This window comes from Triticum urartu, chromosome 2, assembly GCF_003073215.2.
Source record: "Triticum urartu cultivar G1812 chromosome 2, Tu2.1, whole genome shotgun sequence".
Classification (NCBI taxonomy): domain Eukaryota; kingdom Viridiplantae; phylum Streptophyta; class Magnoliopsida; order Poales; family Poaceae; genus Triticum; species Triticum urartu.
In genome coordinates this window covers 196,436,737-196,508,825 of record NC_053023.1, presented here as the reverse complement: position 1 = coordinate 196,508,825, position 72,089 = coordinate 196,436,737, and positions in this window count along the sequence as shown.

Sequence of the window (72,089 nt, the reverse complement as noted above, 5' to 3'; positions counted from 1 at the left end):
CGCATTGTGCTCATCGCCTTCTTGTCGATCATATGCTCGACTCCGTTAGCCCACAGTCCCCGCGTGAGCTGCCTCACCTCCTCCCTCTCTCACTGACGCTGCTCGTCACCGGGCGCAGTGTCCAGGTGTTGCCGGCGGAGCCCGATCCACCCCTTGCCGCTCGCCTATAAATGGAGCCACCCCCAGCCTCCTCGAGCACCATCCTCCACTCCCACACACTCCACAAACATGTAGATAGCCGTAGCCCGGCCGGGCAGGCAGCGGCCTCCATCCCCGAGATCAAGCTCGCCGACAATCCCCTTGGGTCGTCGCGGTAGCTCCAGCCCCTCCCTAGCCTAGGCAACCCTTCCAGAGCCTCTGCAGCTCTTTGATGAAGCCGTTCCGTCCACTTGGAGCCCCTGGAGTCGCCGCAGTTCGCTGTCGTCTTTGTCTTCGGCGACCCCCGCTCTCTGCCTCCGCTTGCGAGGTTGATTCCGACACCGTCCGACCACCCCTAGCTGCGCTACGGGTACGGGCAGGTGCACCTCCATCCCCTCTCTCGATCCCTCCCTCTAGTTTCCGCAAAGGAGCCCTCGTCACCGGCGTGAGCTCCCGCGAAGTCGCGACCCACTCTGTTTCCTTCTCCCTCTTCCCCCACCTGACTAGCGGGGCCCGCTAGTCAGCCACCCAGTACGCGCGTGAAGCGGTATGAGTGGTGGCGCCCCGAGGCTTTACGCCTTCGACGTCACCCCCTTGTCTGTTTTTATTTAAAATTCAAACTTCCAGAGAGATTCAAACAACTATAACTTTTCAACCATAAGTCCAAATGAATTGATTCTTTTTGCATTGTGTTCTTTGCAAGGAAATCTAACAGCTCACCAAAAATGGGATTTTTCCCTGCTGTCTAGATTTTTTGGTGAATTTCAGAAGGGTTATTGATATTTTCTTTTTGTGTTTAAATTTATTTTCAGAGAGTGAAGCTTGTCTTGAAGAACACCAGAGGGCTTGTGAGCCTCATCTGCACTAAGGCAAGCCACAACAACATTTTCATGATGCCACTTCAATAATTGTGATATTTTTCTACTTGAATGAATGGTTTAACCCATGCATTTAAATCATCATCATTAGGTTATTTATATTCTGTTAGTATTTGTATAAGTTTACATGCTTATGTTATCAGAAATTTGTAGCTACTAAGTGGTTAAAGAAACTAGAAGTTATCTTTGCTATGATAAAAAATAAAAAATAATATGGCTATGGATATAAGTAGTTTGTTAGAACCATTTTTTTGCATGAGAAAGAGGGCAAAATTTGTTAGAAAAGATTATGTTTCATGTGAGTTTATATCCTAACCAGAGAAGTATGAGGTGTTGTTGATGTTCATGCTTAGTGTGGATTCAGTTGACTCGGTCATTTCCGTTATTATGTGGAGCAGATGTTACTAATTGCATTTCATGGCATACTATGACACCGGTTATTTTCAATTTAAGTTGAACCTGATAATAATACAACTTGAATTTATCGTTGACCGAGTCATGGTACCACTGAATCGAGTTTTTCCCAGTGCAACCACATTTGTCTGTATGGGAAGGCCTTTATTCGGTCCGTTGTCATGCCTCTGGTCGGTGCCTCCAACTAGGAAGGGTTATGGGCGTGCGGTACCCTGGCCCGGTAAGCAGACATAACCTTGTGTGCCCGTTGTTGAGATTTTGGTACCGGTCCCCATGCGGGATGGTCCCCGTGAGGGACGTTGGCCATGACGGTGGTCGTTGTGTCTTTGGTAGACACGGGGCCACCCAGGACTAGCCCACTTGGGAAGTGGGTCGGAGTGGCCGAGAGAGTGTCATGGCAATGGAGGGGTTTCATCGAAATGCCGTTGGTCCACCCGGATGGGAGTATGAGGCCATGGGTTCCGTGGTGTGGGTACAGTGCGCTACCTCTGCAGAGTGTATTAATCTATCAATAGTCGAGTCCACGGTTACAGACACCTCGAAAGTAGGTCACACCATGTGTCAACATTTAATTAATCTTGCACACTAAGTCATGAACCTTGCACTGCTGTGGATGGTGGGAAGGTCATCCTGTCAATTGAGACCAAGTGTTGGTCGTGGTTGTGATCTCCGGAAGAATCACGGTTTGAGACCAAATAGTGGTCGTGGTTGTCGTCGCCCAAATGATCACAAGGTATCCCGAGTTAAGATCATGTGGTTGGCACATTTGTGATCCAGAAGCGATCACCGTGGTAAGCTAGTCCGAGGGACTGTGCTCATAAGAGCGTGATCACAGCATGTTGGTTACATTGTTGAATTACTAATAATTGGTTAATTATCATGATATTGTTTGTCATTATGTTTATTCTTGTTGTGAGCTTGCAAGTACATTCAATGAACTGACCTGGCGTGTCATGCCAGATTTCAAGAAAGTCTCGTGGAAAGGAGTGCTGCTCTTGTCTAGATCGTGTCCTCATCGGTGTCCTTTTGCTATGGAGTTTCCGCAACGACGTTGTTCCGCTGCCGCGTAGTTGTTATGATCGAGGCCCTTTTATGTTCAAAAAATAATGTACATATTGTTCAGCCGCACCGGGTTTGCCGCTTGGCCTCGCTACTGTCGGATTTCGGGTTCCGGCAGACCCTTGAGGTTCGAACACTGGGGTGCGCGCGGAGATTTTGCCTCCTACCTACCTGCACCCATCCACCTCGCTAGGATCTAAGCAATGGAAAGAACAACACGAATGACACAGGGTTTATACTGGTTCGGGCCACTGTTGTGGTGTAATACCCTACTCCAGTGTGTGGCGTGGTGGATTGCCTCTTGGGCCGATGATGATGAACAATACAAGGAAGAATAGCCTCGCGAGGGTCTGCTCTTGGCTGGGGCGATGAACTTCTGGGAGGAGTTCAGTCACCCTTCTCTCTCTCTTTCTCTCCTTCCTTCTCTTTTCCTTCTCTCGTCTTTTTCCTCTTCCCCCGTCTCTCCCTCTCGTTCTGTGGGTGGTTGGTCCTATTTATAGAGGCCCTGGTCCTCTTCCCAAATATAGAGCGGGAAGGGAGCCAACAATGGCGGGCTAATTTGAAGGGGGACAGCTAGTACCAGGTATCCTGACAAAAGTAGTCTTCGCCTGCACAAAGCTCTGGTGGTGACGCCGTCTTGGGCTCCACAATGACCTCTGTCTTGCAGTCCTCCCGGTCTTGGTCTTGTTGCACCGAAATGGCAACCTTTGCCTGATGCCTCGGTACTCCGTGGCTGCGCTTGCTCCCTTTGCACCAAAGAGGAGAGGAGGACGCTGTGCGGGCTGGCACCCGCCTGGCGCCTTTGGTCGTCATGGCTTGTGTCACGGGCACCTCGTGAGGTACCCCGCCTTGCTCTCTCCGCCTCCTCGCGAGCCAGCCTGATGAGGCCATGCCTGAGGAAGCTCCGCGTCGTCCGCCCCGCGAGGCTCTTGGGTCTGTGTTGGTGAAGATGGACCGTGCTGGGCCCCCCTTTGAGCCACGCCGTAGGCCGCAGGCAGGCAAGTCTGGGGATCCCCGTTCCTAGAACGCCGACACCTACCTGTTGTAATGTAAACTTTGAGCCGCTAGTATCAATAAAGCGGTCGTTTTTTGTACCCAATATGTTGTGTGTTGCCAGAAGACATGGTCTCTGGGCGAGCAATGCAAGGTAAACCGGTCGCTCTGAGCCAGGTTGCCATAGGCGGCCTAGGTGAAAAGGGTGAAAAATATCCCCGGTCGCCGCGCGGAAAGGCCTAAGCAAACGGTTGCCTCTAAGCGCTCGTGTGCACAAAGAGAATAATTTTGATTGAAATGAAGACGTACTAATTTTGAAATGAAGACGTGAGTTCATTCTTTCGCCTCTAAATTTTTCCCATGTTAAGCAATCACCATTATACCACGGGTTTGATTTGCTGCCACATTTCAGGTCTCGTGTGCTATATGTAAGACATTTTTTGGTATTTACCGTGCATTTTGGCATATAAATCAATTCCTAGCCGGACTGCATTTCATGTCGAAAGGGATGAGGATTGTCGTTCGATCTGGGAGCATCGATCCGTGTGGTCTGGGTTCTGGCCAATCAGAATGCACGACTCAGATCGCGCACACAACAAAGGGGGGCATTGACCACGGTTTGGTAGGCACACAGCTTTCGTGAGTGAACCGTGTGCTATTTGAAAACATTTACATGCTCTAACAACACATTTTCATTTGAATGAAAACAAGAGTTCATCGTTTTGCCTCCAAATTGTTTCCATGGTAAGAAATCACCATTGTACCATATGGTTTAATTTTCGCGTGCATCTGAGGTATCGTTTGCTATATTTGAGTCGTTTTCTATAGTCGCAACTACACGTGGGTGCTAGCTAGCTAGAAAGATCATTTGTGTGTTGCTTTGGGAGTTTTCATTCATTATTCGAGAAACAGGAAAAAATTCAAACAGTTCGGCCGCAGGGTGCGGCCAGAGGCGTAAGCCTTCTTGGTATTCTAATTACAGGAAATGCATATAGAGTCTGGAAATAACGAAAATCGGTGTGTCACCCCTGTCGTGTTCTCAGGATCACATGGATTTTTTTGGGAAAGATGGCACGAGTTTTGATTCTCACACCTTCCAAATCGGGGCTTCTCAAAAGAAGGATCATAGTTTCCAAAAGGAGATGCGGCACTTCGGACTCCAATTGTCAGTGACTACATAATTCCGCTTTGAATTATTTTCATGGTAAACAATCACATATATACCCTAGGTTTGATTTTCTGGCCCATTTCAGGTCTCGTTGCTATATTCAAGTCATTTTTTGCACTTAGCTTGCATCTAGTGCATATTATAATTAAATTCAAAACCGTTCTACAACTACATCTGGGGTGTTAGTTGGAAAACAAGGTGTACAAATCATTTGTGTGTTGCTTTGCGAGTTTTCATCCATTATCTGAGAAACGGGAGAAGTTTCAAACATTTCGGCCGCGAGGTGCGGCCACCGGCGTAGGCCTTGTTGGTATTTTAATTACTAGGAATTCAGATGAAGTCCAGACTTCATCAAAATCGGTGTGTGCCCGTGGCATGCTCTCACGACCCCCGGGAAATTTTTTGGTAAAGTTTGGCACAGGTTTTGATGATCGCTCCTTCCAAACCGAAGAATCTCACATGAAGGACCATGGTTTTCAAAAGGAGACGTGTCAATTCAAACTCCAGCGGTCAGTGACTTGATCGTTTGGGCTCATAAAAATTTCCATGGTACGCATTCACCATTATACCACGGGTTTGATTTTCTAACGCATTTCTGGAATCGTTTGCTATATTTAAGGAATTTTTTGAATTTAACATGCAATTTGTGGATATAAATAAAATCACAACCAGAAGTGCATGTGCTGTCGAAAGGGATGAGGATCGCCGTTTAATCAACGAGAATAAAACGGTGCAGACGTACGATCCGTGGGGTTTGGGTTCTGGCCAATCAGAACACACGACTCAGATCGCGCACGTGGCAGAGGGGGGCATCGGCCACGGTTTAGTGGATACACGGCTTTCTTGCGTGAAACATGTGCTATTTGAAAACATTACATTACCTAACATCATATTTTTGTTTGAATGAAAACATGAGTTCATCGTTTCGCCTCCAATTTTTTTCCATCGTAAGAAATCACAATTGTACCCTATGGTTCGATTTTCTGGTAGATTTTACCAGGCGGCAGGCCTCGCTAGCAATCTCAAACTTTGAATATTCAAAAAAAGATCTCGTTAGCACCTTCCATACCGAAGCATCTCGTAAGAAGGATCATAATTTCCAAAAGGAGACGCGGCACTTCCGACTACAAATCGTCAGTTACTAGCTACATCATCCCGACCCATTTCAGGTCATCTGCTCCGTTTAAGTCATTCTTTGCACTAACCTTGCATTGCATTTTAGTGCATATAATTAAATTCAAAAACCCTACTACAACTACATGTGGGTGTTTTAGTTAGTCTATATATACTTAGGCTACTCATAGTGGAGAGTGTCATATACTAGTATCATGCATATATATATAATACTAGTGTATGATACTACCTTTAATTAATTATAGCGCATAGTATAATACATAGAGTATAGTATCATAGATCATATTTATTGCCTTGCATGACACAAATTAGCATCGCATTTAACATGATGCGGTATCTACCTATATGTTACTCTAACCCTCTCTCTATATGTTTAATTCTTTGCCACATCGGCATACTTTCTATTTCTAAGTGCATGATATCGTCGGCTATGATACCAACACTATGTCCAGCCTTATATAGTGGGAAGTATCATATACTATATATAGTATCATGCATATGATACTAGTGTATGATACTACGTACGTACCTTCATAGTGCATATATAGTATCATAGAGTAGTATATATCATAGCTAACCGTATTTATGGCCATGCATGACACAAAGTAGTATAGCATTTGTTATATATGTTATGGTATCTACTTGTGTTACTTCTTTGCCACATCATCATATTTGCTACTACCGAGTGCATGATACCGACTATGATACCCCCACTATGGCCACCCTAAGGCTGGTCGTAATATGGGAGTATGAAGCGGTATCATGCACGCCAACTAGACTTTTTGGATGATGTGGCACACAGTTAAATGAGGAAAGAGAGGGTGTGGTATCATATCATGATACCGTATCATATTAAATGGTGTACTACTTTGTGTCATGCATGGCAATTAATAAGGCAGCCTAAGATACTAACTTATGATATTATGCATGCGTGCATTATGGAGGTATTACCGATCATATACTAGTATCATGCATATATATGATACTAGCTAGTATATGATATACTAGATACCTCACTAAAAGCATGGTTAATAATACAGCCAACGACCGGCTATAAGAAGTTCCCATGTCATATACAACCAACCTCTTAGCCGGCATGTACAATAATAAGTTTTAAATATGTACTAGTTTATCAATAGTTGGCCCACCTTACATTCTCACAAAGTGTCTTGGGTCTCGTGTTGTAGCTGGCTCTACTAACCAAGAGCCCGCTTCTCTTCTCTCTTCTCTTCTCTTTCCTCCAACTAAGCACATATATATTATTCTATTCCTTATAGCCTCCTTATGTCACTCTATTCTACTTGCTCTAATGCATAGTATCATAGAGTAGTATCATGTAGTACTTTATTTATTGTCATCCATGACACATAGTAGCATAGCATTTATTATGATGCGGTTTCATGATATGATACTTAACCCTCTCTTTCTTCATTTTATTCTATGACAGCTCATCAAAATTTCCTAGTTGGCATGCATGATACTAGCTATGATACCCCCTAACTATCAGCCTAGTAAAGAAGGTGTACAGATCATTTGTGCGCCGTTTTGTGAGTTTCATCTGTTTGTTCGAGAAGTGGGGAGAAGTTTCAAACATTTCTGCCGCGAGGTGCGGCCACTGGCGTAGGCCTAGTTGGCATTTTATTTATAGGAAATTCAGGTGGAGTTCGGACATCATCAAAATCGATGTGTGCCCGTGGCGTGCTCTCACGACCCCATGGAAAAAAATTGGTAAAGTTTGGCACAAGTTTTGATGACCGCTCCTTCCAAACCGGAGCATCTCACATGAAGGATCATGGTTGCCGAAAGGAGATGTGTCAATTCAAACTCCTATGGCTGGTGACTTCATCATTTGGACTCATAAAAATTTCCATGGTACACAATCACCATTATACCACGGGTTTGATTTTCTGGCGCATTTCAGATATCATTAGCTATATGAAAGACATTTTTTAGTTTAACGTGCATTTTGTGCATAAAAATAAAATTACAACCAGAACGGCATGTGTTGTCGAAAGGGATGAGGATCACCATTCAATCTCGGAGCATCCAACGGTGTAGATCTACGATCCATGGGGTTTGGGTTCTAGCCAATCAGAAAGCACGACTCAGATCGTGGGCGGGCTTTGGTCGGCACACGCTTTCATCAATGAACCGTGTGCTATTCGCAAACTAGATTGCATATTTTTGTTCACACATACTGTAGTGAGATCAATTGAGTATGATACCTCTATGATATAATAATAATAATAACAAAAAACAGTTCATATTCATTGCCTGAGCTGATAGCATATCAAGGTCAACATATTAACAGTTCTTAAATCAACAGAAAACCGGGCATAACTCACAAATTCATTACACGCGACAGTTCTAAATTGAACGAATTAAGTTGCAGGGTAGGCATAAATACTAGTATTACGGCTTAATTCCCATGTACATGGGGGAACTGGGATCATTACATTGACCCCAAATGAACTTAGTTTTCTGATGATTTTACGCTTCTCTATTACACGGGTGCGTGATCCCTTGATTGGCAACTCATCAAATTCATCGTACTCGTCCTCATCGGCAACATCGTCGACATTAAGTACCCTTCTCTTCCCATGCATCACTACATGTCAGTTCTTATGCAAGGGGTCTTCCGCAACGAAAATCTGGGTAGCATCACTAGCAAGAATGAATGGGTCTGCGTGATATGCCATTGTTGTCCTGTTAACACAGGTCTTCCTGTAATCATCAACCCTTACTTGACCAAGAGGGATCCATGCGCACCTGAATAATGCCACCTTAACTTTCACATAGTCAAGCTCCCAAATCTCTTTAATGTTTCCATAGTATACCCTTTTATCAACTTCATGTGCAGTCATGCATTCTATTTGAACATCACTGTTCTGATATGAGGTCTTCTGATCATGTTCCTTAGTGTATAATGTGTATCCGTTTATGTCATATGCTCTGTACGTCAACACCATAGGTGATGGATTTTGTGCCAACCACATAGCAATGTCATCGATGGATCCTTGTGCCAAACGATTCTTCAGCCATTCGTGTAGTTCTTAGTGTGCTCCTTCATCTCCACATCTGATGAAGGCACCATTGGTAAGAAGATTTGGCGTATCTCTGCCAAGTGTTCTTTGGCATAAGCGCTGAGAACTGGGTTGTTAAGCAGTACCGTCAAATGGGCTTTCTCTGCCAATTCTCTAGGTGCAGCCATTTGCATGCCAGCAAGGACCGGCTTACCTTTCAGCCTTCCCTCGTGGCGAGAGAGGGGAAAACCTATAGGCCTTTGTTTCATGTATTCGGTGCAAAACTCAACCACGTCCTCCGCGGTATAACCTTGTAGGATGCTTGCCTCTTGATGGTTTCGATTCTGACAAAAGCTCTTCAGTATTCCCATGAACCGCTCAAAGGGATACATGTTGCGAAGAAACACATGACCACAATACTTTATCTCGTCGACAAGGTGCACAGTGAGATGGACCATGACATCAAACAATGATGGTGGGAAAAATATCTCTAGGTTGGATAATATTCTTACAATATCATTTTACATATGATCCAACTCTTCAGGATCTACAACTTTCTGTCATAGTTGGTTGAAGAAATCACACAGGTCAATGAGTGTGTTTCTTATATCTTTGTCCATCAGATTCCTGATGGCCACCGGGAGGATTTGTTTCAACATTACATCATGTGACTTCATGTTTCCCAACTTCATTTTACCTGAGCTCACATCCACGAGACTTCTGATGTATGTGAAGTTGGAAGAGGGTTTCTTAACTGAAAGCAAATAGGTGAAGAACTGTGTTGCTTCTTTTGTACTGAAATTGTAACTCTGGCGAGCTTTGATGAATTTTTCATCATCTTCTGCTTCACTCTTGCGTTTTGATTGATCAGCAAGCATATCAAGCCATGAACCGTCGCCATCCTTTCTTTTACCTTTAATCTTGAGCAGAGTACCAAGGATGCTTTCACATATGTTCGTCTCTACGTGCATGACATCGATGAAGTGACATACACGTAGAATCTCCTAGTAAGGTAAATTCTAGAACACCAAATTCTTCTTAAACACTTGACCCTTGGGTGTTTGTTTCACCGTCAAATGGTGGTTCTTGCCAAGCACAACATTAATTTTTTTAGGCATGTTGTGGACCACCTCCCCTTCGTAGGGTCTTGGGCCCATACCTGCCTCTGCCGTACCATCAAATTCAGCTTTCATCTTTCGGTAAGGGTGAGTTTTCCATAAGAACCTACGATGACACAAATACACGGTTTTGTGCGTGTTGCGAAGTCTTCTACTAGCTGTCCTATCCATGCATGTGACGCACCCTACATCTCCCTTTGTTTTCTGCCCCGATTTGTGGCCTAATGCCGGCATATCTTGAATGGTGTGCACCAGCATTGCATGTAGATCGAAATCTCCTTTCTGTAAGCATCATAACATTTTATAGCAGGCGCATCTATCCACACCGTCAGTAGTTCTTCTACCAGTAGCTGAAAGTAAATGTCGATGTCATTTCCAGGTTTCTTCGGGCCTTGGATAATCATCGACATCATAATGTATTTTTTCTTCATACACAACCAAGAAGCCAGGTTATATATGCACAGAAGCACCGACCATGTGTTGTGATTACTGCTCATACCGCCAAAAGGATTCATCCCGTCAGCACACTCCCCGAGCCTCATACTTCTAGGATCCTTGGCAAAGTCTTCAAACTTGTTGTCGATTAATTCCCACTGAGCCCCATCTTTCGGGTGCCTCATAAACTTATCCCCAATTCACTCATCATGATGCCACCTCAACCTCTTTGCCTCTCTAGGGTTTGCAAACAAACGCCTCAACCTTGGAATTAAAGGCAAGTACCAAAAAAACTTGAACGGGATTCCTGTCATGATCTCATCGTCCAATTTGTACTTGAACTTTTCTCTCATGCACTTGTATCGTGCATGCTTGCATGTGGGACATGCACGCAAATCTTTGTACTCACCACGGTACAATATAAAAGCATTCATACAAGTGTGTGTCTTCTGTACTTCAAGTTCCAATGGCCAAACAATTTTTCGCTTCATTCATGCTTCTAGGGAGCACATTATCTTCTAGAAGAATTTCTTTGAAAAGACCTAACATCTCTGTGAAGCCCTTGTTTGATAGACCATTTGCTACTTTAAATCTAAGAAGCGCCAGGGTGGCACTCAACTTGGAATATTTCTTTTTGCAACCTGGATACAATTCTTTCTTGGAGTCCGCTTCAATGGTTGGCAAATCCTTGTACCCAATCATATCCTTTTTTGGGCCCTTGAGATCTGCAATCATAGCAGCAAAATCTAGCATATCAAGATCGTCATCATCTGCGTCGACGTCTTGGTTTTCCAGTGGGCGTTTCGGCTTTCCGTTGTTCCATTGGTATCTTGACGGATGTGCCCTGATGTTAGATTCAACATCCATGTGACACCGATCGGGGTTTGGCATCTCGCAGCCCTGGGTATCTTCATCCATGACCTCCTCTTCACCGTGTCTGGTCCAACATGTATATCCATCCATTAATCCCCTAGAGACTAAGTGCAATCACCAATTCATGTGACTCTGTATTGGCACAATCAGTACATGGACACAGGATGTAATCCGCATCACCAATTCTCCTCTTCGTACTTTCAAACAAATTCATGAACTCTGTCATGCCACCAATAAAATCTGCAGTTTTCTGATTCTTCATCCATCGAGATCGTTCCATCTGCACCACGCGAATGGTAATTAAAAAGAAAACAACAACATTAATACACAGATTAACTGCTGCCCAAAGATGCGTGCATAAATCACAAGGTTTTATTTTCATAATTATAGAGGGCGCTCCATGTTGTTATCCACACGTGCAATGACAAAAATTAATGGCCAATCAATTTACACACAGAGTACTAGTACAACACTGCCCTTAGGAATTGAATACCTTAATTAAGCCACTCACGAAAATAATACCTTAATTAATTAGCCACACGGCGACCTCCACCCAGCATACAAAGAAGCGCAATGCGGCGGCACACCGAGATAGCACGGTCGAGGAGCAAAGCTTAGTGCGACTGCCGCCTGAAGTTCGACCTCCACTATCCCGCCATGGACCACGATGGATGTGCTCGAATCACCCTGCCGCCAACCTCGATGGTTGAGCTCCTTTCCGGTAGCTGCCACCGTCCACCGACCGATGGTTGACCTCTTCTCCGGTAGCCGCTGCCTAGGCCGCCGCCGCCATCTCTATATGCAGAGCGGCTGTTTTTTTACGGATATCCGTAGAGCGACTGTTTACACGGTATCACTGTAACTCAATTATATGGACAGGGTAGTACATCACATACGGTTATGTAATGACAACCGTGTCTAACCTACGTTGTCTTCTCACACGGTTTGGTGCGGAAATCATGTGTGACATTGTAATACCTAACACAAACGACATGTATAAACAGTGTGCCATATACAACATATAGTGCCATAAGTAGTTCCGGCCGTTAGCTTATCCCCACAATTTCCCCGTTTCCCACAAATCCCTACATAGCCCCCAAATTCCCTCGCATGGCGCTGACATTGGGGAAATGCGGACGAGTGATGTTGATGGTTTCGGTGCGGCAGCTCCTGCTCGTATCGCCGCCACGACGGCAGTCACCGCTGAGCACTTGGCTAAGTTCATCAGAAGGCAGGTGTACTACGGATCTGAATTGTCCTGTTTGGTTCCAATCTATCCCGATATTTTTTAGCATGTCCACAGTATAGCTCCTTGCTGAATCTGTCTTGAATGACACCCCTCCCCCCAGGAAAGCGATCTGCCACTGAATTCGGAGCATGACTCCAGACTCCCGCAACACGAGTTCGACTCCGAGTTTTGCCCCACCAAGAAGTACCAAAAGCTGAGTTGTGTGCATGGGCACACTCCCGCTCAACATGTATGCACGGAGGGATTCGACATTGGGAGGCGGTTTCTCAGTTGCCCCTTAGAGGTTAGTGCTAAGTCTTGGGGAACATAGTAATTTCAAAAAAAAATCCTACGCACACGTAAGATCATGGTGATGCATATGAATGAGAGGGAGAGTGTTGTCTACGTACCCTCGTAGACCATAAGTGGAAGCGTTATGACAATGCGGTTGACGTAGTCGTATGTCTTCATGATCGACCGATCCTAGCACCGAAAGTATGGCACCTCCGCGATCTGCACACGTTCGGCTTGGTGACGTCCCACGAACTCACGATCCAGCAGAGTGTCGAGGGAGAGCTTCGTCAGCATGACGGCGTGATGACGGTGATGATGAAGTTACCGGCGCAGGGCTTCGCCTAAGCACTAGGACGATATGACCGAGGTGGATTATGGTGGAGGGGGGCACCGCACACGGCTAAGAGATCAAATGATCAACTTGTGTGTCTATGGGGTGCCCCCTGGCCATGTATATAAAGGATGGAGGGAGGAGGAGGCCGGCGCTCATAGGGCTCGCCCAAAGTGTGGAGTCATACTAGGAATCCCTAGTCCTAGTAGGATTCCACCTCCCACATGGAATAGGAAAAAGGGAAGGGAGAAGCAGAAGGATGAGGGCGCCCCCTTTCCCTAGTCCAATTCAAACCAGTCCATGGGGAAGGGGCGCCTCCACCCTTGAGGCCTTTCTCTCCTCTCCCGTATGGCCCATTAAGGCTCAAACGAATTCCTGTAACTCTCTGGTACTCCGAAAAATACCTAAATCACAAGGAACCTTTCTGATGTCCGAATATAGCCTTCCTATATATCGATCTTTACGTATCGACCATTTCGAGACTCCTCGTTATGTCCCCGACCTTATCCGGGACTCCGAACAAACTTCGGCCATCAAATCACATAACTCATAGTACAAATCGTCACAGAATGTTAAGCGTGCCGACCCTACGGGTTCGAGAACTATGTAGACATGACAGAGACTTATCTCCGGTCAATAACCAATGGAGGAGCCTAGATGCTCATATTGGTTCCTACATATTATACGAAGATCCTTATCGGTCAAACCGCATAACAGCATACATTGTTCCCTTTGTCATCGGTATGTTACTTGCCTGAGATTCGATCGTCGGTATCTCAATACCTAGTTCAATCTTGTTACCGGAAAGTCTCTTTACTCGTTCCGTAATGCATCATCCCGCAAATAACTCATTAGTCACATTGCTTGTAAGGCTTGTAGTGATGTGCATTACCGAGAGGGCCCAGCGATACCTCTCCGACAATCGGAGTGACAAATCCTAATCTCGATCTATACCAACTCAACAAGTACCATCGGAGACACGTATAGAGCACCTTTATGATCACCATGTTATGTTGTGACGTTTGGTAGCACATAAAGTGTTCCTCCGGTATCCGGGAGTTGCATAATCTCATAGTTATAGGAACATGTATAAGTCATGTAGAAAGCAATAGCAATATACTAAACGATCAAGTGCTAAGCTAACGGAATGGGTCAAGTCAATCAAATCATTCTCTAATGATGTGATCCCGTTAATCAAATGACAACTGATGTCTATGGCTAGAAACCTTAACCATCTTTGATTCAACGAGCTAGTCAATTAGAGGCATACTAGTGACACTCTGTTTGTCTATGTATCCACACATGTACTAAGTTTCCGGTTAATACAATTCTAGCATGAATAATAAACATTTATCATGAAATAAGGAAATAAATAATAACTTTATTATTGCCTCTAGGGCATATTTCCTTCAGTCTCCCACTTGTATTAGAGTCAATAATCTAGTTCACATCACCATGTGATTTAACACAAATAGTTCACATCACCATGTGATTAACACCCATAGTTCACATCGCCATGTGACCAACACTCAAAGGGTTTACTAGAGTCAGTAATCTTAGTTAACATCACCATGTGATTAACACCCAAAGAGTACTAAGGTGTGATCATGTTTTGCTTGTGAGAGATGTTTAGTCAACTGGTCTGCCATATTCAGATCCATATGTATTTTGCAAATTTCTATGTCAACAATGCTCTGCATGGAGCTACTCTAGCTAATTGCTCCCACTTTCAATATGTATCCAGATTGAGACTTAGAGTCATCTGGACCAGTGTCAAAACTTGCGTCGACATAACCCTTTACGACGAACCTTTTGTCACCTCCATAATCGAGAAACATATCCTTATTCCACTAAGGATAATTTTGACCCCTGTCAAGTGATCTACTCCTAGATCACTATTGTACTCCCTTGCCAAACTTAGTGTAGGGTATACAATAGATTTGATACACAGCATGGCATACTTTATAGAACCTATGGCTGAGGCATAGGGAATGACTTTCATTCTCTTTCTATCTTCTGCCGTGGTCGGGCTTTGAGTCTTACTCAATTTCACACCTTGTAACACAGGAAAGAACTCTTTCTTTGACTGTTCCATTTTGAACTACTTCAAAATCTTGTCAAGGTATGTACTCATTAAAAAACTTATCAAGCGTCTTGATCTATCTCTATAGATCTTGATGCTCAATATGTAAGCAGCTTCACTGAGGTCTTTCTTCGAAAAACTCCTTTCAAAAACTCCTTTATGCTTTCCAGAAAATTCTACATTATTTCTGATCAACAATATATATGTCATTTATATATACTTATCAGAAATGATGTAGTGCTCCCACTCACTTTCTTGTAAAAACAGGCTTCACCGCAAGTCTGTATAAAACTATATGCTTTGGTCAACTCATCAAAGCGTATTTTCCAACTCCGAGATGCTTGCACCAGTCCATAGATGGATCGCTGGAGCTTCCACATTTTGTTAGCACCTTTAGGATCGACAAAACCTTCTGGTTGCATCATATACAACTCTTCTTTAAGAAATCCATTAAGGAATGTAGTTTTGACATCCATTTTCCATATTTCATAAAATATGGCAATTTGCTAACATGATTCAGACATACTTAAGCATCACTACGAGTGAGAAAATCGCATCGTAGTCAACACCTTGAATGTTGTCAAAAACCTTTTTCGACAAGTCTAGCTTTGTAGATATTAACACTACTATCAGTGCCCGTCTTCCTCTTGAATATTCATTTATTTTCTATGGCTTGCCGATCATCGGGCAAGTCAACCAAAGTCCACACTTTTTCTCATACATGGATCCCATCTCAGATTTCATGGCCTCAAGCCATTTCGCGGAATCTGGGCTCATCATTGCTTCCTCGTAGTTCGTACGTTCGTCATGGTCAAGTAACATTACCTCTAGAATAGGATTACCGTACCACTCTGGTGCGGATCTCACTCTGGTTGACCTACAGGTTCGGTAGTAACTTGATCTGAAGTTACATGATCATCATCATTAGCTTCCTCACTAATTGGTGTAGGAGTCACAGGAACATATTTCTGTGATGAACTACTTTCCAATAAGGGAGCAGGTACAGTTACCTCATCAAGTTCTACTTTCCTCCCACCCACTTCTTTCGAGAGAAATTCCTTCTCTAGAAAGGATCCATTCTTAGCAACGAATGTCTTGACTTCGTATCTGTGATAGAAGGTGTACCCAACTATCTCCTTTGGGTATCCTATGGAGACACATTTCTCTGATTTGGGTTTGAGCCTATTAGGATGAAACTTTTTCACATAAGCATCGCAACCCCAAACTTTAAGAAATAGTAACTTTGGTTTCTTGCCAAACCACAGTTCATATGGTGTCGTCTCAACGGATTTAGATGGTGCCCTATTTAATGTGAATGCAGCTTTCTCCAATGCATAACCCCAAGATGATAGTGGTAAATCGGTAAGAGACATCATAGATTGCACCAGGTCTAATAAAGTACGATTACGATGTTCAGACACACCATTATGCTGTGGTGTTCCAGGTGGCGTGAGTTCCGAAACTATTCCGCATTGTTTCAAATGAAGACCAAACTCGTAACTCAAATATTCTCCTCCATGATCAGATCATAGAAACTTTATTTTCTTGTTACCATGATTTTCCACTTCACTCTGAAATTATTTGAACTTTTCAAATGTTTCAGATTTGTGTTTTATCAAGAAGATATACCCATATCTGCTCAAATCATCTGTGAAGGTCAGAAAATAACGATACCTGCCGTGAGCCTCAACACTAATTGGACTGCATACATCCGTATGTATTATTTCCAACAAGTCTGTTGCTCACTCCATTGTTCCAGATAACGGAGTCTTAGTCATCTTGCCCTTGAGGTATGGTTCTTAAGCATCAACTGATTCATAATAAAGTGATTCCAAAAGCCCATGAGCATGGATTTTCTACATGCGCTTTACACCAATATGACCTAAACGGCAGTGCCACAAATAAGTTGCACTATCATTATTAACTTTGCATCTTTTGGCTTCCATATTATGAATATGTGTATCACTATGGTGGAGATTCAATAAACCATTCACCTTGGGTGTATGACCATTGAAGGTTTTATTCATGTAAACAGAACAATAGTTATTCTCTGACTTTAAATGAATAACTGTATTGCAATAAACATGATCAAATCATATTCATGCTTAACGCAAACACCAAATAACATTTATTTAGGTTCAACACTAATCCCGAAAGTATAGGGAGTGTGCGATGATGATCATATCAATCTTGGAACCACTTCCAACACACATCGTCACTTCACCCTTAACTAGTCTCTGTTCATTCTACAACTCCCGTTTCGAGTCACTAATCTTAGCAACCGAACTAGAATCAAATACTGAGGGGTTTCTATAAACACTAGTGAAGTACACATCAATAAAATGGATATCAAATATACCTTTGTTCACTTTGCCATCCTTCTTATGCTCCAAATACTTAGGGCAGTTCTGCTTCCAGTGACCAGTCCCTTTGCAGTAGAAGCACTTAGTCTCAGGCTTAGGTCCATACTTGGGCTTCTTCACTGGAGCAGCAACTTGCTTGCCGTTCTTCTTGAAGTTCCCCTTCCCTTTGCCCTTTTCTTGAAACTAGTGGTGTTGTCAACCATCAACACTTGATGCTTTTCTTGATTTCTACCTTTGTCGATTTCAGCATCACGAAGAGCTTGGGAATCGTTTCTGTTATCCCCTGCATATTATAGTTCATCACGAAGTTCTAGTAACTTGGTGATAGTGACTAGAGAACTCTGTCAATCACTATCTTATCTGGAAGATTAGCTCCCACTTGATTCAAGTGATTGTAGTACTCAGACATTCTGAGCACATGCTCACTAGCTGAGCTATTCTCCTCCATCTTGTAGGCAAAGTGCTTGTCAAAGGTATCATGCCTTTCGACATGGGCATGAGTCTGAAATACTAATTTCAACTCTTGGAACATCTCATATACTCCGTGGTGTTCGAAACGTCTTTGAAGCCCCGATTCTAAGCTGTAAAGCATGGTGCACTAAACTATCAAGTAGTCATCATATCGAGCTTGCCAAACGCTCATAACGTCTTCATCTGCTCCTGCAATCGGTCTGTCACCTAGCGATGCATCAAGGACATAATTCTTTTGTGCAAGAATGAGGATAATCCTCAGATCATGGATCCAATCTGCATGATTGCTACTAACATCTTTCAAATTAGTTTTCTCTAGGAACATATCAAAAATAAAACAGGGGAGCTAAATGCGAGCTATTGATCTACAACATAGATATGCTAATACTACCAGGACTAAGTTCATGATAAATTTAAAGTTCAATTTATCATATTACTTAAGAACTCCCATTTATATAGACATCCCTTTAATCATATTAGTGATCACGTGATCCATATCAACTAAACCATGTCCGATCATCACGTGAGATGGAGTAGTTTTCAATGGTGAACATCACTATGTTGATCATATCTACTGTATGATTCACGCTCGACGACTCGGTCTTAGTGTTCCGAGGCAATATCTGCATATGCTAGGTTCGTCAAGTTTAACCTGAGTATTATGCGTGTGGAAAACCAGCTTGCACCCTTTGTATGTGAACGTAGAGCTTATCACACTCGATGATCACGTGGTGTCTCGGCACGACAAACTTTTGCAACGGTGCATACTTAGGGAGAATACTTATACCTTGAAATTTAGTGAGAGATCATCTTATAATGCTATCGTCGAACTAAGAAAAATAAGATGCATAAAGGATAAACATCACATGCAATCAATATAAGTGATATGATATGGCCATCATCATCTTGTGCCTTTGATCACCATCTCCAAAGCACCGTCATGATCACCATTGTCACCGGCGCGACACCTTGATCTCCATCGTAGCATCATTGTCGTCTCGCCAACTATTGCTTCTACGACTATCGCTACTGCTTAGGGATAACGTAAAGCAATTACATGGCGATTACATTTCATACAATAAAGAGACAACCATATGGCTCCTGCCAGTTGTCGATAACTCCGTTACAAAACTTGATCATCTCATACAATAAAATTTTGCATCATGTCTTGACCATATCACATCACAACATGCCCTGCAAAAACAAGTTAGACGTCCTCTACTTTGTTGTTGCAAGTTTTACGAGGCTGCTACGGGCTGAGCAAGAATCGTTCTTACCTACGCATCAAAACCACAACGATTTTTCATCAAGTATGTGTTGTTTTAACTTTCAACAAGGACCGGGCGTAGCCACACTCGATTCAACTAAAGTTGGAGAAACTGACACCCGCCAGCCACCTATGTGCTGAGCACGTCGGTAGAACCAGTCTCGCTTAAGTGTACGCGTAATGTCGGTTTGGGCCGCTTCATCCAACAATACCGCCGAAACAAAGTATGACATGCTCGCAAGCAGTATGACTATTATCGCCCACAACTCACTTGTGTTCTACTCATGCATATAACATCTACACATAAACCTGGCTCTGATGCCACTTTTGGGGAACGTAGTAATTTCAAAAAAATTCCTACGCACATGCAAGATCATGGTGATGCATAGCAACGAGAGGGAGAGTGTTGTCTACGTACCCTCGTAGACCGTAAGCGGAAGCGTTATGACAACGCGGTTGATGTAGTCGTACGTCTTCACGATCGACCGATCCTAGCACCGAAAGTACAGAACCTCCGTGATCTGCACAAGTTCGGCTCGGTGATGTCCCACGAACTCATGATCTAGAAGAGTGTCGAGGAGATCTTCGTCAGACGACGGCGTGATGACGGTGATGATGAAGTTACCGGCGCAGGGCTTCGCCTAAGCACTACGACGATATGACCGAGGTGGATTATACTGGAGGGGGGCACCGCACACGGCTAAGAGATCAAATGATCAACTTGTGTGTCTATGGGGTGCCCCCTGGCCACGTATATAAATGATGGAGGGAGGAGGAGGCCGGCCCTCATAGGGCGCGCCCAAAGTGTGGAGTCCTACTAGGACTCCCTAGTCCTAGTAGGATTCCACCTCCCACATGGAATAGGAAAAGGGAAGGGAGAAGGAGAAGGAAGGAAGGGGGCGCCCCCTTTCCCTAGTCCAATTCGGACCAGTCCATGGGGAAGGGGCGCGGACACCCTTGAGGCCTTTCTCTCATTTCCCGTATGGCCCATTAAGGCCGAATACGAATTCCCTTAACTCTCCTGTACTCCGAAAAATACCCGAATCACTTGGAACCTTTCTGATGTCTGAATATAGCCTTCCAATATATCGATCTTTAAGTCTTGACCATTTCGAGACTCCTTGTCATGTCCCCGATCTCATCTGGAACTCCAAACAAACTTCGGTCATCAAATCACATAACTCATAATACAAATCGTCACAGAACGTTAAGCATGCGAACCCTACGGGTTCAAGAACTATGTAGACAGGACCGAGACTCATCTCCGGTGTCAATAACCAATAGCGGAACCTGGATGCTCATATTGGTTCCTACGTATTCTACGAAGATCTTTATCGGTCAAACCGCATAACAACATACGTTGTTCCCTTTGTCATCGGTATGTTACTTGCCCGAGATTCGATCGTCGGTATCTCAATACCTAGTTCAATCTTGTTACCGGAAAGTCTCTTTACTCGTTCTATATTGCATCATCCCGCAACTAACTCATTAGTCACATTGCTTACAAGGCATATAGTGATGTGCATTACCGAGAGGGCCCAGAGATACCTCTCCGATGATCGGAGTGACAAATCCGAATCTCGATCTATGCCAACTCAACAAGTACCATCGGAGACACCTGTAGAGCACCTTTATAATCACCCAGTTACGTTGTGATGTTTGGTAGCACACAAAGTGTTCGTCCGGTATCCGGGAGTTGCATAATCTCATAGTTATAGGAACACGTATAAGTCATGAAGAAAGGAATAGCAATATACTAAACGATCAAGTGCTAAGCTAACGGAATGGTTCAAGTCAATCTCATCATTCTGTAATGATGTGATCCCGTTAATCAAATGACAACTCATGTCTATGGCTAGGAAACTTAACCATCTTTGATTCAACGAGCTAGTCAAGTAGAGGCATAATAGTGACACTCTGTTTGTCTATGTATCCACACATGTACTAAGTTTCCGGTTAATACAATTCTAGCAAGAATAATAAACATTATCATGAAATAAGGAAATAAATAATAACTTTATTATTGCCTCTAGGGCATATTTCCTTCACTAAGTTCATCATTTTACTTCAGTTAATGCCACCACTCATCCTGAATACTATTTAACATTAGCAGGGATATGAGGCTTGTCCTTTGTTAACTGGCTGGATGAAGAATGGCATGGCAGGGCTCGAAGTGTTATCACCAAGCTCGCGGAAGATGACGTAAAGCTGAAGAATGTACAATCAGTACGATGAAGCAAGAAAGAATCAATCACATGCAACAGTTGAAAGCAAGTGACAAGTAGGAACTAGCATGTTTAGTTCTGGTTGCCGCATTAGCCATGTTCTATGCGCTGTTTGCAATGATGATTAGGGGTTTTGTTTGACAGTATTGCTAAAGCACATCTAGATGTGCTTTAAGTAATGCACATCTAGGTCCTCTGCCACTGATGTTACGCGAAGATTCATGCAGATATTTTCTTTTGTCTTTTTTTCTTTTCCATAGTAGTTTGATTATTACTGGCTTTATCAATAAGAAGAGCTCAATGTATTGCTATCCAACTGTCCTACTCCATTCGTACCGGTATCGGTGCATAATCCCAAAACTCGTTCCATCTTTTTGTCCTGAAAAAATTAACCAACCAATCGGAGTCCTGCGCAACCCCAGGAATTTGGAGTGACTAGGTACAAATATTTGCGGTTGATTATATCAGCGGTTAGATAATACGTCAACCCCCACTTCAATTGGCATTTCCTCTTCTCTGCATACCCTGCTTAAGTGTCCACCATCTTCATCGTCCTCGGCAGGCCGCGCTACACACTGGCACACACTCTACAGCCATGTCGAGCAACAGCGAGGACGATAGTTCGGCCAGCAGTCTGGCGCCCGATGATAGGTCAACATCGCAATCATTCCGCTCGTCTTCCATGAGTCCGGCGTTCTGCCCAAACCTTGATTATATCCGGATCATGGAAGGGACGCCGCCTCGCGAGTCGTCAGGCGACAACCAGATGGACGAGTAGCTGCCGGAGGACGGAGAAGAGGACGACGATGATGATGAGGAGGAGTGGTCGAACAAGGAGGAGGAGGACGACGACAGCAACGATGATGACGACGGCGGCGGCGATGAAAAGCCAACCGTCAGTAGCAAGAAGCGTCCTCGCCAAGACGATGTCGCGGGGCCATCCAACAACAACAAGAAGAAGGACTAAATTAAGTAGAGTGTACATATCTCCGTTTCCATTCACTTATATTAATTTGTTATCTCTACTTATCCTATCAAACTCATCGCAGACGGTTAGTAATAAGTATTCGACAGGGATTCTCTACATTATCGCCACAGGTTGGTTTCTTGAACTGTGTGCCCTAACGAGCACACAATTCATAAAAGAAGACCGTATGGGCTGTCTATAATGATCGTAGACAATTCTGATTACCGACCCGTTTGCCGGGTATCACACACATGTTGTTACGCCGAATCGTTTGTGTTCACCTCGATCATCGCAAACAGTTCATCGGAGTGAACTATATGCCGTATATCGCACACACATTGATATGGCTGCACGTTTCTATTGTTATGTCTAATCGCAAACAGTTCGTATGGATCAACCATATGCGCAACATCGCACACACAACTAAAATCTGAACTGTGTTTGATGTGCCCGCCATCGCAAACAGTTTGGACCTTTTTGATGGTTATTTTACACCACCGTTTGCGATTATTGCATTGCTGTAACATACCAAATTTTCAATTTGGAATGTTATACAATAGATCATCATTGCATATCATATTTTATTGCATTTTGGCTGATCCTAGAAATTTCACGCAACTCAAGGACCCTCGGAGAGAGTTGGGAGTTTCGTTATTTTCATATTTGAGTTTTCTCACATTTTGAAAAATAGGATTATTTGGTTTTATTTATTTTATCTTCAATTATTTCTATTACAAAAATATGAGAGAGGGAATAAAATGACTTTCCCAAAATAAAGAAATATTGAATCAAATAAGATTTTATTTTGGTTTTATTTGCTATTTTATTTGAATTTAGGAAATATTGCACGTTTTCAAAAAAATAGCATTTAGGGCCAAGAAAATGTTCATCCTGTTCTAAATATTTTATTTAGAGGGTGAAATTTTGTTTTGGCATTTTAAGATTTTTATTTATTTTTCTAGAATTTTTCTTAGTTTCGGTGAAATTTATTAAAAAAACCCGCGCCCGACTGGGCCAAAGGCCTAGCCGAGCCAGGCCGGCCCACCAGGAGCCGCCGCCTCTTACGCCGTGCCGCCGCCGGACTCAGTAGTCCGAGTCGGGGACGCTGCCGCCGACCCCGTCCCCAAGCCATGGCCGCCCCCCCTTTATAACCCCACCGGAGCCCCCCTGGAGCCCCGAACCACCGCCGCCGCTCCCCACGCCGCCAGCCGCGGCACGCCGTTGCCGCCGCCGCCGCTAGGAGCCGCCGCCCCGCACCACCCACCGCCGTCCGGAGCCCCGCCGGAGCCCGAGCCAAGGTAGCCGCCGCCGCCAGTTTTCTGAGAAAAATCGATCCGGTTTTTTTAGAAAACCCTAGTTTTCATTTTTTTAAATAAATCGGTTTTTCTCCGGTTTATTTATTTAGCAAGCGTTCGCTCGTCCATTCATTTTAACGAACACGTTCATCATTGAGTTCCAGATAACGAACGTTCATTCATTAATCTGTTCGTCGTTTTTCTTTTTCTCGGATTAAATCTGCAATTTTTCTAATCGGGGTTTCTGATCCGATTTTCGTTTTAGTTTAACTTTTCGCTCGTTTATCGGAATCAGGCGATTCAAGCGCCTAGAGTTTCGTCTCAAAACCCTCTTTTCGTTTAACCAACTCAAACAAGTTTTTGCCTTTGTAAAATTTGACCTAGATCCAGAATAGTAAATGAAGCTTGTTTCTTTTGCCGTTTGACTTTCGTTGCTTCGTTCGATTTGATTCTTTTTGCCAACCGGAGTTCTTAAGTTGAAATTTCTGGTTAGATCTCTTATTTGAGTTTTACCCGTGCATTAGTTGAGTACTTATTGTGTGCTTGTTTGTTTGCGATAGGGTACCCAGAGTGCGCCGCTTGCTACTTCGAATCGCTAGGTTTTGCGAATCATCAGCGAGGCAAGTAACACTTTGATCATACCTCCTACTACCCAGTTTTATTGCATTAGAACAACGCTCACACATTGCATGATTAGGATCTAACTAAATTTTGGTTTTGGGAAGTAGATGAGGTAGTACCTATTACCTTTTATTTATCAAGCCTTTGGGAGTTACTTCTACGTTTGCTTATTATGCCATGTTATGCTAGTAGACGTGGATTGGGTGAGTGAAATCCATGACAGATGTGAGTTTGTTAAATTAATGGTTTATCTAAGGTGGCAACTTAAATACACATCTGGGTGGATTGAGGCACCTAGGTATTCCAGCGATTGCCTGTTTTTCTTTTGGACCGCCACCCAGGCTCAAAGGGATCATGAGATTATTCATACTAGAAACTTCCGTGTGCAGCCACAAGCTACTATGGGCTCTAGCATAGTTTATTAAGTCGTGCGAACTCTTATAGTGGTAGAATAGCAGATGTAGGGGATGTAGGTTGGTACGGTCTACCCGTTCGTAAGGTGCAAGCGCTTCTGAAAGACTATGTCTCGGTCATCCGTTTCTCAAACACCAGGTAGTGCGAGAAATCCAATGGAGAAGATCGAGTCTTGTGGGGAAAAGTGCGCAAACATCTGCAGAGTGTATAAACTAATCATGGTTAGCCGTGTCCCCGGTTATGGACATCTTGAGTATCTAGTACTTGGATTATCATGTGAATCTCATCATGTTACTCTAAATTAATTTTGTTAGGTTTTAATGATGATGCTTAATTGGGATTGAGAGGGTGTCTACACTCTCAATGTTTAACAACTACCATGATAGTTAAATAAAATTTATTCCTTTGCAGTAGGGAAAAATTGGCTTTACGCAAAACTATAAAAATAGAGCTTTCCACCAGCCAAATATGCATATAGTATAGTCTTATTCCTTCATTGCTCTCTATGTGTTACTTTGCCAACATATTCCATGTGCTGACCCGTTTCGGGCTGCAACGTTCATGTTGCAGACTTTTCAGACGACGAGTAAGGTGCCTTTAGGTCGGGGTTCTATACTCAGTGATGTCGTTGGAGTTGATGGACTCACTTGTCTTCCAAGCCTTCTGCTGTTATCGTTATTAGATGGCCTTAAGCCATATTTATTGTAATAAGTTCTATTTTGAGACTCGATTTAATAAGTGTGTGATTGCTACTCTATTATAAATCCTTGAAGTACTGTGTGGTGTCAGCATTACTGATCCAGGGATGACACCGAAGCACACAGATTGGACCATTTGAGGTCTGGTCGCTACAAGATGGTATCAGAGCACACGCTGACTGTAGGACATGACCACTAAGCTAAAGCCCTAGATCACTACTCTCTCTTCTCATTCTGACTCCTCAACTTTTCTACTCTTTTAGGATGGCAGATGCAAGGAACAAGTTCACGCAACCGGATGAAGATACACCCTTTGGACGTCACTTGAAGGAAGTCACTAGATATCTAAACATAGGAGTACCAAGCTTCACCGGAACCTACAACGCCACTTTACCTGAAGAGGAGCGCTGGATGATTCAAGTTCAAGTTCCAGGAAGGACGTTCATGCTAGTCACTGAGCCCATTGAGTTTTCCTTTGATGCACCAACCTGGAGTCTAGGAAAGAGCATGGCAGCTCATATCGCCATGGGACGCATTGGAGAAGTTTATGGCAATGATCTCAGGGATACTATCTACCAGATTTGTGGGCACCGAGATGAGCACTGGGAGATGATCAGCACTAGGAAGGATAGATCAATTGCAGCTTTTATCCAGGAGTTAAACCAGCACATTCGACTTCAGGAGAACCAGATGTGCGCCGACATGATAGATCTGAAGAAGGCAAGGACAAGAATCAAGGAACTGGAGGAAGAGCTCAAGGCTACACGTGAAGATTATGAAGAGGAGATCGAAGTATTAGTGGAGAAGTATGATGATCTGATCAAGAAGATTGGAATATTTATGGGAGACCCTACACCAGTAGAGGAAGACGAAGAACCTAAGGAGATTCGCCCAGAAGACTACATCATCATCGACGACACCGACTCGGATCCAGATGATAGTGATGATGACTATGTTGATGAAGCTGGAGCAGATATCATGGAGTCTACAACCAAAGAATATTTCTAGTGGACCACCCCAACAGTAGTAGTAGTCCACCATGTAAATATAGTAGTCCGAGCACTTTTGGTAAATATAGATCGATTGTATGCCCTTGTTTGATCGAATGAAGCGAATTGTTTGCTTTTGCCTCATGTGCATATGGGTAGTGTTTTCTCTCTAGACCCCTCTCTATTCTTAAATCTCATCTTTTCTGAACCCTAAGATGCCTCCGAGACGTGACCCTGGATTTACCTTCCCATAAGAGCTCACCCAGTTGATCCAGCAGCAGAACACATTGATGCAGTTGCTAGTACAGAATCAGAATCGGGGGAACAACAACAACAACCCACCACCACCACCACCTGTCGATCACTTAGCCCGTTTTCTTAGGCTGAATCCGCCAGTGTTTTCCAGTAGCACCGAGCCGATAGTAGCAGATGATTGACTCCGCAAGACAGCAAGGGAGTTGACCACAGCGGGATGCACAGATGCGGAAAAGGTGAAGTTTGCCGCACGTCAGCTTGAAGGACCTGCAACATCATGGTGGGAGAATTTCACCGCCACTTTCCCTATCGAAACTATCACATGGGACCAGTTCCAGCAGGCTTTCCATACTACCCATGTTTCAGCAAGAGCTATGGCCATGAAGAAGCGAGAGTTTCGCAACTTGCGCCAAGGAGGACGGACAGTTGGCCAGTATGTGGAGGACTTTAGTAAGCTAGCACGTTATGCCCCAGATGACGTTGCCACGGATGCGGCTAAGCAGGAGAAGTTTCTGGAAGGACTGAATGATGAGCTTAGCATGTAGTTGATGGTAGCAACCTTCAACAACTACCAGGAGTTGGTAGATCGTGCTCTCATGATTGAAGGGAAGCAGCAGCAAATTGAGAATTGTAAGAGGAAGTATGGACAAGGGAAGTACAATTCAGGAGCTCTGCAGAAGCCACATTTTACCCCTAGACCGGGAGGACATTTTCAGCATACCCATGGAGGAGGTAGCTCGCACAATCATAATGGCACCAAGAATGGTAATGGGAATGGAGGAAGCAACGGCCAGAACCATACAAACCCATCAACCCCAGCCAAGAGAGACCTGAGCCAAGTCACTTGCTTTAAGTGCCAGAAGACCGGACATTATGCCAATGAATGTCCTGAATCTCAGAATGGAAATGGCAATGGAAGCTCTGGGAAGAAGCCGAACCCTTTCAACAGGGGACAGGTGAGCCGCGTAAATGTGGAGGAGGTTGAAGCCCAGCCCGATGCAGTAATAGGTAAGTTCTTGGTTAAGTCATTTACTGCACTCATTCTTTTCGATACTGGTGCATCACATTCATACGTATCAAGGGGATTTGTGGATAAGTATAAACTGCCAACCCAAGCCCTTAGGTCACCCATGTTAGTAACCTCGCCTGGAGCAGAATATATGGCTAGTCTATGGTGTGATCGGTTACCATTGAGGATTGGTAACTATGTAGTTCCCTCAGACCTAATAGTATTGGAATCTCAAGGATTGGATGTCATATTAGGCATGGATTGGTTATCGAAGTATGAAGGGAATTTTTAATGTGCCAGCAAGTCAATTTTGCTTACCACCCCAGAAGGGAGAAGGATCAAGTATGTATCCCGGCATGTGCCTAAAAGGACCCAAGTAAATTCGTTAACAGGAGTTGTGCAGGAGGAAGTACCAGTAGTGAAGGATTTCCCTGATGTATTTCCGGAGGAGTTGCCAGGCATGCCACCGGATAGAGATATTAAGTTTTTGATTGAGCTTTTGCCAGGCACAGGGCCAATATCTTAGAGACCATATAGGATGCCCGCAAAGGATTTGGTGGAGATTAAGAAGCAGATTAAGGAGTTACTGGATAAAGGTTATATTCGCCCAAGTTCTTCACCTTGGGGATCGCCGGTACTTCTAGTGGAGAAGAAGGATGGATCGTTAAGGATGGTTGTTGATTATCGAGGATTGAATGAAGTAGCCATCAAGAACAAGTACCCACTATCGATTATCAATGATCTGTTTGATCGATTGCAAGGAGCTAAGTTATTTTCCAAGATCGATCTGCGATCAGGATACCATCAGTTGAAGATTCGAGAACACGATATACCCAAGAAGGCTTTTACCACCAGGTATGGGCTGTACGAGTATACCGTTATGTCATTTGGTCTGACTAACGCACCTGCATATTTTATGAACATGATGAACAAATTGTTTATGGATTTTTTGGATAAGTTCGTCATAGTGTTCATTGATGATATCCTAGTTTACTCGAAGAATGAAGAGGAGCATAAGGAACATTTGCATTTGGTACTTGGCAAGCTTAGAGAACATCAGTTATACGCCAAGTTTAGCAAATGTGAGTTTTGGTTGATGGAAGTTGGATTTCTCAGACACGTTATATCCGGAGAAGGTATAGCAGTAGATCCCACCAAGGTTGACACTATGACAAATTGGGAAGCTCCAACAACAGTTGGAGAGACCCAAAGTTTTCTGCCACTCGCAGGATACTACCGGAGATTTATTGAAAATTTCTCGAAGATTGCAAAACCTATGACGGAGTTGTTGAAGAAGGATACCAAGTTCATATGGACCGAGGAATGTGAGCCTAGTTTCTAGGAGTTGAAGAAACGTTTGGTTACATCACCAGTGTTGATTTTGCCAGATCAGACCAAGGATTATGAGGTGTATTGCGACGCTTCACGTCGAGGACTTGGAGCAGTGCTTATTCAGGAAGGAAGAGTTGTTTCATATGCCTCACGATAGCTTAAGCCTCATGAGTTAAATTATGCCATGCATGATTTGGAGTTAGCAGACGTAGTGCATGCATTGAAGACTTGGAGACACTTTCTCATTGGGAACCATTGTGAGGTGTACACGGATCACAAGAGTTTGAAGTATATTTTCATGCAGAAGGAATTGAATCTCAGGCAAAGGAGATGGTTGGAGCTCATCAAGGATTATGACATGAGATTGCATTATCACCCCGGAAAGGCTAACCTAATAGCTGACGCGTTGAGCCGTAAAAGTCATGTCTACACCTTAATGATGGGAGATTTACCAAGGGAGTTAGCCGAAAATCTTAGCTATGTTTGGAGATAGTCCCGAGAGGCTATGTAGCAGCATTGGAAATTCAGTCTACTTTGATGGATAAGATTAGAGAAGCTCAAAGGACTAACAAGGAGATTGCTTCTATTAAGGAGAAAATGAGCAAAGGAAAAGCTAAAGGATTTTGTGAGGATGAGCACGATACATTATGGTTTGTAGACCGTGTTTATGTACCTAATGACCCGGAGATCAGGAAGTTAAGTCTGCAAGAGGCCCATGATTCACCATATTCGATTCACCCAGGAAATACCAAGATGTATTTGGATTTGAAGGATACTTTCTGGTGGACCGGAATGAAGAAGGACATTGCGGAGTATGTAGCAGTTTGTGATGTATGTCAGAGAGTAAAGGCAGAGCATCAGAAGCCAGCAGGTTCGCTACAGCCATTGCCGATACCCGAATGGAAGTGGGATAAGTTAGGCATGGATTTTATCACAGGATTGCCCAGAACACGTTCAGGCTATGACTCAATTTGGGTTGTAGTTGATCGTTTGACAAAGGTAGCTCATTTCATCCCAGTGAAGACTACCTATACCAGTGCCAAGTTAGCAAAGATATACATGACCAGGATCGTGTGTTTGCATGGAGTTCCAAGAAGCATTCTATGAGATAGAGGAACCCAGTTTACCTCAAAGTTCTGGAATCAGTTGCATGAAACTTTGGGTACCAGGCTAGAGTTTAGTACAGCCTTCCATCCGCAGACAGATGGACAGACCGAGAGAGTCAATCAGATTTTGGAGGATATGCTGAGAGCTTGTGCGCTAGATTACGGATCTAGTTGGGACGAGAATTTGCCATACGCAGAGTTCTCTTATAACAACAGTTATCAATCCAGTTTGAAGATGGCCCCTTTCGAAGCCTTGTATGCAAGGAGGTGCAGGACCCCATTATTGTGGGATGAAGTTGGAGACCGCTAGTTGTTTGGACCGGATTTGATTAAGGAGTCTCAACAGAAGGTGAAATTGATTCACGATAGGCTCAAGGTAGCACAGTCCAGGCAGAAGAGCTACGCGGATTCTAAACGCAAGGAGACAGTTTACGAAGTCGGAGACAGAGTTTATCTTCGAGTATCTCCACTTCAAGGAGTTAAGCGTTTTGGAGTTAAGGGAAAGTTAGCACCACATTTTGTAGGACCATACAAAGTTTTGGAGCATATGGGAGAAGTAGCCTACAAGTTGGAATTGCGCGAAGGATTGTCAGGAGTTCACGACGTGTTCCACGTTTCCCAGTTGAAGAAGTGCCACGCGGAGATGGCTGATATACCACTAAGAGACACAGTGCCGCTGGAAGCAATTCAGTTCGACAGTGATTTGACCTATGAGGCGAAACCAGTCAAGATACTTGAGTATGCCAGCCGAGTCACCCGCAGCAAGGTTATCAAGTTTTGCAAAGTTCAATGGAGCCACCACACGGAGGATGAAGCCACCTGGGAACGCGAGGAAGATTTGCTGAAGGACCACCCTCACCTATTTTCTAGCCAACCCGAATCTCGAGGGTGAGATTCATCTTAAGGGGGGTAGGTATGTAACATCCCAAATTTTCAATTTGGAATGTTATACAATAGATCATCATTGCATATCATATTTTATTGCATTTTGGCTGATCCTAGAAATTTCACGCAACTCAAGGACCCTCGGAAAGAGTTGGGAGTTTCATTATTTTCATATTTGAGTTTTCTCAAATTTTGAAAAATCGGATCATTTTATTTTATTTATTTTATCTTCAATTGTTTCTATTACAAAAATATGAGAGATGGAATAAAATGACTTTCCCAAAATAAAGAAATATTAAGGATTTTATAATAAAATCAAATAAGATTTTATTTTGGTTTTATTTGCAATTTTATTTGAATTTAGGAAAAATTGCACGTTTTCAAAAAATAGCATTTAGGGCCAAGAAAATGTTCATCCTGTTCTAAATATTTTATTTAGACGGCGAAAATTTGTTTTGGCATTTTTAGATTTTTATTTATTTTCTAGAATTTTTCTTAGTTTCGGCGAAATTTATTAAAAAAAGAGACCCACGCCCGACTGGGCCAAAGGCCCAGCCGAGCCAGGCTGGCCCGCCAGGAGCCGCCGCCGGACTTGGGAGTCCAAGCCGGGGACGCCACCGCCGACCCCCTCCCCAAGCCATGGCCGCCCCCCCTTTATAACCCCACCAGAGCCCCAATGGAGCCCCGAACCACCGCCGCCGCACCCCACGCCGCCAGCCGCCACCCGCACCGCCGCACGCCGCTGCTGCCGCCTGTTGCCGCCGCCGCCGCCAGGAGCCGCCGCCCCACACCACCTGCCGCCGCCCGAAGCCCCACTGGACCTCGCCAGAGCCCGAGCCGAGGTAGCTGCCGCCGCCGGTTTTCTAAGAAAAACCAATCCGTTTTTTTAGAAAACCCTAGTTTTCGTTTTTTAAATAAATCGGTTTTTCCCCGGTTTATTTATTTAGCGAGCGTTCGCTCGTCCGTTCGTTTTAACGAACGCGTTCATCATTGAGTTCCAGATAACGAACGTTCATTCGTTAATCTGTTCGTCGTTTTTCTTTTTCTCGGATTAAATCCGCGATTTTTCTGATCGAGCTTTCTGATCTGATTATCGTTTTAGTTTAACTTTTTGCTCCTTTATCAGAATCAGGCGATTCAAGCACCTGGAGTTTCATCTTGAAACCCTATTTCCGTTTAACCAACTCAAACAAGTTTTTTCCTCCATAAAATTTGACCAAGATCTAGAATAGTAAACGAAGCTTCTTTCTTTTGCCGTTTGTCTTTTGTTGCTTCGTTCGATTTGATTCTTTTTGCCAACCGGAGTTCTTAAGTTGAACTTTCTGGTTAGATCTCTTATTTGAGTTTTACCCATGCATTAGTTGAGTACTTATTGTGTGCTTGTTTGTTTGCGATAGAGTACCCGGAGTGCGCCGCTTGCTACTTTGAATCGCTAGGTTTTGCGGATCATCAGCAAGGCAAGTAACACTTTGATCATACCTCCTACTACCCAGTTTTTATTGCATTAGATCAACCCTCACACATTGCATGATTAGGATCTCATTAAATTGTGGGTTTGGGAAGTAGATGAGGTAGTACCTATTACCTGTTATTTATCAAACCTTTGGGAGTTACTTCTACGTTTGCTTATTATGCCATGCTATGCTAGTAGACGTGGATTGGGTGAGTGAAATCCATGACAAATGTGAGTTTGTTAAATTAATGGTTTATCTAAGGTGGCAACTTAAATACACATCTAGGTGGATTGAGGCACCTGGGTATTCCAGCGATTGCCTATTTTTCTTTTGGATCGCCACCCAGGCTCAAAGAGATCATGAGATTATTCATACTAGAAACTTCCATATGCAGCCACAAGCTACTATGGGCTCTAGCATAGTTTATTAAGTCATGCGAACTCTTACAGTGGTAGACTAGCAGATGTAGGGGATGTAGGTTGGTACGGTCTACCCGTTTGTAAGGTGCAAGCGCTTCTGAAAGACTATGTCTCGGTCATCCGTTTCTCAAACACCAGGTAGTGCGAGAAATCCAACGGAGGAGATCGAGTATTGTGGGGAATATGCGCAAACCTCTACAGAGTGTATTAAGTAATCATGGTTAGCCGTGTCCCCGGTTATGGACATCTTGAGTATCTAGTACTTGGATTATCATGTGAATCTCATCATGTTACTCTAAATTAATTTTGTTGGGTTTTAATGATGATGCTTAATTGGGATTGATAGGGTGTCTACACTCTCAATGTTTAACAACTACCATGATAGTTAAATAAAATTTATTCCTTTGCAGTAGGGAAAAATTGGCTTTACGCAAAACTGTAACCATAGAGCTTTCCACCAGCCAAATATGCATATAGTATAGTCTTATTCCTTCATTGCTCTATATGTGTTACTTTGCCAGCATATTCCATGTGCTGACCCATTTCGGGCTGCAACGTTCATGTTTCAGACTTTTCAGACGATGAGTAAGGTGCCTTTAGGTCGTGTTTCTATACTCAGTGATGCCGTTGGAGTTGATGGACTCACTTATCTTCCAAGCCTTCCACTGTTATCATTATTAGATGGCCTTAAGCCATATTTATTGTAATAAGTTCTCTTTTGAGACTCGATGTAATAAGTGTGTGATTGCTACTCTGTTATAAATCCTTCAAGTACTGTGTGGTGTCAGCATTACTGATCCAGGGATGACACCGGAGCACAGAGATTGGACCGTTTGAGGTCTGGTCGCTACAATCGCACACAGTTTTGTCGAAGGGTCTCTAATCGTAGTGTCGCGTTAGCACATCCTGTAGTAGTGAATAGTAGTCTGATTGATGAGACTTCAGATTTGAGCCATCTACCGGAAGGAGAGTGTATAATATCATCGGGAACTACGTTCAAAAAATGAATAAAAAATACTCCATGTATTTATTTACAAAGGGAGTAGTATATTTTTTGTGACATGCATTACTAGATATTGCTAGTCAATACTAAATCCAGACGGACGTGGTAGTACTACTAAATCCAAACGGTGGTGCTAGACTAGTAGTAGTACTACCAATGTAGTACTAGTATTGTACTACCCGTTGGTCAAATTACTCCTCGCAGTGAAGTGACAAGACCCTGCGCCGAAGATGACACCTGAGTGTAGGCGCCGTGTTTGGCATACCAAATTCAGCCTCACCGTGTGCAATAACTATCATCATGATTGTAGAGCTAGCCTTCTTACTAGTAGTCATGTTCTACATAATTTCCTGTGCGTTGCCACGAGTATCTCTACTCTTTTCTTATACGATTAAGATGCCCGTGCATTGCACTGAACACCAAGATTGGGGGTGTGAAAATAGTTTGCAAGGATAAAACTACAAGTAATTTGCGAGAATAAAACTACGAATAAATTGCAAGGTAATAAAAAGCGGAAAGCTTGTGTCAACAAGAAAGTCATTTGTCCCTAGGCAATCGATAACAACTACCGGTAATCATTCTTGCAATTTTATATGAGGGAGAGGCATGAACTAACATACTTTCTCTACTTGGATCATATGCACTTATGATTGGAACTCTAGCAAGCATCTGCAACTACTAAAGATCATTAAGGTCATGAAACCGAACCATAGCATTAAGTATCAAGTCCTCTTTATTCCCATGTGTCATACCCCACCTACTCAGGTTTAAGTTTCTGTCACTCTCGCAACCCACCACAAGCGAACCATGAACATATTGCAACACCCTACAGGGGGGGGGGGGGGGGCTCATGTTTGCGCGAGAATGGAGGGCACAGTAGGACAGCCCCATAAATAAAATATACAATCATACCAACCAGGATCACGATTAACCCACAGGACAAAACATATCTACTCAAACATCATAGGATAACCATAGATCATTGGGAAATAATATATGGAGTTGAGCACCATGTTTAAGTAGATATTAAAGCGGGTGGAAGAGGTGTTACACCACTGCATAGAGGGGGAGAAAGTTGGTGTTGACAGTAGCAAGATTGTTGATGTAGATCGTCGTCCCGATCATTTCCCTGGTGGCACTCCGATGCCACCGGAAGCGAGGGGGAGAGAGCCCCCCCTTATTCTTCTTCTTCTTCTTCTTCCTTGGCTTCCTCCCTAGATGGGAGATGGGTTCCCCCTCTGGTCCTTGGTCTCCATAGTGGCGGAGGGGCGGGAGCCCCTCCGAGATTGGATCTCCCTCTATGTTCTCTTCTGTTTCGCGTTCCCCAGATCTTGCCGAAAACCGTTTCTTATATTCCCGGAGATCCGTAACTCTGACTGCGGTGAGACTTTAACACGATTTTTTTTCGGATATAAGCTTCCTTGCGACTGAAGTAGATGTCCAACCGACGTACGAGGTGGGTACAACCCACCACCGCGCCAGGGGCTTCTAGCATGCCTTGGTGTCTTGTGCCCTGTGTGGGCCTTCGTTTGGGATGATTCCAACTCCCAAAAATCACATATATTCCAAAATAATTCTTTGTAAATTTTTATTGCATATGGACTTCATTTGATATGGATACTTTGCGATACAGAAAACATGCAGAAAACAGGAACTGGCACTGGGCACTTGATGAATAGGTTAGTCCAATAAATCATATAAAAAGTTACCATAAGTGTATAAAAGTTGTATAATATTGGCATGAAACAATCAAAAATTATAGATATGACGAAGACGTATCAGGGTGGACGGCACCGGCAGCAGCCATCACGCTATATTGTTCCATGGCCTTATAGATGTGGTGAGGAGGAGACAAGGAGTTGTTTGTAAATAGGGAACAAGTGCGGGCATCTATTTGAAAAACTGCTGAAGTTTGCTTTGTTTGGGTCAGATCTAGATCCGACGGCTATTGGTGAAAGATGGCAGGCACACCATCGTCACCAACTCAGGACCTCTTTGATTTGCAGTACTTTGAACACGCAGGAATAGGACACGACAATATTACAAGTTCCAAACTGATATTACAAATGTTAGGAGTAATGTTGCACCAACGAAGAGGGAATTATTAGGAATTTTACGTAAGAACTTTTGTTACTTTAGGTGGATGCAGCATTATCATACAAACTAAAATCCACCGCCCTGACAAGTCACTAATGGGCAAATAAACTTTTGAGTCTCTAGCGACTTGATGTTTCAAAAACAAATTCAGCTTCTGCGGAGACTTTGTCATTTAGGCTTAGACGCTTGCGGTGATCAACACCCCATTCATTGTTGCGCCAGAGAACGCTAAACCTCATTACCTTGAGAACACTTGCCTCCATAACAAAGAACCTGTCCAATTTAATCTTAGATGTGCTGCCTCGGTAGCCGATCAAATCAATTTATGTAAGATGGAGATCAAGGCATTCGATGAGATTGTTATAGTGCAGCACATTTTTCACTTTCGGGTGTTTTTTTATCTACAAAAGAAGAAAACATATTAGAGCAGATGGTTGTATAAGATTTCCGTGTCATCAAGATGTACCTATATCATTCTCTCAGACAATAGGGTTGGATATAAGGCTAGTTGTAGCGATCCGACCTCATACGGTCAAATCTCTATGCATAAGTGTCATCCCTGGATCGGTAATGCTGACACACAGTACTTGAAGGATTTATATCAGAGTTCAATCACACACTTATTACATCGAATATCTCAAAAGAGAGTACTTATTACAATAATATGGCTGAAGGCCATCTAATGAAGATAACAACGGAAGCTTCGAAGGTAAAATGATTCCATCAACTCCAACGACATAGCTGAGTGCACGACAATGACCTAGCGCACGTTACTCTTCGTCTAAAAACTCTCCAACATAATATGTTGCATCCTATGTAGGTCAGCACATGGAATATGCTGGCAAGATAACACTATAGAGCAATGAACAAAATAATAGCTATAACTATATGCATATATGGCTGGTGGAGGCTCTATGGTTATTTTTGCAGAAAGCTAGTTTTTCCCTACAACAAAGGAATATATTTTATTTAACTACAAAGTTTTTTGAAATTATTGAGAAGGTTCCTCCAACTCAATCCCAAAATAATAATTGTAACCCCTCAAATTAATTAAGTAAAGTGATGAGATCAAATCAATAATTCAAGTACCAGATACTCAAGATGTCCATAACCGGGGACACGGCTAACCATGATTAGTTTAAACACTCTGCAGAGGTTTGCGCACTTTCCCCACAAGACCCGATCTCCTCCATTGGATGTCTCACACTACATGGTGTTTGAGAGACGGTTGACCGAGACATAGTCTTTCAGAAGCATTAACTCTTTACTCTCGGTAGACAGTACCACCTACATCCCCTACATCTGATAGCCTGCCACTAAAAGAGGTCACACATCATACTCAACTATGCTAGAGCCCATAATGGCTTGTGGATGCACATGGAAGTTTCCAGCATGAGTAATCTTATGATCCCTTGGAGCATGGGTGGCAAACACTGGGTGCCAGACAACACTAGATTGCTCCAGGATGATCACACTGGTACTCCGGGATATCCCAGGACAACACTAGATTGCTCCAGGTGCCCAGACAACCACTGGGTGCTCTAGGGTGCCTCAACCAATCCACCCAGATGTGTATTAAAGTAGCCACCTTAATTTTAACCATCAATTAAAACACTCACATCTGTCATGGATCACTGAAACCAAACCACGTCTACGAGCATAGCATAGCAGTATAAGCATATGTAGAAGTAACTCCCATGGTTGAAAATAAAGGCAATAGGTACTACCTCATCACTACTTCCCAGTACCCACAAGTATTCAAGTCCTAATCATGCAATGTTTGAGGATTGAAAGTAATGCATAAAAACTAGTTAATAAGGGATATGATCAAAGTCTTACTTGTCTTGTTGATGATCGAAAAACCCTAATGACTCGTAGTAGCACGCTTCGCACTCCGAAAACTCTATCACAAACAAACAATAACATACATAAGCAATCAACCATAGGATGCGAGGGTAAACCTCAAATAAAAAGATCCAAACTAAAAGCTCAACTAAAGAGCTTCGATTTGCAAAGAGAATCAATCAAATCGGAGCTACGAAATTCAAACTACGATCAAAAAAAGTTCGAATTCAAATCTGTTTGAAACCAAATTTTAAATTGTCAAAACCATGTTCAAGTTGATTATCTGGAAAGAGGGGAACAAGACTAAGATTTTGGCGTTGGTTTCACTGGATTTGGACTAGCGAGCAAAAAGTTGCGAAGGTTTGAAGATCCGGGGCTAATCTGTGATAAAAATAATCACGGATAGGTCCCTGGCCGAAAATAAACAAAAAGAAAACCCTACCAAACGAACTTTCACTAATAGAACGAAACGAACCAACGTGTTCGTTAAAACGAACAGAATAGAGAACGCTCCCTAAATAGATTCTTTAGAAAAACCGAGAAAACCCTAACCCTAAACCGATCTAAACTAAGAACCAAAAAAACCAAAACTAAACCGGTGAACCGGGGCGGTTTTGTACCGGTTCATGGTGATGGCAAAAACAGAGGCGATGGAACTCTGGCGAGGCGGCGCGGCGGTGCAAGCGGGCGACGGGGGGGGGGGGGGGGGGGGGCTGGCTTATAATGAGCGGAGGGCGCGGTCGGCTTGGGGAGGGGGCAAGGCAGCGACAAGGCGGAGTTGGAGCCGGTCTCCGACTCAGGCCCGACACCGGCGCGGGAAGGAGGTGGCGGCGCGGGTGATGTCTACTACACAACCTTCTTCTTGTAGATGTTGTTGGGCCTCCAAGTGCAGAGGTTTGTAGGACAGTAGCGAATTTCCCTCAAGTGCATGACCTAAGGTTTATCAATCCGTAGGAGGCATAGGATGAAGATGGTCTCTCTCAAGCAACCCTGCAACCAAATAACAAAGAGTCTCTTGTGTCCCCAACACACCCAATACAATGGTAAATTGTATAGGTGCACTAGTTCGGCGAAGAGATGGTGATACAAGTGGTATATGGATAGTAGATAATGGCTTTTGTTATCTGAAAATATAAAAACAGCAAGGTGACTAATGGTAAAAGTGAGCGTAGACGGTATTGGAATGCATTGAAACAAGTCCTAGGGTTCATACTTTCACTAGTGCAAGTTCTCTGAACAATAATAACATAATTGGATCATAAAACTATTCCTCAACATGCAACAAAGAGTCACTCCAAAGTCACTAATAGCGGAGAACAAACGAAGAGATTATGGTAGGGTACGAAACCACCTCAAAATTATCTTTTCTGATCGATCTATTCAAGAGTCCGTAGTAAAATAACACGAAGCTATTCTTTCCGTTCAATCTATCATATAGTTCGTACTAGAATAACACCTTAAGACACAAATCAACCAAAACCCTAATGTCATCTAGATACTCCAATGTCACCTCACGTATCCATGGGTATGATTATACGATATGCATCACACAATCTCAGATTCATCTATTCAAACCAACACAAAGTACTTCAGAGAGTGCCCCAAAGATTCTACCGGAGAGTCAAGACGAAAACGTGTGCCAACCCCTATGCATAAGTTCATGGGCGGAACCCATAAGTTGATCACCAAAATATACATCAAGTGGATCAATAGAATACCCCATTGTCACCACGAGTATCCGACGCAAGACATACATCAAGTGTTCTAAAATCATTAAAGACTCAATCTGATAAGATAATTTCAAAGGGAAAACTCAATCCATTACAAGAGAGTAGAGGGGAGAAACATCATAAGATCCAACTATAATAGCAAAGCTCGCGATACATCAAGATCGTACAACCTCAAGAACACGAGAGAGAGATAGAGATCAAACACATAGCTACTGGCACATACCCTGAGCCCCGAGGGAGAACTACTCCATCCTCGTTATGGAGAGCGCTGGGATGATGAAGGTGGCCACCGGAGAGGGATTCCCCCTCCGGAAGGGTGCCAGAACGGGTCTAGATTAGTTTTCGGTGGCTACGGAGGTTTCTGGCGGCGGAACTCCTGATCTATTGTTCTCCTCCAAGTTTTTAGGGTATATGGGTATATATAGGAGGAAGAAGTACGTCAGGGGAGCCACGAGGGGCCCACGAGGGTGGAGGGCGCGCCCAGGGGGGTGAGCGCGCCCCCCGGCCTCGTGCCTTCCTCATTACTTCCCTTACGTACACCCCAAATCTTCTGGATTGCTTCCATTCCAAAAATAAGTTCCGTGAAGTTTCAGGTCAATTGGACTCCGTTTGATTTTCCTTTTCTGCAAAACAAGGAAAAAACAGAAACTGGCACTAGGATCTAGGTTAATAGGTTAGTCCCAAAAATCATATAAAATAGCATATAAATGCACATAAAACATCCAAGGTTGATAATATAATAGCATGGACCAATCAAAAATTATAGATAGGTTGGAGACGTATTTGCATCCCCAAGCTTAATTCCTGCTCGTCCGCGAGTAGGTAAATGATAAAAACATAATTTTTGATGTGGAATGCTACCTAACATATTTATCCATGTAATTCTTTATTGCGGCAAGAATATTCAGATCCATAAGATTGAATACAAAAGTTTAATATTGACATAAAAATTATAATAATTCAAGCATACTAACAAAGCAACTGTCTTCTCAAAATAACATGGCCAAAGAAAGCTATCCCTACAAAATCATATAGTCTGGCTATGCTCTATCTTCACCACACAACGTATTTAAATCATGCACAACCCCGATAACAAGCCAAGCAATTTTTTCATACTTTTGATGTTCTCAAATTTTCCAATCTTCACGCAATACATGAGCGTGAGCCATGGACATAACACTATAGGTGGAATAGAATGGTGGTTGTGGAGAAGACAAAAAGGGAGAAGATAGTCTCACATCAACTAGGCGTATCAACGGGCTATGGAGATTCACATTAATAGATATCAATGCGAGTGAGTAGGGATTGCCATGCAACAGATGAACTCGAGCTATAAGTATATGAAAGCTCAACAAAAGGAACTAAGTGGGTGTGCATCCAACTTGCTTGCTCACAAAGACCTAGGGAATTTTGAGGAAGCCCATCATTGGAATATACAAGCCAAGTTCTATAATGAAAAATTCCCACAAGTATTTGAAAGTGATATCATAGGAGACTCTCTATCATGAAGATCATGGTGCTACTTTGAAGCACAAGTGTGGTAAAAGGATAGTAGTATTGTCCCTTTTTATTTTCTTTTTTGCTTCTCTTTGGGCCTTCCCTTTTTTTGGCCTTTCTCTTTTTTTGGGACAATACTCTATGAATGATGATCATCACACTTCTATTTATTTACAACTCAATGATTACAGCTCGATACTAGGACAAAATATGACTCTATGTGAATGCCTCCGGCGGTGTACCGGGATGTGCAATGAATCAAGAGTGACATGTATGAAAGAATTATGAATGGTGACTTTGCTACAAATACAATGTCAACTATATGATCATGCAAAGCAATATGACAATGATGAAACGTGTCATAATAACAGAACGACGGAAAGTTGCATGGCAATATATCTCGGAATGACTATGGAAATGCCATAATAGGCAGGTATGGTGGCTGTTTTGAGGAAGGTATATGGTGGGTTTGTGATACCGGCGAAAGGTGCGTGGTATTAGAGAGGCTAGCAATGGTGGAAGGGTGAGCGTGCGTATAATCCATGGACTCAACATTAGTCATAAAGAACTCACATACTTATTGCAAAAATCTATTAGTTATTGAAACAAAGTACTACGCGCATGCTCCTAGGGTGATATATTGGTAGGAAAAGACTATCGCTCGTCCCCGACCACCACTCATAAGGAAGACAATCAATAAATAAATCATGCTCCGACTTCGTCACATAACAGTTCACCATACGTGCATGCTACGGGAATCACAAACTTCAACACAAGTATTCCTCAAATTCACAACTACTCAACTAGCATGACCCTAATATCACCATCTTCATATCTCAAAACAATCATCAAGTATCAAACTTCTCATAGTATTCAATGCACTTTATATGAAAGTTTTTATTATATCCCTCTTGCATGCCCATCATATTAGGACTAAATTCATAACAAAAGCAATCTACCATGCTGTTTAGAGACTCTCAAAATGATATAAGTGAAGCATGAGAGTTCATCTGTTTCTTCAAAATAAAACCACCGCCGTGCTCTAAAAAGATATAAGTGAAGCACTAGAGCAACAACAAACTACTTCGAAAGATATAAGTGAAGATCAATGAGTAGTCAAATAATTATGCAACTATGTGAAGACTCTCTAACATTTAAGAATTTCAGTTCTTGGGATTTTATTCAAAGAGCAAGCAAGACAAAAGAAAATAAAATGACGCTCCAAGCAAAACACATATCATGTGGCGAATAAAAATATAGCTCCAAGTAAAATTACCGATGAACGAAGACAAAAGAGGGGATGCCTTCCGGGGCATCCCCAAGCTTAGGCTCTTAGTTGTACTTGAATATTGCCTTGGGGTGCCTTGGGCATCCCCAACCTTAGGCTCTTGCCACTCCTTATTCCATAATCCATCGAATCTTTACCCAAAACTTGAAAACTTCAAAACACAAAAGTTAACAGAAAACTCGTAAGCTCCGTTAGCGAAAGAAAACAAAACACCACTTCAAGGTACTGTAATGAACTCATTCTTTATTTATATTGGTGTTAAACCTACTGTATTTCAACTTCTCTATGGTTTATAAACTCTTTTACTGGCCATAGATTCATTAAAATAAGCAAACAACACACGAAAAACAGAATCTGTCAAAAACAGAATAGTCTGTAGTAATCTTTAACTAACGCAAACTTCTGTAACCCAAAAAATTATAAAATAAATTTATGGACGTGAGGAATTTATCTATTAATCATCTGCAAAAATAATTAACTAAATATCACTCTCCAATAAAATATGGCAGCAATTCTCGTGAGCGCTAAAGTTTCTGTTTTTTACAGCAAGATCAACAAGACTTTCCCCAAGTATTCCCAACGGTTCTACTTGGCACAAACACTAATTAAAACATAAAAACTCAATCATAAGAGAGGATAGGTGATTAATTTATTACTAAACATTAACAAAAATCAAGGAACAAAAATAAAGTTGGGTTGCCTCCCAACAAGCGTTATCGTTTAACGCCCCTAGCTAGGCATGATGATTTCAATGATGCTCACCTAAAGGATAAGAATTGAAACATAAAGAGAGAATCATGAAGAATATTACTAGCACATTTAAGTCTAACCCTCTTCCTATTCATAGGGATTTTGTGAGCAAACAACTTGTGGGAACAAGAATCAACTTGCATAGGAAGGTAAAACAAGCATAACTTCAAAACTTTAAGCACATAGAGAGGAAACTTGATATTATTGCAATTCATACATGCATATATTCCTCCCTCATAATAATTTTCAGCAGCATCATGAATGAATTCAACAATATAACCAGAACCTAAAGCATTCTTTTCATGATCTACAAGCATAGAAATTTTATTACTCTCCACACAAGCAAAATTCTTCTCATGAATAATAGTGGGAGCAAACTCAACAAAATAATTATCATGTGAGAAATAATCCAATTGAAAACTAAAATCATGATGAAAAGTTTCATGGATATCATTATTCTTTATAACATACAAGTCATCACAATAATCATCATAGATAGGAGGCATGCTTTCATCAGAATAAATTTGCTCATCAAAACATGGGGGACAAAAAATATCATCTTCATCAAACATAGCTTCCCCAAGCTTGTGGCTTTGCATATCATTAGCATCATGGATATTCAAGGAATTCATACTAACAACATTGCAATCATGCTCATCATTCAAATATTTAGTGTCAAACATTTTAATGCATTCTTCTTCTAACACTTTGGCACAATTTTCCTTTCCATCATACTCACGGAAGATATTAAAAAGATGAAGCGTATGAGGCAAACTCAATTCCATATTTTTTGTAGTTTTCTTTAATAAACTAAACTTGTGATAAAACAGGAACCAAACAGATTCGATTAGAAGATCTAAAGATATACCTTCAAACACTAACCTCCCCGGCAACAGCGCTAGAAAAGAGCTTGATGTCTACTACACAACCTTCTTCTTGTAGACGTTGTTGGGCCTCCAAGTGCAGAGGTTTGTAGGACAGTAGCAAATTTCCCTCAAGTGGATGACCTAAGGTTTATCAATCCGTAGGAGGCGAGGATGAAGATGGTCTCTCTCAAGCAACCCTGCAACCAAATAACAAAGAGTCTCTTGTGTCCCCAACACACCCAATACAATGGTAAATTGTATAGGTGCAGTAGTTCTGCGAAGAGATGGTGATACAAGTGGTATATGGATAGTACATAATGGTTTTTCTAATCTGAAAATATAAAAACAGCAAGGTAACTAATGGTAAAAGTGAGTGTAGACGGTATTCCAATGCGTTGAAACAAGGCCTAGGGTTCATACTTTCACTAGTGCAAGTTCTCTGAACAATAATAACATAATTGGATCATATAACTATCCCTCAACATGCAACAAAGAGTCACTCCAAAGTCAGTAATAGCGGAGAACAAACGAAGAGATTATGGTAGGGTATGAAACCACCTCAAAGTTATCCTTTCTGATCGATCTATTCAAGAGTCCGTAGTAAAATAACACGAAGCTATTCTTTCCGTTCAATCTATCATAGAGTTCGTACTAGAATAACACCTTAAGACACAAATCAACCAAAACCCTAATGTCACCTAGATACTCCAATGTCACCTCAAGTATCCATGGGTATGATTATACGATATGCATCACACAGTCTCACATTCATCTATTCAAACCAACACAAAGTACTTCAAAGAGTGCCCCAAAGATTCTACCGGAGAGTCAAGACGAAAAAGTGTGCCAACCCCTACGCATAGGTTCATGGGCGGAACCCGCAAATTGATCACCAAAACATACATCAAGTGGATCAATAGAATACCCCATTGTCACCACGGGTATCCCATGCAAGACATACATCACGTGTTCTCAAATCCATAAAGACTCAATCCGATAAGATAATTTCAAAGGGAAAACTCAATCCATTACAAGAGAGTAGAGGGGGAGAAACATCATCAGATCCAACTATAATAGCAAACTCGCGATACATCAAGATCGTACCACCTCAAGAACACGAGAGAGAGAGAGAGACGAAACACATAGCTACTGGTACATACCCTCAGCCCCGAGGGAGAACTACTCCCTCCTTGTCATGGAGAGCGCCAGGATGATGAAGATGGCCACCGGAGAGGGATTCCCCCTCCGGCAGGGTGCCGGAACGGGTCTATATTGGGTTTTGGTGGCTATGGAGGCTTCTGGCGGCGGAACTCCCGATCTATTGTGCTCCTCGAAGTTTTTAGGGTATATGGATATATATAGGAGGTAGAAGTACGTCAGGGGAGCAACGAGGGGCCCACGAGGGTGGAGGGTGCGCCCAAGAAGGTGGGCACGCCCCCCTGCGTCGTGCGTTCCTCTTTGCTTCCCTTACGTACACCCCAAGTCTTCTGGAATGCTTCCGTTCCAAAAATAAGTTCCGTGAAGATTCAGGTCGATTGGACTCAATTTGATTTTCCTTTTCTGCGATACTGTAAAATAAGGAAAAAACAGAAACTGGCACTGGGCACTAGGTTAATAGGTTAGTCCCAAAATTCATATAAAATAGCATATAAATGCATATAAAACATCCAAGGTTGATAATATAATAGCATGGAACAATCAAAAATTATAGATGCGTTGGAGACGTATCAGCGGGCTGCTCGGCTGGGCCTTCGGCCCAGTCGGGCAAGGGAAAAGATTGTTTTAATAAAGTTTCACCCGAAGAAAAAATCCTAATAAAATATAAAAAAATTCTAAAAATGCCAAAAACAATTTTCACCATCTAAACCTGTTATTTAGAACAAAGTGAACATTTTTCTGGCCTAAGAATGCAATTTTCAAAAATGCAATATTTTTCTAATTCAAATAAAGTAGCAAATAAAATCCAAATGAAATATAAATTTGATTTTAAATTTTATTCTCCAATATTCCTTCTCTTCTGAATAAGTAATATTATCTTCTCTCTTTTGTTTTTAATATTGAAAATATTTGGAGAGAAAAATATTAAAACCAAATTGGTCCTCTTTTCAAATTTGAGAAAATTCAAATATGAAAATAATTGAAATCCCCAACTCTCTCCTTGGGTCATTGAGTTGCTTAGGATTTCTAGGATCACCAACAAAATGCAAATAAAATATGATATGCATATGATGACCTATGTATAACATCCAAATTGAATATTTGGGATGTTACACTAGTGATATTCTCTCTCTCTCTCTCTCTTTCCTCTCATTTACCTGGGAGCACGTTAAGAGCTTGGGCATTTGTTGTCTTCCACTATGTGGCCGATGCCATATTTCTCAAAGGTATGCCACATAATACGCATCAATATCAAATCAAAAGATTACCGCTCTAGCGATGTGAGAGTGTTGGCACCGCTGTGCACACAGACCCACATGTATAAAAAAATCAATCAAACCAACTACACCAGCCTCTCACTCTCCCAAAAAGTGTTTTTTTATTGCCTCAGTCCTCTCCCTCTCTCACGCAAGTGTTTTTTCATTGTGTGAGTTAATTTGGCACCGGAGCAAAGTAGGTGATCCAAATTGGGGCACCAGGTGAGCAATGGAGAGGCATCAATGCCAAATGCATCACAAGGGAATTTGGCACATGTTTTGGCCTACACAGTGAAGGGTCATTATAGCCCACTACTCTACTACCTCGTATTTAGTGTAAAATTTTGACCATAGATTTACCTAAGAAAATGTCAATGCATGTCACCAAAAATTATACCATTTGAAATTATGTTCAAATATGAATCCAATGATATAATTTTTAGTGACATGCATTAAAATTTTGTCAGTTAAATCTATGGTCAAATTTTGATACTACAAAATAGGAAGAGTAAACCAGGACGGAGGTAGTACTTGCTCTTAGGCTAACCATAGAGTTACTAGTCTAAGTTACTTGCCACTATGACTAGCCTAGCCTACTAGTAATACAACAAAAAAATGATGCAGGGGATTACGCGAGAAAATATACTAAAAACATTTCTTTCGGTGCAGTGCGTAGATGCAGGTTTGAACACTACACTTGTCATCGTAATTTGGGAACATTACGAAAAAATTGAGCTACATTGTGATTACCGTTTACTAATAGGAAAGAAGTTGCACCTCGATGAGTAGCTTCTCCGTGCATGGAAAACATGTAAGGAATCCAACAACTTGATGCAGATTGGGGCCGATAGATTTTATTGCTAAGATCTACATTTTGCACAGAGACTAGGTTAAGCTTGTGGGAATCATTTTCTGGATGACAGTCGTAAATACATCAAGAAGAAATTTAAAAATGTGAATTTCAAGAAGACATTGAAGAAGATGAGTGTTGTACTTGAACGATTATGGATCCAATAAAAGAGTTTGGAGAATTTGGGAGACGAGTACACCAACGCTGTCAATTTCGATGCGTCAATGACCCTGATTTTTGTTGGACCTTCTAGATCAGATACAAGCAATCTCTCAAGGAAAGGTGGATTCTCAATCACCATAACATGCAACAGCTAGAGTGATCTCTTCCCAATTGATGTCTTGTTGCAGGGCCAGCAAGACACATAAATCCATCGGAGATTCATCGAGGCGTGGAGTCTAATTTACCCGTGGATCTGCCGAAGACGAAGGTACTCGAGCACAGTACAACTGCGGAGTAGGTGCTCCATAGCCTTCTTCGAGAGGCCAACGTCGAAGAGGTTGAGCTGCTTGAGTTGAGGAAGAATAAGGGAGAGCGCGACATTAATCCGGGGAAAATAGCAGGAGCTGAAGCTAGCGTGGTGCAGCTTTGGCGTGAGGCGGAGCACGGACGGCGGCAGAGAACGACATCGTCCAGCTTCAAATCTGAACTCCTTGAGCTGATCTAGGGCGGGGGATAAGAACTACTCGTTGAAATTGGCTTGGACCTTGCAATTGGTACTGAACATGCCGATGTCAAGGCGTCTGGCTGGCCCATGGTGTGATGAAAGGATCTCAGAGACTGCGGCCATGTGTTTGCAATCCCCATCGCAGAGGCATGCGGCGCCAGAGGATGCGCCATCGCCGGGAGAGCAGGGTGGTCCGCATGGCAGATTTGGTGGGGAGGAGGCCGATGATGACGAGCATGTCATCAGGGAGGCTGCTGATGACGTCAAGGCTCGCCGGATGCTGTTTAGGATCAAGCCGCCTCCGCTTGTTGGCTGCCTCGCCGTCCATCTCAGCCGGTGACGATGCAGGTGTACACATGTGCTGGTATGTATTGTGTGCTGGGTGTGCGCGAGTGCGTCCTTCTATGCATGCTGCCATGCAGTCCTGAAGTGTGCGCAAGTGCATCCTTCATGCAGAAGAAGTGTGCGCGAGTGCATCCCCGAGTGGTTTCAACTTTGTCGATGTTCTGGGAACGGGGGTCCCCAGACTTGCCTGCCTGCGGCCCATGGCGTGGCTAAGCCAGCAGGCCGTATGGCCCACCTTCACCAACAAGGCACCCAAGACCCTCGCGAGGGGCCAAGCCTCGCGAGGCGGATGACGTCAAGACCTCCTCTGGAGCGGCCTAGCCAGGCAGGCTCGCGAGGAGCGGAGATATCAAGGCGTGGCAAACCTCGCGAGGCTCTCGTGACGTGAGCCATGACGATCAACACCAGGCGGGCGCCAGCGCGTGCAGCGTCCTTGTTTCCTCTTTGGTGCAAGGCGGGCAAGCGTAGTCGCGGGGTACTGAGGCCACAGGCAAAGGTTGCCATTTCGGTGCAACAAGACCAAGACCATGGACTGCAAGAGAGAGGTCATTGTGGAGCCCAAGACGGCGTCACCACCAGAGCTTTGTGCAGGCGAAGACTACTTTTGTCAGGATAGCTCGTACTAGCTGTCCCCCTTCAAATTAGCCTTCCATTGTTGGCTCCCTTCCCGCTCAATATTTGGGAGGAGGACCAGGGCCTCTATAAATAGGACTAGCCACCATAGAAGAGAAAGAGAAGAGAGAGAGACACACAAGTTCATACGCACAAGAACACCTCAACCTCAGGAGGCAATTCTTCCCTTGTACTGTTCGTCATCAGCCCAAGAGGCAATCCAACACCACCACACAGGAGTAGGGTATTACACCACAACGGTGGCCCAAATGAGTATAAAACCTGTGTCTTTCTATGTTGAGAGTTCATCGAGTTCGTCCACAGGATCTTAGCGAGCTAGAGCGTAGATTGGTAGAAGGGAAAGACTTTGCATGCATCCCAGTGTTCGAACCTTAAGGGTTAGCTAGAACCCCACATCTGACATTTGGCACGCCAGGTAGGGGTGCGCCGTAGCTTCCTTTCCGTCAGTCCGTCGCTCCGTCGTCTCCAAGTCGGATGCTCGCCGTTCTCGAGCTGAGCGTCGGGCCGCCCTCGCCGCCCGCGTCGCTCAGACGGCTCCCGTCGGCGGGCCACCTCACCGTTCTCCGTCCCCCGCCGCCAACGCTGCCACCAGCCCGGTGGGGAACGAGCAGCAGGTGCCCTCGCTGCATCCTTCGGTGCAGCAGGACGGCCGCACCGCTACTCCATCTCTCACCCCTACTGGTTCTTCGTCGCACGCGCACCGCACTCCAATGGAAGCACGGGCCGCGCTCATCGCGGCGAACGAGCTCCTGCATTACCGCCTCATCGACGACCTCTATGAGGAGTGGCTCGATCGCGTCCCCGAGCTCGTCCGTGCCGCAGGGGGCTCTCCGACGCCGTCCCACTCTCTGCCTCCCCCTCAACCAGCCGCGGGCGACGGGGCTCAGGGCGTGCCTCCGCCGCCTCATCCCCAAGACGGTGCCATGGCACCAAGGCGCGCACCTCCGCCGCGTGATCCATCGTGCCCGGCACCCTCGCGTGAAGAAGGGAGCTGCCAAGAAATCCCGTGGCCGCAAGAAGCAGCACCGGCGCTCCCTGCGCCACCTTGCCAATACCAAGCTCCGCCTCAGAAGCGGGCCCCGGCGACCACGGCTGGCTGCCGTGCCTTCACCCCCGAGCTGTGTAGCGTCACTTGGCCATGCTAGTTCAAGCCATATCTACCTCCTCGATACGACGGCACCGTCGACCCGCAGAGTTCCTGCAGCTCTATGAGCTGAGCATCGAAGCGGCTAACGGCGACGAAAAAGTCATGGCGAACTGGTTTCCCATGGCTCTCAAGGACGGGGCCTGTTCCTGGCTCCTGAACCTGCAGCACGGCTAGATCTCCTCCTGGGACGAGATGCGCGACCGCTTCGTCGCCAACTTCCAGGGCACTCGCGACCGCCCACCGGCCACGGGCGATCTATGCCGCATCAAGCAACAGCCAGGAGAGACCCTCCAGAAGTACATCCAGCACTTCAACAACACCCGCCTCAAGATCCCCAAGGTCACGGACGAAGCCATCATCTTCGTGTTCTCAGACAACGTCTGTGACGTCAAGATGAAGGAAGAACTGGCTATCCCCGAGGAGCTTTGCACATCTCAGGAGCTGTTCAACCTGGCAACCAAGTGCGCAAGAGCTGAGGAGGGGCGCCTCTCTCTCCTTGAGCTGCCGGCTGCAGGAGTGGAGGATAAGAAGGCCAAGGCCAAGGATGTGAAGCGCAAAGAGGCAGTAATGCTCGCAGCGGAACCCAACACCAAGCGAGGCAGAGATCCGCCCGAGTCATCCAAGAACAGCCGCCCGTTCTGCGCCTTCCACAACTTGAACACCCACAACACCAGCAACTGTCAAGAGCTCAGAGCCATTCGGGAAGGACGCTTCGGTTGACGCCCCGAGCGCAACGACCGGGGCTATGGCCGCGGAGCAGGACGCGGAGGCGGACGCTGGGACGACCGTGGCCCGCGCCAGGAGTGGCGCGACGGGCCTCGTGAGGACCGCTGGCAGGACCAACCTTGCGAGGGCGCCTGGAGGGATCCGCCTCGGGAGGATCGCCATTGCCGCCACCGAGAAGGAACGACGACCACCACCAGGACGAGGGGCTGGGGGCTTCCAGGAGCCACGTGCGATCGCTTGCATCTTAGGCGGTGCTCGGGCCCCAGCCTCTCAGCGCATCTGCAAACAGTTCGCTCGCGAGGTGAATGCGACGCTCCCCAAGCTCGAGGCCACGCGCCCGCTGAGGTGGTTCCACTACGCCATCAACTTCAGCTCGGCAGACCAGCTCAAGTGCGCAGCCACCGCTGGCACCCTGCCTATGCTGTGCTCCCCAGTCATCAGCAATGTGCAAGTCACCAAGACTCTCATCGACGGCGGCGCAAGGCTCAACGTCTTGTCCGTCGACATGTTCAACAACCTCCAAGTGCCCTATGAGCAGCTCCAGCCAACCAAGCCTTTCTCAGGAGTGACCGACGGTTCCGCCACACCGATAGGGCAGGTCCACCTGCCTGTGAAAGTGCAACTATCCCTAGGTGGTTTTGGTAATTCATAACAACATATAGCTCATTAAGCTAATACTATTCCAAGATGATTATTTCAGGAAAGCTCAATGAATGGCATGGCATGGATGTGAAAGTGGAACCCTCAAAATGCTAAGGACAAAGGATTGGCTCAAGCTCAAAAGCTCAAGACTCTTCATTTTATATTTTAGTGATCCAAGATCACATTGAGTCTTTAGGAAAAGCCAATACTATCAAGGAGGGATGAGGTGTTGCTTAATGAGCCTCTTTCTTCATGTGCTTAGTGATACGCTCCAAAACCCTCAACTACTTTCCCATATCCACATATGACCTAAACCCTAAGCCAAACTCGGTCCTACCGATTCTTCCTATCCGGCGCCACCGAGTTTCACTTGTCATAAGCCACTGCCAAACCCTAGCAATTCGGTTCTACCAATAGGGATCTCGGTCCCACCGAGATGGGATTGCAAACTCTCTGTTTCCCTTTCGTAACTTTTCAGTCTCACCAAAAGAGTGAATCGGTCCCACCGAGATTGCAATGTAAATTATGTGTTTCCCCTTTGTAACTTTTCGGTCTCACCGAAAGAGCAAATCGGTCCCACCGAGTTTGCCTGAGCAACTCTCTGGTTAGCTAATTACCAAATTTGGTCTCACCGAGTTTTTGTAATCGGTCTCACCGAGATTACGTTATGCCCAAACCCTAACCATATCGGTCCTACCGAGTTGCATGTCAGTCCCACCGAAAATCTCTAACGGTCACTAGGTTTACATTTTCGGTCCGACCGAGTTTGTTGATTCGGTCCCACCGAGATTGGAAAACTGTGTAACGGTTGGATTTTGTGTGGAGGCTATATATACCCCTCCACCTCCTCTTCATTCGATGAGAGAGCCATTAGAACACACACATCATTCCAACTCATATGTTCTGAGAAAGTGCCACCTACTCATGTGTTGAGACCAAGATATTCCAATCCTACCATATGAATCTTGATCTCTAGCCTCTCCAAGTTGCTTTCCACTCAAATCTTCTTTCCACAAAATCCAAATCCTATGAGAGAGAGTTGAGTGTTGGGGAGACTATCATTTGAAGCACAAGAGCAAGGAGTTCATTACCTACACACCATTTGTTACTTCTTGGAGAGTGGTGTCTCCTAGATTGGCTAGGTGTCACTTGGGAGCCTCCGACAAGATTGTGGAGTTGAACCAAGGAGTTTGTAAGGGCAAGGAGATCGCCTACTTCGTGAAGATCTACCGCTAGTGAGGCAAGTCCTGTGTGGGCGATGGCCGTGGTGGGATAGACAAGGTTGCTTCTTTGTGGACCCTTTGTGGGTGGTTGCTGCTTCGTGGACCCTTCGTGGGTGGGTGTCTTTTGTGGACTCGCGCAACCGTTACCCTTTGTGGGTGGAGCCCTGTGTGGACTCTGGCAACCGTTACCCTTTGTGGGTTGAAGTCTCCATCAACGTGGATGTAGGATAGCACCACCTATCCGAACCACGGGAAAAACATCTGTGTCTCCAATTGCGTTTGAATTCTCCAAACCCTTCCCTTTACATTCTCCCAAGTTGCATGCTTTACTTTCCGCTGCCAATATACTCTTTCCATGCTTGCTTGAATTGTATGATGATTGCTTGACTTGTCCTAAAATAGCTAAAATCTGCTAAGAACTAAAATTGGGAAAAGGTTATGTTTTTATTTGGTCAAGTAGTCTAATCACCCCCCCTCTAGACATACTTTCGATCCTACAGCCTGTCACCTTCGGGGAGCGCAAGAACTACCGCACCGAGCTCATCGACTTCGACGTCGCGCATATCCGCCTGCCGTACAATGCCATCCTCGGGTATCCGGTCCTGGCCAAGTTCATGGCAGTCACTCACCATGGTTACAACATCCTCAAGATGCCAGGAAGCGGGGGAATCATCACGGTCCCATGTGAAGAAAGGGATGCGGTGTGCTCCCTTGAGCACGCCTTCCAAGCTGCAGCAACCGACAACCCTGGCAGCAGAAGTGAAGGCCCTCCGGAGACCATCCCCAAGAAGAAGTTGTCGCGCCGTGCAGGATCCCAAGAAGGCGGCTTCATGTCAGGAGCCTCGTCAGGATCAGCGCCCACTCCAAGGCGCCTCCCTCCATCGCATAGGAAAGCGCGCCCAGCGCCCTCCTCCAGCAGGGCTCGGGGGCTCTCTCCTAGAGAGCCTCAGACCTTGCCAACCTCACGAGGGAGGCGCTTGGGCACCAGTTGGAGGCATGCCTCATGGCACACTTTCCTCAGGAGAGCACAGGGCAAGGGGTGCCCACCGCTCAGTAGTTCATCACCAAGACCACCGAAGAATTGCAAGAAGTAAGGGCCATGCATGGCCACGGCCGCTCAAAAGGCGCAGCCCCCCATCCAAGCGAGGATGCCGGGCTGCGCGCCTGCATCGACATCCTAGGGCTTAATAGGGCCGCATCTCAGGAACGCTTCTGGCCATCACGTGCGGGCCGCTATGAGGGTCCACCACACAGCTACGTTCGCATGCCCTTCGGCTTGCCGAGCGTGGCGTCGGCCTATCAGCACAACGTGAGGCAAGTCCTGATGGCACAGGAGGCCAGGTTCCGCGCCGTTCCGGAGGAGATGAGGACGGTCTTCAGGGAACCTCCCGAGCCCCCAGAGCCTCCCGAGGCTCAGGGTCCCGGTGGCTCATGAGGAGCCATCCCTTCAACGCATGGCTTCGGTTGCACCAACTCTGCTTCGTCTACAAAACTAGGTGACATCTTCCAAGTTCATTTAAGCTGGGAGCGCCCCTCGGGCTGCATTATTCCCAGGCCACGTGGGTCTGTCCCTGTGGAATGTATCCCTTTTGCTATGCCTTTGGCTTACCTTGTTGGGGGCGCCCCTCGGGCCGCATCAACCCCACGCCGCGCAGGCCAGGCCCAATGGCATGTATCTTCCTACATTTAGCCAAGCCGATCTGCTCTGTATGCTTGACCTGCCAACTGCTATCACCTGCTCGATCACCGCCCGCCGCGGGTCTGTTTATTCCATGCAACCCGCTTGCACGTCAAAAGGGGGGCTCCTGAGCATCGCGACTTAGGATCTCTTACTGGCTCTCCAGCCCTCACCCCCTGACCTTGACCACGGCATCGCGACCTGGCATACCAGCGGCAGCTGAGCTCGCTCGAGGACTGGGAACTGATGACGTAGAGTGCTTGCATCTGACTGCCTTGCAGGAACATACAGTCACCAAGACTCAAGACCAGGTGCAACTCGCCTTGAGGTAGGGCCTCGTGAGTCCCGTGCTGGCTCACGAGTGCCCAGATACACCTCGCAGCCCTGTCGTGCAAGCCACGTGTCAGGGCGGGGCTGTACATGCCCCGGGGGCTCCCCCTAGAGGGGGTCCCCCATCCCACGCCCAAGTGGAAGCTACATGATCCGCGCTGGCTGTCGACACTGCCGAGGAGTGGCTATGCCCGCGCACAAGCGGAAGCACTATGCTCTGTGCTGGTGATAAACAATTGAGGGTGACCCACGGTCGCACCAACCTCAGGGAGCCCAGAGCTTAGCGCCCAGCCTCACCATGACGCCTCCCCTCGAGAGAGTCGCGCGAGGGGGCTGGGCACGGGGGCTGCGCTCGGGTCATGCCCAAGTGCATGCCACCCAACCAGGTCCCTCGGACCTGGGCGTCACGCACCCCTCCCGAGGCCCTGGCGAGGGCAGGTATGGAAATTGTTTGAACGTCAAGGGGGACTCCTGAGCATCTCGACTCAGGAGCCTAACTGGTCGCGTAGCCCCTCACTCCTTGGACCGTCCTGGTCTCCGGTCGGCCCAATGGCGGTTGAGGTATGCGCGGGGTCGGGCTCTGCCGACGCAAAACAAAGAAAATAGGAAGGAAAATGCAAAATCTCGAAGCAAATATTACAAGCATATTGTTCTCACAATACCAAATGAAATGTATAAACGCCTCCACGAGGCCCGATGTATGTCACAGGAATAAAACAGGAAGGATAGCCGCAGGTCACCCTTGGATGTCACCGTCGCCTGCGGAAGGTGCTTCCCCGTGGGCAACGATGTTCTCACCTTCACCACCAGCCGCAAGATCCGCGCCATCGCCAGACAGAGGATCGGAGACAAAGCCATGGAACTTCCCCAGCAAAGCCTCCACTTGACCTTGAACAGCTGCGGCGGCGGCTTCGCAGAGGTCTTCGGCCATAGGCTCCAGCAGCTCGTCAAGGCAGGCGCTGGGGTCACGGAGGTGCAGATGGCTGAGGACGCGAGTCAGTGCGGCTAAGGACAGAACATGAGCTTCTGCCTCCACCATGGGACCGAGGCCCTCAATGACCTCCTCAAGCTCCTTCACCACGAGAGGAAGCATCTGGGCGGGGCTGTCCTCGTCAGTGTCCAGCAACCTCTGCAGGCCGTGCTCGTGGAGCGTCCTCAGCGCCTCGCGAGATCTCTTCTTGAGATCGGCGAAGGCCACATGGTCTTAGGCCAGGACTCGCGCCTTGGCGGCAAGATCGGCCTCCTTCGCCCCCATCTTCTGCTCCAGCTCTTCCAACCGGGTGCGCTCGGCAGCTTGCTCCTTCCCCAGCTCCGCCAGCTCAGCATCATGGTTCTTGACGGCCTCCTCCCAGGCCTTCATATCCTTCTCCTCTGATTGGCGGTGGCGTACCTCTTCAGCATGCTTGTCGTGCAGGCTCTGCAACTCGCCCTCCGGTGCTTGGCAGTGTTTACGGGCGGCCTAGGCGTCTTTCAGTGCCACCTCACAATCGGCTGCAGCACCGACGGCCCCTTGCTTCTCCCTCTCGAAAGCCACAACAGCCTGGCCCAGCGCCGCGCGTACCGCCAGGTCAGAGTGAAGCCAGCCGGAGGCCAACTCCAGACGCCCGGCCACCAGGCGCAGGTCAGTGCTCAGGAGATCCGCCTGCAGTTGGGTCATCTCTGAAAAGGCATGCTCCAAGACGGCCGCAGGAGCAGAGGAACCAAGGAGTGGAGGTGCAGTAGAAGGAGGAAGTGGCACCGTCACCAGGGCTTGGGAGACCGTGGGCCCCGGAGCAGCTGGGACCTCGTCAGCCGTGCCAAGCACCGGCACCTCCGGAGCCAGCGGGGCCATGGGGGCTGGCTTCACGCGGCTATGCTCCTCTTGGCCCCGCGAGGATGAACGGGCTGGGAGACACAAGCGATGTTGCCTCCTTGCTCTGCGGAGGGAGCCACAACCGCCGTACCCTCCTTCCTCTTCTTCGCCGAAGATGCTGGCCTGATCAACCAAAGGCGAGTGTCAGGAAATAACATGTACCATCAGGGATAAAGTGGAGTTCGAGACACCTACCGGTCCACCGCCAAGTACTTCACCTTTCGCTTGTGAAGCTTGAGGCCTGACAGCATCGGGACCTGAGGGGCAGGCGTCTGGGCTCCGGCGGCGCCATGCGGTGCAGAGGCAGAACTGGCTCCAGCCCCAGGAGGTGTTGGGGTGGAGGCGGCACCACGGTCTACCAGCGACGACCTACCCTTCGTCGGGACGAGGGGTTGCTCCTGCTCTCCTTGGTAGGCGATGGCCTCGGTGTCATCAGGATGGGCGCGGAGAATCTCAGCCTTGCTCGAAGGGGGCTCTCCCCCACCTCTTCCGGGGTCTCCTCTGAGTCCACCTCCTCTTCCCCCTCTCCGCGGGATTCTCCAGAAGACACATGCACCGGTTTTTGCACCGAAGGAGCTCCTGAAAACACCGGCGGCACCAGCCCGCGTGCATCAAAAGTCGGCCTGGTGGTGACGAATTCCTCCCGGTCCCTGCGCTGGAACAGGGGAATGAAGGCGCTAGGCGGGTACTCCTGGTTGTGTCCGACTATGAGGCGCAGGACGGCGTCCAGCTCGGTGTCAGGCAGGTCCCCCAGCCTCAGGCGGGCCTTAGTTACCCCTCCTTCAAGCTCCCAGAAGGGGCGCGCGCTCTCCTGGAGTGGGGCAACCCGCAGCGTCAAGAACTCCCTCAGGAGCATCGCTCCCGTTATTTTGGCCGCCCTCGCGTTACCCGGCTTCAGGTCAGTCGTCATCTACCCCAACACTAACGATGCCCGCTCATCGACAAGCTCCGCCGTAGGCCACTTCTTGCCTTGCCGAGGCGCCTCTGTCGGCAACACCAGGCACGGATGGGCGAGCTTGGTGTCTACCATGACCCACTTGGATCGAATGTTGTCGGCCCTCTTCCCGGTGCTTGAGATCGAGTGGGCCTTGCCGGATGCAACGAAGTTGGTGCATCTAGAGATGTGGCCCTCGCTGACGCGGAGGAAGAAGAAATGGCGCAGGAGCGCCACGAACGGCATCACGCCCAGGTACGCCTCACAGTAGTAGGCAAAGATGGACAGGAGGAGGACAGAGATGGGATGGAGATGCAACGCTTGCAGCCCATAGTGGTCGAGGACTTCATAAGAGAAATCCGAGAAGGGAGGAACCAAACTGATGGCAACGCTGCTTGAGAAGAAGGGAGAGAAGGTGCTCCCCTCAGGCTCCGGCTCGTCGGAGGCAAGCCGGAGCTCCTTCTTCCCCCACTCGTTGCTCTCGCCCGCCGTCAGCAGGCACACGGAGGCAAGGCTCTTCTCCATGACTGTGGGCGCCTCAAGAGCGGGCTCGTACCAAGCAGGAGACGAGGAAGTCTTGACCTTGCGCGGCGCCATGAGCAGCAGATGCAGAGCAAGGCCGGAGCAGATATGTAGGTAGCAGGCGGCGAAGAGCGAGAAAGGGGATCTGGAACGAGGCAAGGAAGAAGCAATGAAGGCAAGTGCTGCCCGCTCCAGCCTTTTGTCTGGTCAAGCAGTTGCCAAGGTAGCATGGGGAAGCGGAGATGCCCACGTCCAATCAACCGCCACGCGTCAACCAAGGTCGCAGGCTTTGGGGGCCTGCAGTGCTCCAAACTTGACCCTTGGCTTCGCCGCGAAGCCAAGCCCGCGCGCACCTTCGGCCCAGGGGCTACTGTCGGTGTTCTGGGAACGGGGGTCCCCAGACTTGCCTGCCTGCGGCCCATGGCGTGGCTAAGCCAGCAGGCCGTATGGCCCACCTTCACCAACAAGGCACCCAAGACCCTCGCGAGGGGCCAAGCCTCGCGAGGCGGACGACGTCAAGACCTCCTCTGGAGCGGCCTAGCCAGGCAGGCTCGCGAGGAGCGGAGATATCAAGGCGGGGCAAACCTCGTGAGGCTCTCGTGACGTGAGCCATGACGATCGACACCAGGCAGGCGCCAGGCGGGCGCCAGCGCATGCAGCGTCCTTGTTTCCTCTTTGGTGCAAGGCGGGCAAGCGTAGTCGCGGGGTACTGAGGCCACAGGCAAAGGTTGCCATTTCGGTGCAACAAGACCAAGACCATGGACTGCAAGACGGAGGTCATTGTGGAGCCCAAGACGGCGTCACCACCAGAGCTTTGTGGAGGCGAAGACTACTTTTGTCAGGATAGCTTGTAGTAGCTTCCCCCCTTCAAATTAGCCCGCCATTGTTGGCTCCCTTCCCGCTCAATATTTGGGAGGAGGACCAGGGCCTCTATAAATAGGACTAGCCACCATAGTAGAGAAAGAGAAGAGAGAGAGACACACAACTTCATACGCACAAGAACACCTCAACCTCAGGAGGCAATTCTTCCCTTGTACTGTTCGTCATCAGCCCAAGAGGCAATCCAGCACCACCACACAGGAGTAGGGTATTACACCACAAAGCTGGCCCAAACCAGTATAAAACCTGTGTCTTTCTATGTTGAGAGTTCATCGAGTTCGTCCGCAAGATCTTAGCGAGCTAGAGCGTAGATTGGTAGAAGGGAAAGACTTCGCATGCACCCCAGTGTTCGAACCTTAAGGGCTAGCCGGAACCCCACATCCGACAAACTTTGTTTACTTTGCCGCATGTCAGATGGGCATCTAGTTTACTTATTTTCACCCACTGCCACATGGGCCAGCACATGAAGATAGAGAACACGAGCTGACAAGGCAACATGTGGACTAGTTGACCGGTGAACTAAAAAATATGTGGAGCTATACGCTGAAATAGTAACCATATAATCCCTCCGTATAGAGAGTTCGAGTGAGAGGGGAGGCCAGTGAGAGATAGTAGAGAGAGAGAGCTACTCCCTCCGTTCGATAATGTAGTGCCTATATTTTTTTAAAGTCAAACTTTTGAAACTTTGACCAAGTTTATAGAGAAATAACTTATATCTACAATACCAAAGATAAATAATAGTATGAAGTAATTACATGCTGTGATGAATCTAATCATCGTTCCAGATGTAAATGTTTTTCTCCACATATACCTGGTCAAACTTTTCTAAGGTTTAACTTTTCAGAACATCCATATGCTTATGGACGTCAGAGAGTACCTAACTAGAGAGAGAGTGTGTGTGACATAGAAAGAGTAACTGAAAAAAGTGTGTGTGCGTGTCTGAACGAGACATGGACAACACACAATAAAGTAGAGAAAAAGCGTGTGTGTCTTATGCAAACATATCACACATGCATCTTCGACAGCGGAAGTGAGGTGAGGAGATAGTGTGTGGTTGCTTGCAACTGAGAGAGAAAGACCCCTAGCATGTGGCCAAGAGAGGTCTGACATACAAGGGAGAGAGGCTGAGAGAGACATATGGAGAAAATGCAGACATGGGGAGGAGAGAGTGTATGTTTGTGACACAGAGATCCCTTGGAGATCCTGATGGGACTACATGGGTGGGAGATCGAGTGACAAGGTGTGTGCGTGACAGAAGATACCCCGAGAGATATCGAGATAGACGTATGGATGGAAGGAGACAATACATGTGTTCCTGATGGCTAGTGAGAGATAGTCATACTTAGGGGGGAGTGCGTGCGCTTATGATGGAGTGAGGGATTATGGTACTTAGGGGGGGTGTCACATAGAGAGAGAACAAGGGCAGAGAGTGTTAGATGGGTCTACGTAGCGCGAGCGAGATATGTGTATGTCTGAACCAGGGAGATATAAAGTTTGCGAGAGATAGAGGAGCCCTGATATGGCTGAGTGGTGCGTCAGATAGCTGAGAGGGGGAAAGAGATATTCCATCAGCTCGATAATGCAGTGCATATAATTTTTTTAGAAGTCAAACTTTGGAAAATTTGACCAGGTTTACGCAAATATTATTTATATCTACAATACCAAAGATACATCATACGAAACTACATCTCATGATGAATCTAATGATATATGTTTGGCGTTCTAGATGTAAATGTTTTTCTCCACGTACATGGTCAAACTTTGTGATGTTTGACTTTTCCATAAATCTATATGCTATGGACCAAAGAGAGTGCCTAAGTTGAGAGATATCAAGTGCGTGTGAAGGAGAATGAGTGAGTCTTCAAAAAGAGTATGTGCGTGAAAGAGAAAGGGACAACAAACGATAAATTAGAGAGAGAGAGAGTGTGTGTGTGTGTGTGTTCGTTTCTTATGCAAACATATCACGCATGCAACTCCGAGATAGAAAAGCGAGGTGAGGAGATACACGAAGATAGCTAGTGTGTGATTGTTTGCAAGTTGCAATCGAGAGAGACACCCCTATAGCACATGTCCAATAGTGGTCTGGCCAACAAGGGACAAAGGTCGAGAGAGACACATGGAGAAGATCGACACATGGGGAGGGAGAGAGGGTGTGTTTGTGATAGAGAGATCCCCTCGAGATCGTGAGGGGAGTATATGGGTGGGATATCGAGGGACTAGGTGTGTGTGCGATAGAAAGATGCCCCGAGAGAAATCGAGATAGACCATGCGCATGTTTGTGATGGAGACTAAGAATTAGCTAGTCATATACATATAGGGGGGACTGCGTGTGCTTACAATTGAGTGAGACACCATCATACTTGGCTAGCGTGAGATTGTGTGTGTGTCCATGTGAGATGGAGAGAGAACGAGGGAGAGAGTGTTTTAGATCGGTCTATCGAGTGCGAGTGAGATATGCATATGTATGTGTGACCTAGGGAGATGGAGAGTTTGAGAGAGAGGGGGGAAGAGCTCCAAGATGGCAGAGTGGTGCGTGAGAGAGTTACCGGCAACGAGCCAGGGCATTTGTGTGCATACCATGAGTGCACCCAAGATATTTAGCTTGGACTAGAGAATCATACATAGTGTGCGATAGAATTGAAGATTGTTGGCGAGAGAGAGAGTAGGAGTCCGAGAGAGGGGGAGGTCACGTTTTATGCATCAAAGACTGATATAAACCATGTTTTGATATAAACTTGCATTCAAATATTTAAATTGGATAACATTTCGTCTGCAATCCACACATGAACGGAGATATACATATCAAACAAGTTCATTAGTTTGACTTTCAACATGTTCATGGAGTACTATAATACTGTACAACATGTTACTAGATTGAGGTGTTCAATTTTGGATCTAGTTCACTATTTTGACCTGGTGAACGAGCTATTTCATTGAATTGAGATATTTCATTTTGGGTTTTATTACCATTTTTGAGTGGGTCAACTTTTTGTCATATAGTAAATCGTTAGCAACGAGCATGTAAAAACACATTAGTCCTGATCATCATCTCTCCATCTAAAAAAGAAGTGGCAAGCTAATATTTCAAAATTTGATTCGAATCAACTTGGTAAGGTAGACGTGGATGCTCGTTCTCCCAAAATTTGAATGAACCGCTAAACACCCTCTGCTCGGTGGAATTCACCCGAGCAAATAAATGGGAGACGCAAAATTACCGGCCTATGTGGGACACACATCAATTTGCCCGTTGTACATCGAGGGTAGGTTCGTAACTTCATCCAAGTGCACCTTCTCCTTGGCCGAAATGACATGTGCCGAATAATTCATAAACCATGGGCGCAAAACACCCTCTCCTCACCTGAAATCGCTCGCGCCGACTATTTTAGAACAGGCCCTCCTCGCCCAAAATCGCTCGCGCCCACTATTTCAAAACATGCCCTCCTCGCCCGAAATCGCTCACGCCCACTATTTGGGAGAAGCAAAGTTACTCTACTATCCCCAACCCTCAGTACACAGAGCCAAGCCCGGAAGCCTAAAGGAAGGGGTAGAACTGTAACTCCCCCCCCCCACATTTCAGACAAATGCATCCGTAAGACATGGTTCCCCCTCCCAATTCCCCATTCATACCTCGTGGGCGCCAAATCACCTTCTCACCAGAAGCTCCCTTCTCCCGAGCCGCGAAACCTTAGCCCCTTCTCCATGGCACCCCCATCGCACCAAATTCACCACCGCCCTCCTCCCCCATGCCGGAGACACTGTCTGTTTGCCGTCGTGCACTGGACCGTGTGCCTCTTACTCCGTGCTGCTGGAGCTGCATCGACGACGGCTGCATGGACCGTTCCAGAGCCGATTCACTCCCGCTGTTGTGCATGGCGCTGGAGCGGCTCCAACTTGGGATGCGTCCAGGGCCCCGGCGCTGCTTCCCCATAGCTGTCGACCATCGCGACCTCTATGCTTTCTTGCCGCTAGGAGCCACCGTAACAGCACCGACCTCACTGACTCAGCAGCTGGAGCTACCTACTTCACTAGGCCACAAGATAGGTCTTACACTCATCTCAAATCACTTTATTTAGGAATCAATTGTCTGGATTTTTATTGTGGGCCAATCGATTCCCAATGGGAAGCAGCACCCTCGAGGCAGCAGAGCTCCTAGGCTGCCAGTTGGCTGGTGTATAACGTAAGGGTGCGGGGGTGCAAGTTCACCGTGGAAGCAGTGCTTAGATGGCTATCTTATAGTTGCATGGGTTGAAGGTACTGCTGCCGCCGGATCTGGATGACGGTGAGTCTTTGTGGATTGGCCGGGGCGGCGCAACCACGACAGTGCGGTAGGGCGGGGAGCGGGGTTTTGGTCGGGGCTCTCGCGGCCACGGACGGCGGAGGCAGGCTACTCTGCCGGTGGTCGCTGGCTCTTTGGGGAACATTCTGAACAGTGTCAGCCGGGAGGCACAAGACGGCCATCAAGCCATCCGGCGTAGAGCAGACAGTACCATACTAAAATAAAATCATGTGACCCCAATTTAGTCTTCAGTCAACAGATGTGTGACCACTCTCGTACATTACTATTGATCTCTTAGGGTATTTCTTCAGATCAGAGATATGTGCCGTTCTTAACATTATGTGTTTTCTGCATCTTCAGCTACACCATCTTCCTTCTCATCGTAGCTTCTCCAACAAGGGAAGCATACACGAGAAGTGAGCTATAGTGCCCACTCAACAGTTCCCTGCATCGAATGCGTGTGCCCGACATGGACAACCACAACAACTGTAGGGCCATCGACAAGTCAGCACATGATGTTCACTCCTATGGGTGGCGGCCATATAGGTTGAACCCTCAACTTACTTGTGTGCAACATTTATGGTTTTGTTATTCATCTAAGCATGGAAAATAGATTATCACATTTCACTGTATATTCATGCTGATCACTTACGGGTCTTGTTCAGGAGTTAACGATGTTCCATGGTTCAGCTAAGAGACTTGTTCTTTAGGAAAAGTTGTTCCATAGTTATCATCCATCAGCCAATGCTATCCCACAGGCTGGTGATTATAGTATTATACCACTTCTAGTATTACCTATGTTGTTCTTTCATACTTTCGTGTGCCATCTAGTTAACCTCGAGTACAAATGATACATATTCTGTAGCTTTCATCTGTGTTACGTCGTTAGTTTTTGAGACCTCTTGCTGCTAGTTAACCCTAGTCCTACTATTTATGTCGTCTCCTACAGGCACTCATTACATAAATCTAACTACTAGTTGTCTCCCATGCATGTCAGATATAGTTGCACACACTGATATATCCACAAGAACCTCACGGAGCAATGTAACGGCCAACAAACTTGACGTCAATGATACCCAATATGATGGAACATGTAAAGGGAGTTCTTCAAAGGACTTGCAGAAAGATGATGAATCCTATTCACCCCACAAGGTCCTTGCTCTAACTTGGCACGTAATATGGGTACGGTATGCATATAATGTACTGGAGTGCATCTACTCTATTGATCATGCATCTAAATATGTTATGCCTTCCTGTTTTTTAGTACCTATTCCATTCATGATAACATGTTTTCAAATTCAAGTATTGTCATTCTACTCTATCGCAATGCCATCTGCTTAGTTTGGACATCATGCTTATGAATATCTTATGCATTGTTATTCATCAGTATGTACTTCATCTGTCTACCATACCATGTTTTTTAAATTCAAGTGTTGTTCTAGTGGTCTGTTGCAATGCCCTTAGTTTCCCAATCTGTCGGCGTTCTGGGAACGGGGGTCCCCAGACTTGCCTGCCTGCGGCGTGGCTCAAAGGGGGGCCTAGCACGGCCCATCTTCACCAACACAGACCCAACACCCTCGCGAGGGGCCAAGACTCACAGGGCGGACGACGCGGAGCTTCCTCAGGCACGGCCTCATCAGGCTGCTCCCGAGGAGGCAGAGAGAGCAAGGCAGGGTACCTCACGAGGTGCCCGTGACGCAAGCCATGACGACCAAAGGCGCCAGGCGGGTGCCAGCCCGCGCAGCGTCCTCCTCTCCTCTTTGGTGCAAAGGGAGCAAGCGCAGCCGCGGAGTACCGAGGCATCAGGCAAAGGTTGCCATTTCGGTGCAACAAGACCAAGACCAGGAGGACTGCAAGACGGAGGTCATTGTGGAGCCCAAGACGGCGTCACCACCAGAGCTTTGTGCAGGCGAAGACTACTTTTGTCAGGATAGCTGGTACTAGTTGTCCCCCTTCAAATTAGCCCGCCATTGTTGGCTCCCTTCCCGCTCGATATTTGTGAAGAGGACCAGGGCCTCTATAAATAGGACCAACCACCCACAGAACGAGAGAAGGACAAGGGAAGAGAAAAAAGACGAGAGAAGGAAAAGAGAAGGAAAGAGAGAGAGAGAAGGGTGACTGAACTCCTCCCAGCAGTTCATCGCCCCAGCCAAGAGAAGACCCTCGCGAGGCTGTTCTTCCTTGTATTGTTCATCATCATCAGCCCAAGAGGCAATCCACCACACCACACACTGGAGTAGGGTATTACACCACAACGGTGGCCCGAACTAGTATAAACCCTGTGTCATTCGTGTTGTTCTTTCCATTGCTTAGATCTTAGCGAGGCGGAGGGGTGCAGGTAGGTAGGAGGCGAAATCTCCGCGCGCACCCCAGTGTTCAAACCTTAAGGGTCTGCCGGAACCCAAAATCCGACATTTGGCGCGCCAGGTAGGGGTGCGCCGGAATTCGTCTTCCACCGCCCCGTTCTCCTCCGACCATCGCGCCCATGTCTGACGCTCGTCGGGCCCGCGTCGAGCGCCGGGCCGCTCTCGCTTCCCGCGTCACCCAGACGGCTCCTGTCGGTGGGCGTCCTTGCCGTTCCCCGTCACCTGCCGTCAACGCCTCCACCGGCCCGGCGGGGGACAAGCAGCAAGCATCGTCTCAGCATTCGTCCGTGCGGCAAGACGGCCGCACCGCTACTCCCTCGCTCACCCCAGCTGGTTCTTCATCCCGCGCGCTCCGCGCACCCATGGAGGCTCGAGCTGCGCTCATCGCGGCAAACGAGCTCCTACGCTACCGTCCCGTCGACGACGTCTACGAAGAATGGCTCGACCGCGTCGCCGAGCTCGTCCGCGCTGCAGGGGGCTCTCTTGCGCCGTCCGCTCCGCTGCACCGCACCCCGCCCCGCGCGGGCGACGAAGCTCCGGCGGCGCCCTGCCGCCTCCTCCACAAGAAGGCGCAATGGCTCCAAGGCGCGTGGCCCCTGGGCGGAACCCGCTCCGTCAGGTGCCAGCGCGGCAAGAGCAGAGCTGCCAAGAAGTCCCTCGCCCGCAAGAAGCTGCCCGGGAGCACCCTGCTCCAGCGCGTCGCGACCATGCTCCTGCTCCCGCACGTCAAGACCCAGCTGCAGCGCGTGGGACATGCAAGACCAAGCTCTCCGTCACCCAAAGCCTCCCGTGGCCATAGCAGGCTGCCGTGCCTTCACCACCGAGCTACACAGCGTCGCGAGGCCCGGCAAGTTCAAGCCGGGCCTGCCTCCTCGTTACGATGGCACGGCTGACCCTGCGGAGTTCCTCCAGCTCTACGAGCTGGGCATCGAAGCTCCCAATGGAGATGAGAAGGTCATGGCGAACTGGTTTCCCATGGCGCTCCAGGACGGGTCCCGCACCTGGCTCCTGAACCTGGCTCCAGGCACAATCTCCTCCTAGGACAAGATGCGCACCCGCTTCATCGCCAACTTCCAAGGTACTCGCGACCGTCCACCCGCCGTGAGCGACATGCGCCGCATCAAGCAACAATCCAGGGAGACCCTGCAGAAGTACATCCAGCGCTTCAACAACGCACGCCTCAAGATTCCCAAGGTGACTGAGGAGGCCATCATCTCAGCCTTCTCCGACGGCGTGTGCGACGTCAAGATGAAGGAGGAGCTGGCGATGCATGAAGACCTGTGCACTTCCTTGGAGCTGTTCAACTTGGCGACCAAGTGCGCTAGGGCTGAGGAAGGGCGTCTCTCCCTCCTCGAGCTGCCTGCCGCAGACCTAGAAGGGAAGAAGCCCAAGGCCAAGGACGTGAAGCGCAAGGGGGCTGCCGTGCTCGCGGCAGAACCAGACACCAAGCGGGGAAGAGATCAGCCCGAACCTTCCAAGGGCAGCCGGTACTGTGTGTACCATGACCTCCACACCCACAACACCAACGAATGTCAAGAGCTCCGAGCCATGTGAGAAGGAAGGATCGGCCGTCGCCCCGACCGCGGTGACCGGGGCTACGGTCGAGGAGGAGGAAGGAACGTAGGACGCTGGGAAGACCGTGGCCCGCGCCAAGGGTGGCGCGATCAACCTCGCGAGGATCGCTGGCAAGACCCGCCTCGCGAGGGAGACTGGAGGGATCAGCCTTGCGAGGATCGCCCGCATGGCAACGCAGGCCTCCCTCCGCTGCCGCCGCAGCCAAGGAGAAACGAGGACCGCCACCAAGACGACGGGGCTGGGGGCTTCCCGGAGCCGCGCGCGATCGCCTACATCCTAAGCGGGGCTCAGGCCCCAGCCTCTCAACGCATCTTCAAGCAGTTCACCCGTGAAGTGAATGCACTCCTCCCCAGGCTTGAAGCCACGCGCCCTCTCAGGTGGTCGGCGTGCGCCATCACGTTTAGCTCAGCAGATCAGCTCAAGTGTGCGGCTACAGCCGGAGTCCTCCCGATGCTTTGTTCTCCAATCATCTGCAACGTGGTGGTCACCAGGACCCTCATCGATGGAGGGGCAGGGCTCAACGTCCTGTCCGTGGAAACATTCAACAATCTCCAAGTGCCCTACAGCCAGCTTCAGCCAACCAAGCCCTTCTCCGGAATCACCGACGGCTCCACGGTCCCGATTGGGCAGGTTCGCCTCCCTGTCACCTTCGGGGCACGCGATAACTACCGCACTGAGCTCATCGACTTCGACGTCGCTCACATTCACCTGCCGTACAACGCCATCCTTGGGTACCCGGCACTAGCCAAGTTCAAGGCCATAACTCACCACGGCTACAACGTCCTCAAGATGCCAGGAAGTGGCGGAGTCATCACGGTGCCCTATGAAGAGACGGACGCGGTGTGTTCCCTGGAACGAGCCTTTCAGGCCGCGTCGCTGGAAGACCCGGATCACGGAAGTAGGAGGCTTCCCGACACCGCCCCCAAGAAGAAGAAGACATTGTCCGGCCCGGCCCCTCAGGAGGCAGGCCCCTCTGGGCCCGTGCCTGCCCAGGGGGGAACCTCCTTCCGTTGCATAGGAAAGCGCGCCCGGCGCCCTCCTCAAGCAGGGCTCGGGGGCTCTCCCTGGAGGGCCACCGACCTGGCTAGGGACACGAGGGAGGTGCTTGGGCGCCGCATGGAGGCGTGCTTTGAAGCACGTTTCCCTCAAGAAGGAGTAAGGCAAGGAGAGCCAGACCCTCAGGAGTTCGTCAGCATGGCCATTCAGGAGCTACAGGAGTCAAGGGTCATGAAAGGCGGCCGCCGTCTACCAGAAGTGGCTCCCCATCCAAGCGAGGATGGTGGGCTGTGCGTCTGCATCGACATACCAGGGCTCAACCGAGTCGCCTCTCTGGAGCGCCTCTGGCCCTCGCGAGTGGGGCGATGCGGAGGTCCACCCCACAGCTGCGTTCGCATGCCTTACGGCTTGCCGAACGCGGCTTTCACGTACCAGCGCCTCATGAGGGGCATCATGGAGGCACAAGAGGCCAGGCGTTCCGCAGCCCTGGCGGAGATGGAGATGGCCCGCAGGGAGCCACCAGCGCCTCCGGAGCCTCCTGAGGCCCCTGGGCCTAGGGGCTCGTGAGGATCGGCTTCCGCAGCCCACCGAGTCTACTACACCAACACCCCTTCGTCCTCAACGTCATCAGGTGACATCTTTCAAGTTTTACTTCCAGCTGGGAGCGCCCCCCAGGGCTGCATTATTCCCAGGCCGCATGGGTCCGTCCCTGCGGCATGTATCCCTTTTATTTCATGTTGTTAGCTTACCTTGTTGGGGGCGCCCCTCGGGCTGCACGATCCACAAGTAGCTCGGGCCAGACCCAGTGATGTCCGCCTTCCTAGCATCTATTTGAATGAACCCACTCCTTCACGGCTAATGTGTTCGACCTAGCTGCCGGCTCAACTGAAGCCAACTGACGGAACTTCTCTCAAACGGCACGACGCTTGCGCATGGGTCCGTCCCTGCAACACCGAAAAACCTGAATGGCTAAGCTCTGGCCGCGGCAGCCCTGCATGGCGCCACCTCGTCAAGCCTTCAGTGCCTCGTACCCCTCGGAAGCAACCAACAGCTGACTGTTAATTGTCGTGGCAACCCCTCGTTTTTTCTATGATGGGTCTACAGGATCTGTGTTAGGCGAGGCCCTTGCGGTGTCTCCTTCGCTCTCATCCGCGCGAACCGCTTGCACGATAAAGGGGGGGTGCCTGAGCATCGCGACTCAGGGCTCCTACTAGCTCTCCAGCCCTCACCCTCTGGCCTTGTCCACGGCATCGCGACCTGGCATACCAGCGACGGCTGAGACTCGCTCGAGGGCCGGGACCCGAGGACGAAGAGCAGAAAGGGGAGCAAAGGTGAGAGGGGTGGGACACGCGAGGACCTCGCCGAGCAACCTCGCGCCTGCCGATGCACGGACCCGGCGACACGCCAGAGAGCGACCCCTGATTCTCGAGATAAGTCACCACCCGGAAGCACCAGCTACCGTGGCACCACCCCCGCACCTAATGCAATCCCGTGTTAACGACGCCGCTCTCCTTTCTCACCGAACGACGGCTTCTTGAGCGCCAAAGGGGACCTCCTGAGCATCGCGACTCAGGGGCTCTTACTGGACTCTGGGTCGCTCACCTCCTGGCCTTGACCACGGCATCGCGACCTGGCATACCAGCGACGGCTGAAGCCGCCTTGGGACTGGGACCTGTCGGTGCAGAGCACCAAGCCCTCGTGAGGTTCGAAAGGGAGGACAGAGCTAAGACGGAATGAGCAACTCGCACAGTTCTACGACAAGGGTTGTATTAACAAAACAGGATCATAGGCACCTTACAAGCCCCCACGGGACGTGTCTTTGATTCCTCACAGGGAACAGATCCTAAAGGGACACTAACTACGCACGCCCCTGCAGAAGACGCCATCATCAACAGTGGGCCGTCAAGTACCGGCGCCAACCCCATCCAGATCAGAGTCGGCGGCGGCCTGACGAGCCGCCCTGCTCCAGGAGCGGCGCCGGCTCGGGGGCTCGTAGCTGTCGTCGCTCCTCTCCGGAGTCGCAAAGAGCTTGCCGGACTCGCTAGAACCTCCGACGCCTCCACCGCCTGAGGAGCCGCCAAGGGAGCGGTCGGCGGGACCAGTCCTCGCCGCAGCAGGGTCCCGGCCACCTCTCCGGGGACAGCACTCCAGCCGGCGCCCGTTCGCATCGAAGACCTTGAAGAACATCACCGAAGCACCGTCGTACTCCAAGTGGGTCGCGAAGGCGCCTCTTGTCCTGCAAACCCGGGCGATTTCGCCCCAGCCTCGAGTCATGAAGACCTCGCCCAGGGCAACAACCGCGACCTCTGCCTCGGTCGCGAGGGTGCTGCAGCCGGCGTGCTGCAGCCAAAGCTCCAGGGGCTCCACCTGCCGGACGATGGAGGCGAAGAAGGGAGGAAGGCGAATCCAAGACTAAGGAGGCATGGAGACGTGGAGCACGAGCTCTCGGGAGGAGCCCTCGGTGTGGACCCCAGGGGGGACGACCCACACCTTCGTGACCCGTCGGCGCCGACGGCGGCGCCGCCCGTGGCGATCAGCATCAGCTCCTTCAGGGCCCTTGATGTGGGCATACAAGGGAAGCGGGAACCCCGGCGGTGCCCGCTCGCACCAAGGCCTCGGCACCACCTGATGGGCCCCCTCGTCCAGGCCACGGGGGACGAGCCATTTCGTCGGGGGGTGCGGGTCAGGTTCCTCTCAGGGAGCCTTTCCCTTCTATGCCGTCGAGAACCGGCGGATCGGAGCCATCGCAGCAAGACGAAGCAAGGACCGGGAAAGAAGGAGAAGCAAGGGGGGATGAACTGGAAGGGCGCACACCGTTCCGTAGTTATGGCCAGCGAAGGCCAACCATCGACCTCCACGATCGTAGGTAATCATGACCTGCTTTGCATGTAGGGACTTGTCCAATCCGTGTAGTTGCCGAGGCGCCATGGGGAAGTGGGGACGCCCACGTCCAATCAACCGCCAAGCGGCGCCCAAGGCCGCAGGCTATTAGGGCCCGCGGCGCTTCGCTCTTGCCCTTTCGCCTCCCTGCACGGCCAAGTCCGGGCGCGCATTGGGCCCGGGGGCTTCTGTCGGCGTTCTGGGAACGGGGGTCCCCAGACTTGCCTGCCTGCGGCCTACGGCGTGGCTCAAAGGGGGGCCCAGCACGGCCCATCATCACCAACACAGACCCAAGACCCTCGCGAGGGGCCAAGCCTCACAGGGCAGATGACGCGGAGTTTCCTCAGGCACGGCCTCATCAGGCTGGCTCACGAGGAGGCGGAGAGAGCAAGGCGGGGTACCTCACGAGGTGCCCGTGACGCAAGCCATGACGACCAAGGGCGCCAGGCGGGTGCCAGCCCGCGCAGCGTCCTCCTCTCCTCTTTGGTGCAAAGGGAGCAAGCGCGGCCATGGAGTACCGAGGCATCAGGCAAAGGTTGCCATTTCGGTGCAACAAGACCAAGACCAGGAGGACTGCAAGACGGAGGTCATTGTGGAGCCAAAGACGGCGTCACCACCGGAGCTTTGTGCAGGCGAAGACTACTTTTGTCAGGATAGCTAGTACTAGTTGTCCCCCTTCAAATTAGCCCGCCATTGTAGGCTCCCTTCCCGCTCGATATTTGGGAAGAGGACCAGGGCCTCTATAAATAGGACCAACCACCCACAGAACGAGAGAAGGACGAGGGAAGAGAAAAAAGATGAGAGAAGGAAAAGAGAAGGAAAGAGAGAGAGAGAAGGGTGACTGAACTCCTCCCAGCAGTTCATCGCCCCAGCCAAGAGCAGACCCTCGCGAGGCTGTTCTTCCTTGTATTGTTCATCATCATCAGCCCAAGAGGCAATCCACCACACCACACACTGGAGTAGGGTATTACACCACAACGGTGGCCCGAACCAGTATAAACCATGTGTCATTCATGTTGTTCTTTCCATTTCTTAGATCTTAGCGAGGCGGAGGGGTGCAGGTAGGTAGGAGGCGAAATCTCCGCGTGCACCCCAGTGTTCGAACCTCAAGGGTCTAGCGGAACCCGAAATCCGACACA